The 72,089-nt window shown below is 37.7% G+C and overlaps 1 protein-coding gene and 1 long non-coding RNA gene across 2 annotated transcripts; one reads left to right on the forward strand and one right to left on the reverse strand.

Annotated features, from left to right (window-relative positions):
• Positions 1-1,147: 1,147 nt before the first annotated feature.
• LOC141505373 (signal-regulatory protein gamma-like) lies at positions 1,148-56,589 on the forward strand. Its single transcript, XM_074211175.1, has 6 exons — positions 1,148-1,278; positions 14,330-14,650; positions 45,320-45,439; positions 47,384-47,405; positions 48,238-48,274; positions 52,588-56,589. Exons 1-6 carry the CDS (start codon positions 1,215-1,217, stop codon positions 52,705-52,707), a joined length of 684 nt encoding a protein of 227 aa, XP_074067276.1. The 5' UTR covers positions 1,148-1,214; the 3' UTR covers positions 52,708-56,589.
• LOC141505374 (uncharacterized) lies at positions 44,205-46,099 on the reverse strand. The gene is made up of 3 exons (XR_012473590.1): positions 45,557-46,099; positions 45,350-45,423; positions 44,205-44,611 (listed from the first exon to the last, which is right to left on the reverse strand). It is a non-coding gene; the product is annotated as an uncharacterized LOC141505374 (long non-coding RNA).
• Positions 56,590-72,089: the final 15,500 nt, after the last annotated feature.

A 72,089-nucleotide genomic window follows, 5' to 3' on the forward strand; every position in this document is an offset into this window, starting at 1 on the left:
GAGTGGCTCTTCCTCCTCCAGGCTTCTTGGAAAAATCCTCTTTTATTTCCCCATCAGCATTAAAAGACTGAATCCATAAAGGCAGCTCTTATCTCTCACAGAGCATGGGTGAAAACAGTTCTTATCTAGGTACCCCTATGTTGCATTGGCTATATGCCCTCTGATGGTCATATTTTTGCCCTGGATCTTTTTACCTTAGATCCCTAGTTTTCTCATGGATCCAGCCTGGGAACAGGCTTTCTCTCTGAAAATAACCATTGGGAAATTTCTAGCATTGCTGATGGTGAACAAATGAAAAACATTATAAGAGGGAAAGCCAGTACAAGAACCAGGTCTCATGACCTGGTCTTATGCCTGATTTCAATTTTAATCAGTCAGTCACTTCTGATGTTACTTACCTCCCTAGGCCTCAATTTCCATGTTTGTATAATGGAAATATTAGATTAAATGACCCTGAAGTCCCAGCTAGAGGATCTATGATTCTATGGTCATAACTCTGACAATCTCTCCTTGGGCTCAGTTTCCTTATCTGTAAAACAAGGGCTATGGATTATGCGATTTTTTTTGTTTGTTTTTGCAAGGTAATGGGGTTAAGTGACTTGTCCAAGGCCACACAGCTAAGTGTCTGAGGTCAGATTTGAACTCAGGTACTCCTGATTCCAGGGCCAGTGCTCTATCCACTGTACCACCTAGCCACCCCTGATTATGCAATTTATAAGATCTCTTTTCTGATTCTGCCAATGAAATTTATCTTCTTCCTAATTTTTCCTATGGTCATCCTATTTCTCAGAGAAACTATTCTGAGGTCTCTAAGGGTAGAATGTTGGAGCTGTGAGGGATCTGAGAACACAAACTATTCTATAGTTGAGCTTGGGAAGGCTTTGGAAAGCACTTAGTCCAAGACCTTCATGTTACAGGGACACCAAGGCCCAGAAAGATTAAGTGATTAGCCACCAAGTTTTGTGGAAAGAAGAGAAAATGGAAGAAGTTACCACTTATCACAGGAGGGTCATGAAGCCCTGAGCAGGGAAAAAGGGAAGCAATATGGTGAGTCACTGGAAACTAAGCTTCCTGAAACCTTGCCAGATTTCTTCTCTTGAAGAAACAATGCTTTAAAGGGTTAACTTTCAAAGTTCAGTTCTTTCCCACTTCCTTTTCCTGTTTCTACAGCCGATGTATGCCTGGATATTCAAACAAGAAGGGAGAGTCACAGCATGTTTTCTCTGAGTTTCTGGGCTTCAGCTCTGCTGACTTTGCTCAACATCAAAGCCTGGACTGGTGAGTCCTGAGAGGGAAAAGCTATAGCAGAGGTCAGGATAAGGGAATGAAGGTCAGAAGAAGAAAAAGAAAGAAAGAAGCAAGAAGGGACTAAGGCTTGTGCTGACTTCTCCCTTGGGCTGTGTCGGGCCAACTTATATCTAATCCTTGAAAGCACTGAATAAGTAAACTAATTTGCAGAGAAGTGTTGTGTTTGTCATATTAGCTTGGCCTACTCACAAGCATTTGATATTTTTCTGATTGTTTAGTTCTGACTTTATTTGTGTGAAAAATGTTTTGCATTTGTGTTAATATATTTCCTGGGTTTGTCTTTAAGCAGATAGAATCCCAAATATTTTATATTGCCTACAGTTTTTTGGAGGAACATTTCTATTTATTTCTATATTTATAACCTAGTTATATGTAAAAATAATTTTTAATATTCATTTTTTAAAACTTTGAGTTGCAAATTCTCTACCTTTCTTCCTCTCCACTCCCCCTGCCATTGAGAAGGTAAGCATTTCGATATAGATGTGTACATATATATGTAATATGTACATATATATGTGGTCATGCAAAGTATTTCCATATTAGTCATATTGTAAGAGAAAACATAGATCAAAAAACTCAAGAAAAAGGTGGATAGCATTTTTCATCATATGTCCTTCAGAATAGTTTTGAATCATTGTATTGGTGAGAAAAACTAAATCATTCACAACTAATCATCTAAAAATATTGCTGCTACTTTATACACAGTACATGTAACTTTGCATTAGCTTCTGAAAATCTTTCCAGGTTTTTCTGAGAGTATTATGCTAATTTCCTATAACACAAAAATATTCCATCAACACATACCACAATTTGTTCATCCATTTTCCAATTGATTAGCATCCCTTCAATTTCCAATTCTTTGCAACCAGAAAAGAGCTGCTAGAATTATCTTTCTACATATAGGTCCATTTTGTTTTTGTTTTTGTTTCTTATCTCTTTTTTGAATATAGACCTAGTAGCTGTATTGCTAGGTCAAAAAGTATTTATGGTTTTATAGTCCTTTGGGTACAGTTTGAAATTATTCTATAGAATGGTGGAATCATGTCAGTGACTCTACCATCAGAGCATTAAATCTATTTTTCCCACATCTCTCCAACATTTGTCATTTTTCTTTTCTGTTCTAGTTAGCCAGCCAAATGGTAAAAGGTAGTATCTTGTTTTACTGTTTTAATTGTTTTAATGTGCATATCTTCAGTCTATAGTGATCTAAAGCATTTTTCATATAGCTACAGAGAGCTTTCATTATTTTATCTGAGAACTGTTCGTATCTTTTTATCATATATCAATTGTGGAATAGCTCTTATTTATATAAATAAGTTTGAAAATGAGACCTTTATGAGAGAAACTTGTTTCAATTTTTTCAGTTACACTTGCTAGCTGTATTTCCTCTGATTGCTAACTGTATTTCCCTCTATCCTATCTCCCCTTCTGTTTATTATATTCTCTCTCTCTCTTTTTACCCTGTCTCTCCACAAAAGTATTTTACTTCTGACAACCCCTTCCACCAATCTGTCCTCCCTTCAATCACATATACATACCCCTTCTCTTATCCCCTTCTCCTCTTACTTTCCTATAGAATAAGATAGTTTTTCTACCCAATTGAGTGAGTGTTATTCCCTCTTTGAGCCAATTCTTGTAAGTTCACTTATCCCCCATCATTTCTTCTACTGTAAAGTTTTTCCTTGTCTCTTTTTGCAAAACAATATGCCCCATTCTGCCTTTCCCTTTGTCCCAGTCTATTCCTCTCTCATTCTGTAATTTTATTTTTTAGATAGCATCCATTCATATTCAACCTACATATGTGCCCTCTGATTATATATGCATACCTTCCAACTGCTCTATTAATGGGAAAGTACTTATGATCTTTAAAGATCATTTTCCCATGTAGGAATATAAATAGATCAACCATAGCTAAGTCTATTATAATTTTTCCTTCCTATTTACTTTTTTTATGCTTCTCTTGAGTATTGCATACGAAAATTAAATTTTGCTATTCAGGTCTGGTTTTTTCATCAAAAATGTTTGAAAGTCTTGTATTTCATTGAATATCCATTTTTCCCCTGAAGGGTTATACTCAGTTTTGCTATCATATTCCAAGACCTCTGATCCTTTAGTAGAGAAGCTGCTAAACTTTGTGTTATTCTGACTATGGCTCCAGTATATTTGAATTCTTTGTGGCTGCTTGTGGAATTTTCTCATTGACCTGGGCACTCTGAAATTCAACTATAATATTCCTGAAATTTTTTCATTTGGGGATCTCTTTCAGGAGGTGATCAGTGAATTTTTTTCCATTTCTATTTTATCCTCTAGTTCTAGACTATCAGGACAATTTTCCTTGATGATTTCTTGAAAGACGACACCCAGGCTCTTCTTTTGATCATTGCTTTCAGATAGTCCAATAATTTTTAAATTATCTCTTCTGGATCTATTTTCCAGGTCAGTTATTTTTTCAATGGCATATTTCACAGTCTTCTATTTTTTCATTATTTTGGTTTTGTTTTACTGTTCTTGATTTTTCATAAGGTCTTTAGTTTCCATTTGACCAATTCTAATTTTTAAGGAGTTTTTTCCTTCCTTCAGTACATTTTTTGTGCTTCCTTTTCCATTTGACCAATTTTGCTTTTCAATGCACTCTTCAACTCATTGGGGGTTTTTTGTACCTCTTTTACCATTTGGCCTGATCTATTTTTGCAAAATGTTATTTTCGTCAGTATTTCTTGTCTCCATTGCTAAGCTATTGACTCTTTTTTGTGATTTCCTGCATCACTCTTATTTCTCTTCCCAATTTTTCCTCTACTTCTCTTACTTGATTTTCAAAATCCTTCAGAACCCTTCTAATTTGTATTTTTCTTAGAGACTTTGGAGTAGGAACTTTGACTTTGCTATCTTCTGAATGTGTTTCAATCTTCCTTGTTACCGGAGTAACTTTCTATGATCAGAATTTTTTCTACAGCATCCTCATTAATCCAGTCTATTTCTTGACTTTTGACTCATTTTCCTTTCTTTAAGATTTTATTTATTTGGAGTTTTACAATTTTTCCACAAATCTTCTTTCCCTCCCCTCTTCCCCCACAAAAGGCAGTCTGTTAGTCTTTACATTGTTTCCATGGTATACATTGATCTAAGTCAAATGTGATGAGACAGAAATCATTTCCTTAAGGAAGAAAAAATAAAGTATAAGTGATAGCAGAATTACATAATAAGATAATGGGGTTTTTCCCCCCTAAATTAAAGGTAATGGTCTTTGGTCTTTGTTCAAACTCCATGATTCTTCCTCTGGATACAGATGGTATTGTCCATCACAGATACCCCAAAATTGTCCCTGATTGTTGCACTGAGGGAATGCCAAAGTCCATCAAGGTTGGTCATCACCCCGATGTTACTGTTAGGGTGTACAATGTCTTTCTGGTTCTGCTCATCTCATTCAGCATTAGTTCATGCAAATCCTTCCAGGCTTCCCTGAATTCCTATCCCTCCTGGTTTCTAATAGAACAGTAGTGTTCCATAACATACATATACCACAGTTTGTTAAACCATTCCCCCAATTGAAGGACATTTACCTAATTTCCAATTCTTTGTCACCACGAACAGGGCCTCTATGAATATTTTTGTACAACTTATGTTTTATCCTTTTTTTATCATCTCTTCAGGGTATAGACTCAGTAGTGGTATTGCTGGATCAAAGGGTATACACATTTTTGTTGCCCTTTGGATGTAATTCCAAATTTCTCTCCAGAAAGGTTGAATGAGTTCACAGCTCCACCAGAAATGTCTTTCCCACATCCCTTCCAACATTTATTATTGGCCTTTCTGGTCATATTGGCCAGTCTGAGAGGTATGAGGTGATATCTCAGTGATGCTTTAATTTGCATTTCTCTAATAAGTAATGGTTTAGAGAACTTTTTCATATGATTATGGATCACTTTGATCTCCTCATCTATAAATTGCCTTTGCATATCCTTTGACCATTTGTCAATTGGGGGAATGGCTTTTTAAAAAAAAAGATTCAGTTCTCTGTATAATTTAGCACTGAGTCCTTTGTCAGAAATACTAGTTGAAAAAATTGTTTCCCAATTTATTACATTTCTTTTGATCTTGGTTACAGTGGTATTATCTGTGCAAAAGCTTTTTAATTTAATGTAATCAAAATTATGTAGTTTGTTTTTAATGATGTTCTCCATCTCTTCTTTGGTCATAAACTGCTTCCCTTTCATAGATCTGACAGGTAAACTGCTCCTTGATCTTCAAGTTTGCTTATAATATTGTTTTTTTAGTCTAAATCCTGTATCCATTTTGATCTTATCTTCGTATAGGGTGTGAGGTGTTGGTCTAATCTAAGTTTCTTCCATAGTTACTTCCAATTTTCCCAATAGTTTTTATCAAAGAGAGAGTTTTTATCCCAATAGCTGGACTCTTTGGGTTTATCAAAGAGCAGATTACTATAACCATTTCCTGCTACTGCACCTAATCTATTCCACTGATCCACCACTCTATTTCTTAGCCAATACCAGACAGTTTGGATGACTGATGCTTTTAGAATATAATTTTAGATCTGGTAAGACTAAGCCACCTTCTTTTGCAATTTTTTTCATTGAATATCTGGAAATTCTTGATTTTTTATTTTTCCATATGAATTTACTTACTACTTTTTTCTAACTCATTAAAGTAATCTGCTGGAATTTTTTGATTTGTAGGGCATTAAACAGGTAATTTAGTTTTGGTTGAATTGTCATTTTTATTTTATGGCCTATCCATGAGCAGTTGATGTTTGCCCAGTTATTTAAATCTGATTTTATTTGTATGAGAGGTGTTTTGTAATTATTTTCAAAAAGTTTTTGAGTCTGCCTTGGCAGATAGACTCCCAGGTATTTTATATTGTCTGAGGTTACTCTGAATGGGATTTCTCTTTCTAGCTCTTTCTGCTGTATCTTACTAGTCATATATAGAAATGTTACACATTTATAAGGGTTTATTTTATATCCTGCGACTTTGCTAAAGTTGCTAATTATTTCTAGTAGTTTCGTTAGATGATTTTGGGGGATTCTCTATGTATACCATCATGTCATCTGCAACAAGTGAACATTTGTCTCTTCATTCCCAACTCTAATTCCTTCAATTTTTTTTAAGCTTATGCAAGGCAAATGGGGTTAAGTGGCTTGCCCAAAGCCAAATTTTTTTTTTCTTCTCTTATTGCTGAAGCTAACATTTCTTTTTCTTTTTTTTTTTTTTTTAGGTTTTTGCAAGGCAAACAGGGTTAAGTGGCTTGCGCCACCTAGCCGCCCTTGAGGCTAACATTTTCTAATTTTCTAATACAATATTGAATAATAGCAATGATAATGGGCATCCTTATTTCACCCCAATCTTACTGGGAATGCCTCTAGATTATTCCTGTTGCGTATAATGCTTGTTGATGGTTTCAGATAAATACTGCTTATTATTCTAAGCAACAATCCATTTATTCCTACACACTCTAGTATTTTTAGTAGGAATAGGTGCTATATTTTGTCAAAAGCTTTTTCAGCATCTATTGATATGATCATATGATTTCTGGTAGGTTTGCTATTGATATAATTAATTATACTAACAGTTTTCCTAATATTGAACCAACCCTGCATCCCTGGGATAAATCCTACTTGATCATAGTGTTATTATCCTAGTGATAACTTGTAATTGTTTTGCTAATATTTTAGTTAAGATATTGGCATCTATGTTCATCAGGGAGATAATTCTATAATTTTCTTTCTCTGTTTTAACTCTTCCTGGTTTAGGTATCAGCACCATATTGGTGTCATAAAAAGAGTTAGGCAGAGTTCCATCTTCACCTATTTTTCCAAAGAGTTTATATATAACTGGAACAAATTGTTCCTTAAATGTTTAATAGAATTCAGTGAATCCATCTGGCCCTGGAGATTTTTTTCTTAGGGAGTTCAATAATGAGTTTTTGAATTTCTTTTTCTGAGATAGGGTTGTTTAGGTATTTAATTTCCTCTTCATTTAACCTGGGCAACTTTACAAAAATATTCACCTAGATTATCAAATTTATTGGAAGAGAATTGGACAAAATAGTTCCAAATTATTACTTTAATTTCCTCCTCATTGGTGGTGAGTTCACCTTTTTCATTTATGATACTAGCAATTTGGTTTTCTTCTTTCTCTTTTTTTAATCAAATTGACCAGAGGTTTATCAATCTTATTGGTTTTTTCATAAAACCAACTCTTGGTTTTATTTATTAGTTCAATAGTTTTATTACTTTCATTTTTATTAATTTCTCCTTTAATTTTTAGAATTTATAATTTGGTATTTAATTGGGGGTTTTTAACTTGTTCTTTCTCTAATTTTTAGTTGCATATTTAGTTCATTGATTTCCTCTTTCTCTAATTTATTCATGTAAGCATTTAAAGATATAATATATCCTCTGACAGCTGCCCTTGGCTGTATTCCATACATTTTGGGTATGTTGTTTCATTATTGTCATTATCTAGGTCATCCTAGGTAATTAATAATTAATTTTTCTATAATTTGTTCTTTGATCCACTTATTTTTTTAAAATGAGGTTATTTAGTTTCCAATTAATTTTGAGTCTATATCTCCCTGGTCCAATATTGCATATGATTTCTATTGCATTATGATCTGAGAAAGATGTATTCAATATTTCTGCCTTTCTGCAGTTGATCATTAGGTTTTTATGCCCTAGTAAATGGTCAATTTTTGTGTAAGTACCATGTTACTGCAGAAAAAAGTATATTCCTTTCTATCCCCCCTTTCTATCCTCTATAAGTCTATCATATGTAGGTTTTCTAACAATTTATTTATCTCCTTAACTTCCTTCTTGTTTATTTTATAGTTAGATTTATCTAAATCTGAGAGTGGGAGGTTAAGGTGTCCCACTAGTAGAGTTTTGCTGTCTCTGTCTTCTTGTAGTTCTTTCAGCTTCTCCTCTAAGAATTTGGATGCTATACCATTGGATACATATTTACTATTGAAATTACTTTATTGTCTATGGTAGATTTTGGGAGGATATAGTTTCCTTCCTTATCTATTTTAACACTATCTATTTTTTAGATGCTTTTTCTGAGATAAGGATTGCTACCCCTGCTTTTTTCACTTCAGCTGAAGCAAAAATATATTTTGCTCCAACCTTTCACCTTTACTCTATATGTATCTCTCTGCTTCAAATGAGTTTCTTGTAAGCAGCATATTGTAGGATTCTGGTTTTTAATCCACTCTGCTATTTGCTTACATTTTAAGGGAGAGTTCATCCTATTCACATTCAAAGTTATAATTACTAACTCTTTATTGCCCTCCATGTTATCTTCCCTCTGTATTCCCCCCCCTTTTTCCCTTAATCCATATTCCCCAGTATTTTGTTTCTGAATACCGCCACCTTCAGTATGTTTACCCTCCTATATCAGCCTCTCCTCCCCTTCCTTCCCCTTTTTTCCTCCCCTCCCTTTCCCCCTCCCCCCTCCCCTTTTCCCCTTTTAATACATGAAACATAAGATAAGTTTCTTAACTTACCTGAGTGTTTGTGTAAGTTAACTTTAATTCAAGTCTGATGAGAAGAAGATTCAGGTGGTTCTCAGCTCCTCCCTTCTTCCCCTCTATTACAATAGGTCTTTTGTACCTCTTAATATAATGAGATTTACCCCCATTCCATCTCCTCCACCTTCCCTCTCCTTACTGTCCTCCTTTTTAAGGAGGTATTGTTTTTAAGTCATTCAATCTGAGTCACAGAAAATTGACTTCTAACTCTTTGTTGAAGTAGAGCTCTGCTTTCAGGGAGGAGGGTGAACCATCTCAAGCTTTAGGGTTTTTGTACAACTGTCTTCAGAGATATTTCTAGGGATCTATTATTTTTCAGTACTTCTAAGATGGTATGATCTAAGCCTATGCTCTGGTCTGAAAACAACTATCATTACTTTTTCTGTCCTGTAACTGTGGCAAGGGTGCTCCTCCTTGACCTGAGACTACCACCCAGGACAGCATTCTAAATCTGAACATGGACAGAATCCTGCCCTGAGTGCCAGCAAGGAAATCTCTGCATTCTCCCTGTGGTCAGTTATTCGATCCCCTTATTGTTTGTGAGTTGAAACTTGGAAGCAACCAATGTCAGTGCATTCAGTGGCTCCCAGGGCTTGCTCCTACTTTGCTGGGGTATGGTCTATGCCAGGACAGCCTGAGCTGTGTTCACTTCAATTTAACAGACATTTCCTGCTGATCTTCTAAGCTGACTTTAGGTGAAAAATTATTCACCCTTTACTTTTGTAGGTTCTGCTATATCAGAAATTGTTTTTTCCATTATTTAAAGGGGTTTAGGAGAAGAGTTTAGGCAAGACATTGCCTTTATTCTGTCATCTCAGCTTGACTCCAACTGTCTACAGTCTTAGTGTTGGACTTTGTTGGTTATTGCAACAAGTTTATTTTATATACTATGCAAGTTTATGCATATATACTATGAAAGTTTTATATTTACATATATGCAAATTTATTTTATAACTGTGCTAATGCAAATAATTATTTTGAGTAGTTTTTAGTTGATTCACAAGAAATGGTAGAGTGTAAAGACTGTAAAAAATGATAGTTTTGTTTCCTCGTTGCCTATTCTAATTCCTTTGATTTTTTTCTTCTCTTCTCTTTTCTTCTCTTTTAACTAATATTAACAGTTCTAGTACAATGTGATAGACATCCTTGTTTCACCCATGATCTTATTGGGAAAGCTTCTAGCTTATTCGCATTATATATATAAAATGCTTACTGATGATTTTAGATAAATATTATCTATCATTTTAAGGAAAATTCCATTTGTTCTTATGCTCTCTAGTAGGAATGGGCACTGCATTTTTTCAAAAGTTTTTGCTGCATCTTTTGAGATAATCATAGGATTGCTGTTAGTTTTGTTATTAGTATGGTTAATTATGTTGAGAGTATTCCTGATATTGAACCAACCCTTCATTCCTGGTATAAATTCCACTTGGTTATAGTATATTGTTCTCATGATAATTGCTTTAATTTCTTTGCTAATATTTTATTTCAAATTTTTGCATCAATAATCATTAGAGACATTGATCTATAGTTTTTTCTCTTACTGGTTTAGGTATCAGCATCATATTTGTGTCATAAAAGGAATTTGGTAGAATGCTTTCTTTGCCTGTTTTTTCCAAAAAGTGTATGTAATATTAGAATTGTTCTTTAAATATTTTGGTATAATTCACTTATGAATCCAATTTCTTATGGGGATTTTTCTTAGCTCCTTGATAATTTATTTGGTTTCTTTTTTTAATATGGTGCTTTGTTGAAATATTCTATTTCCTCTTCTGTTAATTTGAACAATTTATATTTATATTTTTATATTTTTGTAAATATTGATATCCATTTCATATAGATAGTTAAATTTATTGGCATGTAATTGAGCAAAATAACTTTAATTTCATCTACATTAATGGTGAGAGTTCAAAGTTGTTTTCCATTTGTAATATATAAATTGTTCTCATGGTTATGATTACTTGTATCAATTAATACAAGTCTTGTCAGGTTTCTCTGAATCTGTTCCTTTGGTCATTTCTTACATACAACAATAGTCTATTACATTTGTTTCTACTTCTTTGCTACAGCAAAAACTTTTGCTATTATATATATATATATATATATATATACATATACATATATGTATTTATACATATATATATATATATATATATATTTACATATAAATTGCTTCCCTTGGTCATTGTTCTCTTTTGGAGTATGTACCTAACAGTCCTCTCATTGTATCAAAATGCATGCACAGTTCCAAACTACTCTCCAAAATGATTGAATCATTTCACAGCCCCACCAACAGTGCATTAGTGTGCTTGTCCTCTCATAGTCCATCTAAAAATTGCTAACTTGATGAGTGTGAATTAGAATCTGTTATGTTTTAATTTATATTTTTTTATTATTAGTGATTTGTAATTCTGTATATGGCTTCTGATAACTTAGATTTCCTTCCTATAGAACTGATTGTTTCTATCTTCTAATCTTTTATCTATAGGGAAATGACTTTTGTCTTTATTTTTGTGTCACTTTCCTATTTATCTTGAATATCAAACCATTATCCAAAAAATTGCTACAAAGTCCTATTACCACACCCACAATTCCCTCAAAATAATTTTAATTGAGTGTCATTTATGCAGAAAAAGAAATAACAAGTCATTTTGAAAGAATGTAAAGTCAAGAAATACCAATAAAAAAATGTGAAGGAAGATGACCTGGCAGTAACAGATTTCAAACTATTTTACAAACTACTGATCATCAACATAATCTAGTACTAAGGAATAGAATGGTGGTATAGTGGAATAAATGAGATACACAATATAAAGTAATAAATAACCACAGTAATCTAGTTTTTGATAAACCCAAATACCCAAGCTATGGAGATAAGAATTCACTAAGTGACAAAAACTCCTGTGTAAAATGGAAAAGTTTAGCAGAAACTAAACTTAGACCATCATCTGACATGAGATAGCAAGTTAAAGTCAAAATTGGTATATGATTTAAATATAAATTAGGACATAAAATGGAAAGTTTTAATTAAATAAAACTGAATTTTTTTTCACAAAGAAAACCAATACAGCCAAAATCAAAAGAAAAGTAAGAAACTGGAGAGAAAAATTTTGCAGCAACTTTTTCTAATGAAGGAGTCATTTCTTAAAAATATATGGAGATGAGCCAAATTTAAAAAATAAAGCAATTGATCAATGATCAAAGGATTTGAACAGAGTTTTCAGAAGAAGAAATAAAAGTTATCTCTAATCATATGAAAAAAATGTTCTAAACCAATATTGATTAGAGAAATGCAACTCTGAGGTATCATCTCACATATGAAACAAATGACTAATATTTCAAAATAGGAACAAATGCTGGTAAAAATGTGTAAATGTGGGACACGGTATCTGAAGAATAATTTGAAACTATATACAAGAGGCTATAAAATTATTCATACCCTTTGATCCAGCAGTAGTATTACTACTAGGTTTGTATCCAAAAGAGATAAAAATTTATAAAAAGAAAAGAACTGATATGTTCAAAAATATTTATAATAGCTCTTTTGGTGGTGGTGAAGAGTTAGAAATTGAGGGGCTGCTCATCAATTAGCGAATGGTTGAACAAGTTGTGGCATATGATTGTGATATAATTCTGTTGTGCTTTAAGAAATGACAAGAAGAATTCTTTCAATAAAAACCTGAGAAAATTTACATTAACTAATGAAAAGTGAAGGGAGCAAAACCAGAAAAATGTTGTATATAGTAACAACAACAGTGTAACAATGCTCAATTACAAAAGATTTAAACTCTCTGATCAATACAAAGATCTTAAGATTCAAAGTTTTAAAAAAATATATGTTAAAAATAAATGCTTGTTTGCTTGTTTCCTTTTTCTTTTTATTATACTTCAGTAATTGAATATAATATAGTCTAGAGAATTCACCTGGGAGCCCCATCTAGCTCAGCCTCTGATGCAACAGATTGAGTTTACTAGCTTTGTGTTGATGGATAAGTCACTTCCTTTCTCTGCCTCAGTTTTTTTATCTTTACAGACAAGAGACTTATAATAAATGCCCCAACTCATATGACTGATGAGAAGGAAGTCCTTTGTACACCTTAAAGAAAAGGAGCTCCTTATCCTGAAATAGATTCTTCCTGGATGATTGTCAGGACACTTATAGTTGTGAGATTCTGTTACTCTACCATATTCTATGCTATGAATGGAAGAAAGACTGGTTTATAGATTGGGTGGTCTAGAATGGGTCTAGTCCAGGAGTTAACTCACTGTGTAACCCTGAACAAGTCACTTTCTCCATAGACCTTGTTTCCCTCCTCTGAAAGGTAAAGGAGTTGGATCTATAAAGTGTCTTCCAGTTCTAGATGAACTTCCAGTGCTGAAATTCCATTTTTCTAAAGCCTCTTCCAGGCTGACATTCCATATTCTAAGGCATTGTCTAGTTCTGGAACTCTGACATTTTGTGTTCTAGCACCTCCAAGGCCAGATACTCTATATTCTAAGTAGCCTCCAAATCATTGACATTCTATTGTTCAAATATTTTACCATTTGAAGGATAAGTAAATATCCTTTGTTTACTTAACAGTGATGAGTTTCTAGACCATGAGAAGGCATCTTAGAGACCTTCTAGTCCAACTATAGAGACAAAAAAAAAAAAAGAAGCAAGGGCCAGGTTGCCAGGGGTCATCCTAGTTTACAATCTAAAAAAATCATCTCTGTGGAAATCATTTCTCTCCGGTAGCTGTTCTAACTATAGACACAAAACAGAAAAGTTTTTCAGTTCTTCCTGTTTGTCATAGCAGGAGAGCTTATGCCCAGCCTCAGAAGCAGATCCAAACCCAGACATCAAAGAATCACCAAATCCTTCTCTCCTTAAGGGGTTTAATATTAACACTATCCCTGAGACAGAACTGACAAGTCAGATGGACTTGTCATAGAAGCATAGAATCTTCGGCTCAACTTAGCCTCTTAGAATTACAGTGTTATAATTAGGAAACACATTAGGCATAGAACGCCAGAACTCAAAAGGACATTAGAACCTATGACACAAAAGATCTGTGAAAAAATAAGAACTTAAGATGACCCAAACCAAATGAATACATTTGATAGATGAAAAAACAAAAACTCAGAGGGTTCCTTCCACAAAATATAAGATTATAGATTTAGACTTGGGAGGGATCTTTAGACCAAACCCCTCCAAAAGAGGAACATGGTCTACAGGCCTCAATAGGTATGAGGATGACTAGCCCCAGGTCACCCTGATGGTAAATGGCAGAGCTGATACTAAAATCCAGCAATCTTTCCATTGTACCAAACTTCTGCCCTGGTCAGGGATAGTAGAGCCCAGACTCTAACCCAAGTCTCCTGAGTTCTTGTCAATACACTACAGCCACCTCTAAAATGAAATGGAAAATCTCACTTCTCTTCTCTCCTACTCTCAGCTCTCCAATTTAATCTCCCTTGGTTTATTTTCTTTCTCAGATGCTCAAGATGTCATCATAGAACAGCCCTCAAGCACTGTGACAGCGACCATTGGAGGTTCAGCAATACTGCCTTGCAGATCAAAGAGTAGCATACCTGGGTCAGTGAAGTGGTTTAAGGGGATTGGGCCTAATAGGCAGCTCATCTACAGTGACATAGGGCTATACCCCCGGGTCCAAAAGGTGAATAACACAAATGAAATCTTGGACATTTGCATAACCAATATTACAAGCCAGGATGAAGGTACCTATTATTGTGTCAAGTTCAAGAAAACCTCTGAGGAAGAGTTCAGCTCTGGGCGTGGCACCCACCTTATTATAGGTAAGTCCCAACCAGAAAAAAAGCAAAAGAAGACAGGGGAAAGAATATCAGATTTGGACAGAAGAGCCAACATTCCCAAACCTAGACCTGCTGTTTCCCATCTGTATGACCTTGGGAAAGAGTGAGGGGGTCAGGGAACAAATATCTAGGAAGGGCCTACTATGTGCCAAATGCTTTATAAATATTATATCATTTGATTCCCACAATAATCCTGGGAGGTTATTATTACTATTACTATTACTATTACTATTACTATTACTATTACTATTACTACTCTCATTTTAGAGATGAAGAAACTAAGGAAGAAAAAAGTTAAGTGACTTAGGGAGTAGGAAAGTGAGGGAAGAAGGGAGAAAATTTGGAACTCAAAAAGTTTTAAAAGCAATGTTAATAGCATTTATTGAGAAAAAATGAAATAAATTTTTTAAGGTAGAAATAAACTCAGGTTTCTGGCTCCATTGAGTCAGTCTTAGAAAAAGAAAACTTGAAGTTTGAATTCTTCCTCCAATCATTATTAGATGTGTAACCCTCGGCAAGTTACTTTTCTGAACCTGTTTCCTTATCTTAAAATGGGACTTCTGGTGCCAGGATGGCAGAATGAGGAATAAACCCCCTGGAGTCCACCAAAATTCCCTTCCAAACAACCTGAATACTGCCTCAGAAATAATTTAAAAGTGGACAAGCAACTTATCAGCTTGGTAGGAAAGGTCTGTCTCACTGGTGTGGGAGGGGAGTAAGGTGCTAGAGCAGAAGTAACCAGTCACACAACAGAGGGCCTGCAACAAGTCTCCAAGTCCAGAGGAAATCCACTATAAGGTTTCGCTTTCTGGCAAGCCAGCAGTCTACATAACACAGCAAGATCCTACCCTAGTAGTCCCAACTCCAGTACAGGCCACCAGCAAGACCCCCAGTAATGACCAGTAATGAGGTGCAATTTCTGTGATTGACCAGATGTGAGACCATGCTCCTGAGGCCAAATAGCGGCAAAATCCCTCCCTCATGACCAGTTGGAAGTTGCTATTTCCACTGCAACTCAGAAGCAAGGCCCTAACCCTGGGCCAGGCCAGTAGCAAGAGCATATACTCAGGAAGGTCAATAGGGAAGCCCCCAACCCCAGTACATACCATCCGGAAACTTCCCCTATCCTGCAAGTCAGCAGAGAGGTTCCCCTATAAGGCAAGACAGCAGCTAGACCCTGGGGCCCAGTGAAAGCCAGCAAGAAGACCCTGGGTCCCAGAACAGGTGCAGTAGCAGAAACCAACTCTCACATAAAAATATCAAGTCACATAAAAGGCAGAAAAAAATGAACAAAAATTTTTTTAAAAAGAACTTTACTATAGAAAATTACTATGGTGACAGGGTAGATCAAGGCATAAACTTAGAAGAAGACAATACTGTCAAAATGGCTACATAGAAAGCCTTAAAGAAAAATGCAATTTTGTCTCAAGCCCAAAAAGATTTCCTGGAAGACCTTAAAAGGGACTTTAAAAAGCAAGAAAAAAAAGAGAAGTAGGAGAAAAACAGGCTTAATAATTACCTAGCTGTGTGGCCTGAGGCAAGCCACTTAACCCCATTTGCCTTGTAAAAACATAAAAAACAATAGAGAAAAGAAATGAGAGTTATATAAGAAAATCATAGGAAGTCAACAGCATGAAAAAAGATATACAAAAATTCACTGAAAAAAATAATTCCTTAAAAAATAGGATTGGACAAGTGGAAGTAAGACACCAAGATATGACAAAGCAAAGTAAAAAGAAGAAAATGTGATTTCTCATTGGAAAACCAACTGGCCTAGGAAATAGACCAGAAAAGATAATTTTTTAATTTAAAAAATTTTATTTATTTGCTTTTACAACTTCATGCATTGGTAGCCTTCACCAATCTTTTTTTTTCGCAAGGTTTTGAGTTTTACAATGTTTCCCCCCTCCATACCTTCTCTCCCCCCAAGAGAAAGAAATCCAATATAAGTTCTATAGTTATAACCATGCCAAATATAGATTGATATTGAACATCTTGTGAGAGAAGAATCAAAGCCAAATAGAAGAAAAAACACTAGAGAGAAAAAAAAATGATATAATACATAAGACAACTTTTAAGAATTGAAGATAATAAGTTTTGGTCTTCATTTAATCTTCACAGTTCCTTCTCTAGATTGGATGGTATTTTCTATCACAAGTCTTTTAAAATTGTCCTTGATTATTGTACTGTGGAAATGAACAAGTCCATCGTGGTTGATTCTCTCTCTATGTTGTTGTTAATCCGGGGTGGCAAAGCCAAGATGGTGACAAGAGCAGATCCTGTCTTGGGCGCTCTCTCATAAATCTTCGAAACTAATGACTTTAACTAAATTTTTGAGAGACAGAACCCACAGAGGGACCCAGTGAGGCAGTTCTCCTACTCAAGGTAACCTGGAAAAGAGCTGGAGCTGGAGGGGCAGCCCGCCAGAGGGGTGGCCTGCCAGAATAAAAGAACTTTAGCCTCCCGGAGGCAGTCCAGGGCTCTGGGAGCCAGGGCTCACAGTAGTGGGGGAGTTTCCTGAGCTACACCCCAGGGAGCACAAAGCACAAATTGGGGGACCAGTGGGGGGGCACCTCTGCCAGAGGGAGCACATGAAGTGTCCAGGCCTCAGGGCACACAGCAAGCAGCATGGCCACTGTATTCCAGATCCAGGAAACATAAGCAGGCAGTGCAGGCAAGCAGGAGCCCCCAGGGCATGAGCCCATTGAGCTGAGGGAGGGGAGTGAAGAGAGACTGCCAAGGACTGTCCTCTGCCCCTGGAACAGGACTCTGGGGCTCTGAACACATTCAGATCCTGATCACAGTCTAGGCCCCCCCCCTTAGAACAGCAGGGACCCCCTCCACTTCAGCCCCATAGCAGAGGGGGGAGCATATGGTCATTCACAGACCAGGAGGGAGGACAGAGCCTCACACACTGAGACCCTTGTGGGAGTGTCCCAAAGCTCAGGCAGCACCACAAAAAACAGGCTTAGGTTGGGAAAATGAGCAAGCAGAGAAACAAGAGGAAGACCATTGAGAAATACATTATCTATGATCCCAAGAAGGATCAATATACTCAGTCTGAAGATGAGGAAGCACAAGCTCCTGCATCTAAAGACTCCAAGAAAAACAGATATTGGGCTCCGGCTATCACAGCTCAAAAAAGACTTTGAAAATCAAATGAGGGAGTTAGATCAAAAACTGGGAAAAGAAATGAGAGAGATGCCGGAAAAACATGAAAATGAAGTCAGCAGCTTAGTCAAGGAAATCCAAAAAAAAGCTGAAGAAAATAGCATGCTAAAAACCAGCTTAGGTCAAATGGATAAAACAGTTCAAAAAGTTATTGAGGAGAAGAATGTTTTAAAAAGCAAAATTGGCCAGATGGAAAAACAGATAAGAAAACTCTCTGAGGAAAACAAATCCTTCAGACAAAGAATAGAACTCAGGGAGATTGATGAATTTACGAGAAATCAAAACTCATTACTTCAAAACCAAAAAAATGAAAAGTTAGAAGAAAATGTGAAATATCTCATTGGAAAAAAAAACTGATATGGAAAACAGATTTAGGAAAGATAATTTAAAAATTATTGGAATACCTGAAAGTCATGATCAGGAAAAGAGCCTTGACTTCATTTTCATAGAATTACTACAGGAAAATTGCCCTGATATCCTAGAAGCAGAGGGCAAAATAGAAATGGAGAAATTCCACCAATCCCCCTGAGAATATATACTCAAATATATTCAACCCCTAGGAATATTATAGCCAAGTTTCAGAACTCCCAAGTCAAAGAGAAAATATTACAAGCAGCCAGAAGGACACAATTCAAATATCGTGGAGCTTCAGTCAGGATTACACAGGACTTAGCAGCAACTACATTAAAAGCTCGTAGGGCTTGGAATATAATATACCTGAAGGCAAAAGAGCTTGGAATGCAACCTAGAATCAACTACCCAGCAAAAATGAATGTCCTCTTCCAGGGAAAAAGATGGACTTTCAATGAACCAGGGGAATTTCAAATGTTCCTGTTGGAATGGCCAGAGCTGAACAGAAGGTTTGATCTTCAAATACAGGACTCAGGTGAAGCATAGAGATTGGAGGAGAAGGAGAAAATATGAGGGACTTAATGATGATGAACTGCATATATTCCTGCATAGAAAAATGACACTGATAATACTCATATGAACCTTCTCAGTTAATAGAGCATGTAGAAGGAGCTTTTATAGTTGAAGCACGGGAGAAAGCTGAATTTGAAGATAAAATGTGGTGTAAAAATGGAGTCAATAGAAAAAAAAGGGAAATGTAATGGGAGAAAGAAAAAGGAGAGGTGGAATAGGCCAAGATATTTCATATAATAAGATTTTTCTTTATTACAATGAGCTATTACAATGATATGGAAGGGTGAAGGCAAAGGGGAATGAGGGAATCTTCACTCTCATCAGAAGGGGCTAGGAGAGGAAACAGCATATATACTCAATGGGGTATAGGCATTTGGAGTAAGAAGGAAGGGGTGACAGGGGGAAGGGGGGATGTGAGTGATGGAGGAGAGGATGGACCATGGGGGGAGAGTGGTCAGATATAACACATTTTTTTTTTTACTTCTTGCAAAGGGCTGGGATTGGATGGCCTGTCCGGGACCATAGGGCCAGGTGGATGCTGGGCCTAAGGGGTGGTAGCGGGGCTCAGGGCCTCTTGGCCCCAGGACCAGGGATCTATCTGCTGTGCCACTCAGCTACAGTACAGCAGAGTCAGAGTGAAAGGAGAGGAAATATAGTACATGGTAGTAGAGAAATACGAAAGGAGGGAGTTACGATCAGCAATGGCAAGAGTGGAAAAATATGGAAGTAACTTTTGTGATGGACTTATCATAAAGAATGTGATCTACCTGTGATAGAGTTGTTGGTATTGGAACAGACTGAAACACATTTATTATTATTATTATTTGGGGTGGGGTGCAGGGCAAATGGGGCTGGGTGGACTGCCTGGGGCCGCATAGCAGGGTGATTGTTGGGTGTCTGAGGCCAGATTTGGACCCGGGTGTTCCTGGCTCAAGGGCCAATGCTTTGTCCGCCACCCAGCCACCCCTACATTATTAATATTTTACTTTATTTTAGATCTTTTTTCTTTTTTTTTGGTTTTTGCAGGGCAGTGGGGTTGGGGTGGCTTGCATGTCACACAGCTGGGTGATTGTTGGGTGTATGGGGCCAGATATGGGCTCAGGTGCTCCTGGCTCCAGAGCTGGTGCTCCATCCATTATGTCACCTGGCCATACCTACAATTATTACTATTATTTTTTTAATTTAACTTTTTTCTCTCCCCTTAACTTTATCATTCAAGCGAGTCTATATTTTTTGGGGGGAGGGGGTATTTTGTTTACTCTTAAACAGGAATATTTTATTAATGTAAATAAACATTATTTGTACAAAATGAGAATAAATATTAAATATTAAAAAAGGAACTATCCAATCAAAATTTCAAATAATACTGACTAGCATAATCTGAATTCTTCTGATTTCAGTAAAGGACCCATATCACCCCAAATTGCTCTCTGTCAGACACCCTAGGCTGAAATTTCAACTATGAGGGTCACTAATATAGTAGATAATAAAGATGAACATGTCTTCCTGAAAGCCATGGGGATCATCCAAGGTATCATCCAGCCTATATTCTAGGGAGTCTTAACCTTTTCCTTGACATAGACCCCTTTGGCAATTTGTGAAGCCTATGAACTCCTTCTCAGAAGAAATTTTAAATGCATAAAATAAAATCCATAGAGTTAGAAAGGAAACCAATTGTATTGAAATAGGTATCAACATAATTTTTAGGTAAGAACATGTTAAGAACTTTTAGTCTAAACTTTGTATATATTAACAACATTGTGAGTTGATCCACCTTGATAGATGCAGCTCCTCTCAGCAGTTCAGGAAGCTAGAACAACCCTAGAAGACCTGTTATGGACAATGTTATCCCCATCCAGAGGAAGAGAAACAAAACAAAACAAGGGGTGGCTAGGTGGCGCAGTGGATAGAGCACTGGCCTTGGAGTCAGGAGTACCTGGGTTCAAATTCGACCTCAGACACTTAATAATTACCTAGCCTTGTGGCCCTGGGCAAGCTACTTAACCCCATTGCCTTGCAAAATCTAAAAAAAAAAAACCTTCAGAATCTGAATGAACACACATTCATTTTTTGAAAATTTCTTTTATGTATTTCTTTCCTATCTCATGATTTTCTTTTTTCCCCTTACTCCCAATTCCAAAATGACTAATTGCAAACCAAAAATAACTGATCTGTAAACATGTTAACACAAATGTATATGTACAATATTCACCTGATTATTTGCCACTGAGGGGGGATAGGAAGGGAGGGTGAAAGGAAATTGTATACCTTTAAAATATGCATATGTATGTTGATGAATGTTTAAAACTTTCATAACATAAAATTGGAAAAATAAAATATCAACTGAAAAAATATATATATATATATATACATATATATATATATAATGTCCTGGTTCTGCTCATTTCACTCAGCATCAATTTATGCAAGTCTTTCCAGGTTTTTCTGAAATCTTGTCTCTCATGATTTCTTATTGAACAATAGTGTTCCATCACACACACACACACACACACACACACACACACACACACACATATATATACACCACAATTTGTTTAGCCATTCCCCAATTGACAGGTATTCCCTCAATTTCCAATTCTTTGCAACTACAGAAAGAACTGGAGAGTATGTGGGATTTTTTACCCTTTTTCATGATCTTTTTAAGATATGTACCCAGTAGTGATATTGTTGGATCAAAGGTTATGTACATTTTTATTGCCCTTTGGACATGATTCCAAATTGCTCTCCAGAAAGGTTGAATGAGTTCATAGCTCCACCAACAATGCATTAGTGTTCCAGTTTACTGCAGCTTCCATCCCCTCCACTTGTGTTCATTTTCCTTTCTAGTCATATTGATGAAAATGTGAGGCGATGCCTTAGAGATGTTTTAATTTCCATTTCTCTAATCAATAATGATTTAGAGCAATTTTTATATGACTATAATATAGCTTTGATTTCTTTGAGAATTGCCTTTCCATACAGGAGAGACAATTTAAAATTTACTGGACACCTGAAAGCCAGGATAAAAGAAAAATGCTTAGACAGCATCTTTCATGAAATTATCAGAAAATTGCCCTGAATGAGCGAGCAAAATAGAAATTAAAAGAATTTACCAATGACCAGCTGAAAGAGATCCCAAAATCAAAACCCCTGGGAACATCATAGCCAAATTCCAGAGCTCCTAGGTCAAGGAGAAAGTACTGCAAGCACTCAAAAAGAAACAATTCAAACAAAATGGAGCTAAAGTCAGGATTACACAGGATTTGGCAGCTTTCATATTAAAGAACAAAAAGATGTTCTGGAAGGCAAAGAAGTTGGGATTACAACCAAGAATCACATACCTAACATAACTGAATATAATCCATGGGGGGAAGGAATGAATATTTGATCAAATAGGGGACTTTCAAGCATTCCTAATTAAAAGATCATAGCTAAATAAAAAAATTTGTTTTTCAAATACAAAAGTCATGGGAAACATAAAAAAGTAAAATGAGAACATAAGAGATTTAATAAGGTTGAACTATTTTTATTCCTATATGACAAGATAATATTTGTAATTTTTAAAATTTATTTATTTTCATTCATATGCACATGTATATTTTTTAAGTTACAAAATTTCCTTCTACCCTCCTTTCCCACTCCTTTCCCACCCCCTCCCCTCAGCTGCAAATAGTAAAGTTAACATATTTTGATAAACAGATTTACAGATTAGTAATTTTCAGTATGAGGAATTAGGATTAAGGGAAAAAGATACATAAAGATAATTTTTATAAAGTTTTCATCAGATTCTGAAGGGTTGGGTTTTTTGTGCATTTTGTTTTAATTTGTTTTTCTTCTTCTGGATGGGAATAATTGTCCATAGCCAATTAATACAGTTATCCTAATTCTCTGGTCTGCTGAGAGGAGCTGCTTCCTTCAAGGTTTTTCATCTCACAATGTTGTTGTTGATGTGTACATTGTTCTTTTGGTTCTACTCCCTTCACTCAGCATCAGATCCTGTAAGTCATTCCATGCTTCTGTAGAGTCTGACCATTTATGGTTTCTTATAGAACAGTAGTATTCCATAGTATTCATGTACTATAACTTGTTTAGCCATTCCCCAATTGATGGGCATCCCCTCAATTTCCAATTCTTTGCCACTACAAAAAGACTTTTTCCCCTCTTTCTATAATTTCTTCTGGATGTAGACCTAGAATTGGAATTGCTGGGTCAAAGAGTATGAACAGTTTTATTGCTCCTTGGGCATAGTTCCATTTTGCTCTCCAGAAAAGTTGGATCCATTCACAACTCCACCAGTAGTGAATCAATGACCCTATCCTCCAATAACTGTTCCAATATTGACCATTTCCCCTTTTTCTCATCTTGAACAATCTGATATGTGTGATATGATACCTCATTGTTATTTTAATTTGCATTTCTCTAATTAATAAAGATTTGGAGCATTTTTTCATATGATTATATATAGCTTTAATTTCTTCATTTGAAAACTATCTGTTCATATCCCTTGACCATTTATCAATTGAAATTGACTTGTGACCTTATAAATTTGATTCAATTCTATATATATATATTTTAAAAGATGAGACCTTTATCCAAACTCCTAGTTATAAAGATTGTTTCCCAGCTTTCTGCTTTTCTTCTAATTTTGGCAGCATTGATTTTATTAGTGCAAATCTTTTTAATATAATGTAGTCAAAAATCATTCATTTTTCAGTTTATAATGTACTCTTATTCTTGTTTGGTCATAAATGTATCCCCTTTTCATAGATCTGATAGATAATTTCTTGACCTATTAATTTATCTATGGTATTGCTTTTTATGTCTAAGTCCTGTACCCATTTTGGCCTTATTTTCATACAGGGTGTGAGATATGGATCCATGCCTAGTTTTTGCCATATTATTTTCCAGTTTTCCCAACAATTTTTGTCAAATACTGATTTCTTATCCCAGAAGCTGCTGTCTTTGGGTTTGTCAAATAGTTGATTACTGTAGTCATTTATTGCAGCTTCTTTAGAACCAATTATCCATTACGTTATTTCTTAACCAGTACCAGGCAGTTTTGATGACTGCTGCTTAAAAGTATAGTTTTAGAACTGGTAGAGCTAGGCCACCTTCCTTTACATTTTTTTTCATCAGTTCCCTTGCTATTCTTGCCCTATTATTGCTCCAGATGAATGTTATTATTTTTTCTAGCTTGTAAAGTAGTTATTTGGTAGTTTGATTGGTATGGCACTGAATAAATAATTTAATTGGGGTAGAGTTTTCATTTATATTATATTAGCTCGACCTATCATGAGCATTTGACATTTTTCAAATTATTTAGATCTGACTTTATTTGGGTGAGAAGTGCTTTATAATTGTGTTCATACAGCTTCTGGATTTATTTTGAGAGGTAGATTCCCAAGTTTATCTTTCCATCTCTTGCTCTTGAGCTTTGTTGTTCATATATAGAAATACTCATGGTTTATGTGGGTTTATTTTATATCCTGCTACTTTGCTGAACTTGTTGTTTCAAGGAGTTTTATTAGAAGATTTTCTCGGGTTCTCTAAGTGTACCATCTGCAAAGAGTGAAAGTTTTGCTTCCTCAATGACAATTCTGATTCCTTTAATTTCTTTTTTTCTCTTATTGTTACTGCTAGCATTTATAATACTATATTGAATAATGGTGATAATGCGCATCTTTGTTTTACCCCTGATTTTATTGGAAATGCTCTGAGTTTATTCCCATTATATATAATATTTGTTGATGTTTTAGATATTTTATTTATTTTTTATTTATTTTAAGGAAAACTCCATTTATTCCTAAACTTTCTAGTGTCTTTAATAGGAATGGATGTTGTATTTTATCAAAGGCTTTTTCAGCATCTATTGAGATAATCATATGATTTCTGTTGGTTTTGCTATTGATATGTTCAATTATGTTGAGTGTTGTCCTAATATTTAACCATCCCTGCCTACCTGGTATAAATTCTACCTAATCATGGTGTATTATCCTAGTAATAACTTGCTGTAGTCTCATTGCTAATTTTAAAAAATCTTTTATTAGTTTTTTAATTAAATACAATAGTGGTTTCTGCCTATCATTTTTTATAAGGTTTTGAATTTTACAATTTTTCCTCCTGCCTCCCTTCCCTTCCCCATCCCCTTCACAGAAGACAGACTGATAATCTTTACATTGTTTCTATCCTATACATTGATTTAAATTGAATGTGTTGAAAGAGAAATTATCTTTGAGGAGAATATAAAATATTGGAGATAGCAAAATTATGTAGTACATGAGACAATTTAAAAAAAATTGAAGGTAATAGATTTTGGTCTTTGTTTAAACTCCACAGTTTCTTCTCTGGATACAGGTAGTATTCTCCATCACAGGTACTCTTAAATTGTCTCTTATTGCATCTATGGAATAAGCAAGTCCATTAATGTTGATCTTCACCCCCATGTTGCTGTTGGGTGTACGATGTTATTCTGGTTCTGCTCATCTCAGCATCCGTTCATTTAAGTTCTAATAGAACAATAATGTTTCATAACATACATATACCACAGTTTGCTCATCCATTTCCCCAATTAATGAACATTCATTTGATTCCTAATTCTTTACTACCACAAACAGGGTTGCAAGGTTCAAGTGATGTTTTTACCCCTTTTCATGATCTCTTCGGGGTACAGGCCCAGTAGAGAGGTATTGCTGGATCAAAGGCTATACACATTTTTATTGCCCTTTGAACATAATGCCAGATTATTCTCCAGAAAGGTTGAATGAGTTCACAGCTCCACCAACAATGTATTAGTGTTCCAGATTTCCCACATCCCTTCCAACAATGAACATTGTCCTTTCTGGTCATATTGACCAATTTGATAGGTTTGAGATGTTACCTCAGAGCTGCTTTAATTCGCATTTCTCTAATCAGTAATGATTTAGAGCAATTTTTTATATGACTATGGATAGCTTTGATCTCCTCATCTGTAAATTCCTTTGCATATCCTTTTTACCATTTGTCAATTGGGGAATGGCTTGTTTTTTTATAAATTTGATTCACTTCTCTGTATATTTTAGAAAGGAGGCCTTTGTCAGAAATACTAGTTGTAAAAATTGTTTTTCAATTTACTATCTTCCTTTTGATGTTGATTATAGTGGTTTTGTTGTGCAAAAGCTTTTTAATTTAATGTAAACAAAATTATCTAATTTGTTTTTAATGATGTTCTCCATTTCTTCCTTGGTCATAAACTGCTTCCCTTTCCATAGAGTTGACAGATAATCTATTCCTTGATCTCCTAATTTGCTTATAATATTGTCTTTTATGTCTAAATCCTGTATCTATTTTCATCTAATCTTGGTATAAGGTGTGAGGTCTTGGTCTAATCAAAGTTTGTACCATACTAACTTCCAATTTTCCCAACAGTTTTTATCAAAGGGAGAGTTCTTATCCAAGAAGCTAGACTCTTTGGGTTTATTGAACAGCAGATTACTATAATAATTCCTGCTGTCCCTTTTACACCTAATCTATTCCATTGATCCACCTCTCTATTTCTTAGCCAGTACCAGTCAGTTTTGATAACTGGTGCTTTATAATATAATTTTAGATCTGGTAAAGCTAAGCTACCTTCTTTTGCACTTTTTGAAAATTAAATCCCTGGAAATTCTTGACTTTTTGTTTCTCCATATGAATTTAGCGACAATTTTTTCTAACTCTTTAAAGTAATTTTCTGTACATTTGATTGGTAAGGCACTAAATAAGTACTTTAATTTAGGTAGAATTGCCATTTTTAATATATTAGCTCATCCTATTCATAAGCAGTTGATGTTTACCCAGCTATTTAAATCTGATTTTATTTGTATGAAAAGTGTTTTATATCTGTTTTCATAGAGTTTCTGAGTCTGCCTTGGCAAGTGGACTCCCAAGTATTTTATACTGTCTGAAGTTATTTTAAATGGAATTTCTCTAACTCATGCTACTGTATTTTGCTAGTAATATATAGAAATGCTGAGGATTTATATGGTTTTATTTTATATCCTATGACTGCCAAAGTTGCTAATTGTTTCTAGTAGTATTTTAGATAATGTTTTAGGATTCACTAGGTATACCATCATGTCATCTGCAAAGAGTTTCTTCCTTCCCAATTCTAATTCCTTCAATTTTTTTCTTCTCTTATTGCTGAAGTTAACATTTCTAATAGAATATTGCATAGTAGTGGTGATAACGGGCATCCTTGTTTCAACCCAATCCTATTGGGACTGCCTCTAGCTTATCCCCATAATACTTGTTGATAGTTTCAGACAGATATTGCTTATCATTCTAAGGAATGATTTTTATTCTATTTATTCCTATGATCTCTGGTGCTTTTAGTAGGTATGGGTATTGTATTTTATCAGAAGCTTTTTCAGCATCTATTGAGATAATCTTATGATTTCTAGTAGGTTTGTTATTGATATAGTCAATTTTACTAACAGTTGTCCTAATATTTTTCTAACAATCTATTTACCTCCTTAACTTCTTTCTTGTTTATTGCACTGAATGCAATTTCTCTGGCTGGCCAGTAGGAGATGTTGGTTGCTTTCTCTAGAGTGTCTGTGACCTTGATTGAGGCTTTCTCCCTTTATTTGAAGGGAGGAGTTGGAACTATTGAATTCTTTTGCCTTCAATCAATGGTGGGCTTTACCCTGGCCTGAGGTTATTTGTCAGCTGGGCTGGTTCTTCTGCTCACATACCTGGGCCTGAGGCAGAAGTAGTCTGCATTTGTTCCAGGAAGAGGTCTGAGCTGTAATGGGACTCTGTGTTCCTCAGACCAGAGGAGCCCAGGGATGGTGTCTGCAGCTCTCCTGCATCGGAACTCCCCCCCTCCCCAGCCCTGTCCAAAAGCTGCTGGGGGACAGCACCAACACCAGTGCCTCTACTCCCTAGTTGACTCACTGGGCTTAGTAACTCCAAGTGGGCTGGACAATGGGTAGGGAGGGCTAGAGGCTTTCTCTGGAATGTCTGTAACCTTGATTTGTGGCCCACTCAGTAGACCTGGGGGTGGGGAGTGGGGAGGAGCAGCAGGGTCTGAATTATCCTTGAACAATGTGTGCTTGACCCTTGGGCAATATAGTTAATCTCCTTATTATTCATTCAGTTTTATTTATGAAATCAATGATTTTACTGCTTTCAACTTTATTAATTTCTCCCTTGATTTGGTATTTAATTGAGATCTTTAATTTGTTCTTTTTCTAGCATTTTAAATTGTATACCTAATTCATTGATCTCCTCTTTCTCTATTTTATTCACATAATCATTTAGAGCTATCAAGTTTCCCCTCAAAACTGCCTTGGCTGCATCCCATAAATTTTGGTATTATGCCTCATTATCATAATTTTCTTGCATATAATTATTGATTATTTCTATTATTTGCTGTTTGATCCACCTGTTATTTAAGATAAAGTTATTTAATTTCAAATTAGTTCTTGGTTTATCTTTCCATGACTCTTTAGTATTTTTTTATAGCATCATGATCTGAGAAATGTATATTTATTATTTCTGCCTTTCTGCATTTGATTATGAGGATTTTATGCCCTAGTACATGGTCAGTTTTGGTGTAGGTGCCATGTACTGCTGAGAAAAACATTTTAAATTTTCTCCAGAAGTCTATAATTTCTAAGTTTTCTAAGATTTCATTCACCTTCTTAACTTCCTTCTTGTTTATTTTGTTGTTAGATTTATCTAGCTCTGAGAGAGGGAGATTGAGGTGTCCCACTACTGAAATTTTGTTATCTATGTGCCCTTGTAATTCATTAAGCTTTTCCTCTAGGAGTTTGCTTGCTATACCACTAGGTGTATACATGTTTAGTAATGATAAAGCTTCATTACCAATGGTGCCTTTTAAGAAGATGTAGTTTCCTTCCTTATCCCTCTTACTGAGATTTATTTTTGCTTTTACTTTATCTGAGATAAGGATTGCTACCCCAGATATTTTTACTTCAGCTGAGGCATAATATATTTTGCTCCAACCTTTTACCTTTGTACCTTTTACCTCTGTGTATCTCTCTATTTCAAATGTGTTTCTTGTAAACAACATATTGTAGGATTCTGATTTTTAATCCATTCTGCTATCTGCTTCTGTTTTATAGGACAGTACATCCTATTCACATTTACAGTTAAGAGTACTAATTATGTATTTCCCTCCATACTGTCTATTTCATCCGATCCTTCAATGTTGAGACTGATAGGTCCTGTGTGAGTCTGATTGTGGGGTTTTTTTTGTATTTTAATTGTTTTCTTTTTGGGCTTGCAGTATTCTCTCCTTTATTTGAGAGTTCTGGAATTTTGCTACAATAGTCCTTTGAGTTTTTATCCTGGGATCTTTTTCTGGAGGGGTTCTATGGATCCATTCAATGGTTAAATTGTTATCCTGTTCTGGTAGATTTAGACAGTTTTCCATTATAATTTCCTTTATGATGTTTTCCAGGTTCTTTTTTTGATCCAGGATTCCTGGCAGTCAAATGATTCATAGATTGTCTCTTCTGAATCTATTTTCCAGGTCATTCATTTTCCCTATAAGGTACTTTGCATTTTCTTCAATTTTTTTCAGCTTTTTTTTTACTTTGATAGAATCTTGTAGTCTTGTAGATTCATTGGTTTCTATTTGTCCAATTCTAATTTTTAGGGTTTTATTTTTTCAGTTAGCTTCTGTTTCCTTTTCCAGTTGGTTATTTTTACTTTTAACAGAGTTGATTTCTTTGGTTGATTTTTCATAATATTCCTGCATGACTCTCATATCTTATTTCTGTTTTTCTTCTTCCTCTCTTTTTTGGTTTTTAAATTCTTTTTTAAGCTCTTTGATGAGCTTTTGTATTAGAGTCAATTTATAGACTGTTTTGGTATTTCCTCTGTGAGTGATTTTTCATTATTTTCTTCTTCAGACATGGCACTGCTGTTATCTTTGTCTGTAAAGTAGTTTTCAATAGTAAGTGCTCTTTTAACCTTTTGATCATCTTTACTGTTTTAGCTCTATTCCTGGGTTATAGGGAATATAGATCAAAGCTTTTATTTTTGTTTTTTCTGGGGCTAGGATCTAATCCCTGGCTTGTCATTGGCCAAGATGTTGCCTATGCAAATTCAGGCCTTGCCTTTGCAGAGGTTTTTTTCCTCCTTTATGTCCAGATTCTGACATAACAGTAGTTTGTTCCCAATCCAGTCCTGTCCTTTACCCTGGTGTTTTCAGGGTTCAGACTTTGTTTGGGGTTGGGTCCTCCCTGCTGGCTTGCTATCTAAATGTCCGGACCTCTGCTGTTGTTAAGCTGTCGGGATCTGGATTACACTGAAGCTAAAAGCTTCCAGCTCTCCTGCCTATAGGATTTTACTTCCCCTTTTCCCCCAAAGAGACAGACATTCACTGAAGATCCTCCATGATGTCTACAGTTGAAAACTTTCTTGAATCTTCTCTTTTTCTTGGTGAGATCAGTATTGTGAATGGCAGAGTAGAGGCTTCATTTTCTTTGGTAGAGAAAAGCTCTGGGAGCATGTTAGCTTCATACCAATATCTTGGCTCCACCCCAGAAGTTCAATATTTGTAATTCTTAAGACCTTTATTACTATAAAGGCAATTAGAAGGAGAAAATACAGGCAGGTGGTATAGATATAAGTTGACTCAGATGGGATGATACCAAAAAAAAAAAAGCAAAAATAAAGGGGTGAGAAAGAAGATTGCCCTGGAAGAAGGAGAGGGCAGACAGAATGAGGCAAATTATCTCACATAAAAGAGGAATGAAAGAGCTATTATAATGAAGGGAAAGAAGGTGGGGTGGTGGCAACCAAAGCTTGAACCTTATTCTCATCAGAATTGGATCAAAGACAGAAAACATAAACTTTAAGCTGGATATATAAATCTACTGTACCCTTAAAAAACGTAAAAAGGGATGGGGATAATGGGAGGGGGAATGACAGAAAAAAAGAGTAGATTAGGTGGGACAGTGATCAGAATAAAACACCTGTGAAGAGGGAAAGGAGAAGGTGAGAGAGAGAGGATAAATAAGTGAAAACTAGAATTGAGAGAAATAAAATGGAAGTACACAGCAAAATGGATTAAAAATTGGAATTATATAATATGTTGTTTACAATAAACATTTGAAGCACAGAAGCAACACAGGGTAAAGGTAAGGGGCTAAAGCAAAACCTATTACGCTTCAACTAAAGCAAAAAAAGCGGGGGTAACAATTAATTATGATACAGAGAAAGCAAAAGAAAAAGTAGATTAAAAGAGATAAAGAAGGAAACTATATCTTACTAAAGATATCACATACAATGAAGAAATATCAATACTAATACACTACACTAAGTGGTATATCATCTTTATTGAAGGAGAAGTTGAGTGAGTTACTGGAGGAAATAGACAAAAAAACTATATTAGTGGGGGACCTCAACTTTCCCCTTTCAGAGCTAGATAAATCTAGTTCTGAAATATGAAATATATATATATATATATGTATATATATATAAACAATATATATAAACAAAAATATATGAACAAGAAAGAAGTTAATGAAGTGAATAGAATTCTGTAAAAGCTAGATATAATATCTCTCTAGAGGAAAGTGAATGGGAAGAGGAAAGAAATCTACTTTTTGCTCAGTAGTATGTGGTACCTACACAAAAACTGACCATGTATTGGGGCCTGGAAATCTCAAACAAAATCAGAAAAGCAGAAATGGTAAATGCATCTTTTTCAGATCTTAATGAAATAAAAATTACATTCAATAAGGGGAAATGGAAAGTTAAGTTAAAAATTAGTCAGAGGGGCAACTAGGTGGTACAGTGAATAGAGCACTGGCCTTAGAGTCAGGAGGACCTGAGTTCAAAGTCAGCCTCAGATACTTACTAATTACCTAGCTGTATGACCTTGGGCAAGTCACTCAACCCTATTGCCTTGGAAAAAACCTAAAAAAATTTAATTGGAAGCTAAATAATCTAATCTTAAAGAAAATAAGGGGATCAAAGAAGAGAATTGATAATTTCATTTAAGGAAATGACAACATACTAAAATTTATGTAATACAGTCAGTGATATAAAGGGAGAAATTGACATCTTTAATTGCTTGCATTGATAAAATGGAGAAAGAGCAGAGCAATTAATTGTACATAAAACTAAAAAAAACTAGGGGAAAAAAACAAACTAAAAATACCTAGTTAAACACCAAATTGTAAATCCTGAAAATCAAAGGAGATATTAATAATAAAGAAAAATCATTGAATTAAAAAGTAAAACAAGAAACTGGTTTTATGAAAAAAAAATAAAACAGATAAGTCAATGGTTAATAAGATTTTTTAAAAAAGGAAAGAAGGAAAGAAAGCAAAAAAATATGAGAGGGGTGAATTCAACACCAAAGAAGAAGAAATTAAAACATTATTAGGAGCTATTATTCCTCATTAGATTTGTAATCTAAATGAAATGTTTGAATATCTATTAAAATATAAATTACCCAGATTAAGAAGAAAAGAAATAGAATACTAAAATAACCCAATCTTCAAAAAGAAATCAAACAAGCCATCAATGAATTTCCTAAGAATCCAGAAGGATTCACATATGTGCCAAACATTTAAAGAAGTATTTCCAATAGCAAATAAAAGACTGCTTTTTCAAAAATTAGGTGAGGAATCTGGTGGGTCCCCCCAGCCCTGCACCAAGATGGTGGTGTGAAGGCAGGAATTCCTGGAAACTCATTTGCCAAAAAACTCCCAAAGGTCAAATTATAACTCTAGCCAAAATTCAGAAGGGCAGAACCCACTGAATGATACAATTTCCCAGTCCAAGACAACTTAGAAAATCCTCAGGAAAGGTCTGTTTCATCAGGACCAAGGCTTAGAAACACCAAATTGACCCCACAGCTTGGCCAAAGCAAAACTGTTCCAACCTTTGAGGAATAGCCCATGGGATGCCTGGGTCCCTGGGAGTACCTGGGTCTATGGCAGAGGGGGGCCATTTCCAGACCTCTTGGCCCAGGGATCACCCTGGATGGCTTGAAGGGATGGTGGGAAAACTGTATGGCACCAGAGTGAATGTGGAGCCCCAGTCAGCATTGGCCTCAGAGCATCCCTATGGTGAGAACCTGCAGTGGGAATAAGTGGAGTCACCCAGCACTTTCAGAGCATGCAGCCCACAGATGGTAAGAAGGTAGGGAGAGATTGCAGAGCTCCCTCTGCTCTCCCTGGGATAGGGAGCCTCTGCTGTTTGCCCACACTCAGATATAGGTTGCAGTTTGGGTACCCACATAGCCATAAAGGAGCAGGGACGCTCCTCACAGCTCCAGGGCAGAGGGGAGGGCCTGTTGTCATCCACTACCAGAGCACAAGCAAGAGAACAGTCAGAGCCTCTCATAAGTCCTTGGAGGACTCTGTAAGGTGTCCCAAACCTCCAAAAAGCCTTGGAAGTGCAGCAAATCACTCATAGGTTGAGTAAATAAGTAAACAACAGAAAAATATGAATCTGACCATAGAAAATTACTTTGGTCCCATGGAGGATCAAAATACACACTCAGAAGATGACAAAGTCAAAGCTTCCAGATTCAAAGCCTCCAAGAGAAATAGAAAATGAGCTCAAGCAATAGGAGAGCTCAAAAAAGCCTTTGAAAAACAAGTAAGGGATGAAGGGAAAAATCGAGAAGAGCAATGAAAGTAATGCAGGTCAGCAGCTTGTTGAAAGAAATACAAAAAAATACTGAAGAAAATGACATGTTAAAAAACCAGTTTAGGCCAAATGGGAAAAAAAAACCAACCCAAAAGGCAAATGAGGAGAAGAATGCCATAAAAAGCAGAACTGGTCAGCTGGAAAAGGAGATAAAAAAGTTCTCTGAAGAAAATAACTCCTTCAAATGTAGAATAGAGTTAAAGAAAGTTGATGACTTTGTGAGGAAATCAAGAAACAATAAAACAGCACCAAAAGATGAAAAATTAGAAGAAAATGTGAAATATCTCATTAGAGAAACAACTGACCTAGAAAACAGATCCAGAAGAGATAATTTTAAAATTGTTGGGCTACCTGAAAGTCATGATCAGGAAAAGAGCCTAGGCTTCATTTTTCAAGAAATTATGCAGCAAAATTGCCCTGAGATCCTAGAAGAAGAGGGTAAAAATAGAAATTGTGGGAATTCACAATCAGCTCCTAAAAGTGATCCCAAAAGAAAAGCTCCCAGGAATATTGTAGCTAAATTCCCCAAATCCCACATCAAAGCAAAAATAATACAAGCAGTCAGAAACAAACAATTCAGTTACTGTGGGTCTATAGTCAGGATTACATGGGATTTGTCAGCATCTACATCAAGGGCTTGAAATATGATATTCTAGAAGGCAAAAGAGTTTGATTTACAACCAAGAATCAACTATCCAGCAAAACTGAATATCTTCTTTCAGGGGAAAAGATGGACTTTCAATAAAACAGGGGACTTTCAAACTCTCCTGTTGAAATGACCTGAGCAGAACAGAAAGTTTGATCTCCATGTACAGAACATAAGTAAAGCATAAAGATAGTGGATTAGGACTAATTTTGAGCAACTTGATGCTGAACTGTGTGTATTCCTGCATGGGAAGAAGATACTGATAACTTATATCAACCTTTTCAATTATAAAAGCAGTTAGAAGGAGCATATATAAGGCACAGGAGGGAATTGAATATAATGGTATAATATAGTATAAATATGGAGTCAATGGGCGATAAAGGAAAGGACTGGGAGGAAGAGAAAGGAGAGGAAGAAAGGGTTAAGATATTTCACATTAAAGAGTCAAAAAAAAGCTTTTGCAATGGAGTAGAAGGGGGAAGGAGAGGGGGAATGAGTGAGCCTTAATTCTCATCAGAAATGGCTCAGAGAGGAAATAACATATACTTTATAGGTATAGAAAGTATCTTACCCTAGAGAAAAATGAGAAGAAAGTGATGGGGAAAGGGGGATGGGTGGGAGTAGGTGATAGAAGAAAGGGAAGATTATGGGAGAGGGTAATCAGATACAACATGCTTCTGAGCAGAGAAAGGGTGAAAGGAGAGAGAGAAAAAAATAAGTGAGAGTGGGGAGGAACAGAATGGAAGGAAATACAGCTAGTAATAGTGACTATGGGGAAAGATATGGAAGCATCTTCACTAGTGGACTTACGATAAAGAAGGCAACTCATCCCAGAGACAGAGATGATGGAATCTGAACTCAAACTGAAGTACATTTTTTTCCTCTCACTATTCTTTTTTTTCTTTGTTTTATATTTATTTATTCTCATTTTGTACAAATAATTTTTTTATACATTAATAAAATATTCTTGTTTAAGAGTAAACAGAATACCCCCTCCCCCCACAAAATATGGACTCGCTTGAGCGATAAAGTAAAGGGGAGAGAAAAAATTAAAATAAAAAAAATAGTAATAATTGTAGGTATGGCCAGGTGGCGCAATGGACAGAGACCCATCCCTGGAGCCAGGAGCACCCGAGCCCATATCCGGCCCCATACACCCAACAATCACCCAGCCATGTGTCATGCAAGCCACCCCAACCCCAATGCCCTGCAAAAACCAAAAAAAAGAAAAAAAAGAACCAAAATCAAATAAAAGTAGTAATACTAGTAGGGGTGGCTGGGTGGCAGACAGAGCATTGGCCCTTGAGCCAGGAGCACCTGGGTCCAATTCCAGCCTCAGACACCCAAAGATCACCCTGCTATGCGGCTCCAGGCAGGCCACCCAGCCCCATTTGCCCTGCATTCCCCCCAAATAATAATAACAAAAAAATATGCTTCAGTCTTTGTTCCAACACCAACAACTCTGTTGTGGGTGGATCACATTCTTTATGATAAGTCCATCGCAAAAGTTACTTCTATATTTTTCCACCGTTGCCATTGCTGATTGCAACTCCCTCCTTTCTTATTTCTCCACTACCATGTACTATATTTTCTCTCTCCTTTCACTCTGACTCTGCTGTAGGGTCGCTGAATGGTGCAGCACACAGATCCCTGGCTCTGGGACCAAGAGGCCCTGAGCCCCCCTACCACCCCTTAGGCCCAGCATCCACCTGGCCCTATGGTCCTGGACAGGCCATCCAATCCCAGCCCCTTGCAAGAAGTAAAAAGGAAAATATGTTACATCTGACCACTCTCCCCACATGGCCCATCCACTCCTCCATCACTCACATCCCCCCCTTCCCCCTGTCCCCCCCCTTTTCTTTTTACTCCAGATGTCTATACCCCATTGAGTATATATGTTATTTCCTCTCCTAACCACCTCTGATGAGAGCGAAGATTCCCTCATTACCCCTTGTCTTCCCCCCTTTCATATCATTGCAATAGCTCATTGTAATAAAGAAAAAACTTATTATATGAGATATCTTGGCCTACTCCCCCTCTCCTTTTCTTTCTCCCATCACATTTCCCTTTTTTCTATTGAGTCCATTTTTACACCATATTTTATCTTCAAATTTAGCTTTCTCCTGTGCTTCAACTATAAAAGCTCCCTCTACCTGCTCTATTAACTGAGAAGGTTCATATGAGTATTATCAGTGTCATTTTTCTATGCAGGAATACATGCACTTCATCATCAAGTCCCTCATATTTTTCCCTTCTCCTCCAATCTCCATGCTTTATCTGAGTCCTGTATCTGAAGATCAAACCTTCTGTTCCATTCCAACAGGAACATTTGAAATTCCCCTGGTTCATTGATTCATTGAAAGTCCATCTTTTTCCCTGGAAGAGGACATTCAGCCTTGCTGGGTAGTTCATTCTCAGTTGCATTCTAAGTTCTTTTGCCTTCCAGTATATTATATTCCAAGCCCTATGAGCTTCCAATGTAGTTGCTGCTAAGACCTGTGTGATCCTGACTGCAGCTCCATGATATTTGAACTGTGTCCTTCTGGCTGCTTGTAATATTTTCTCTTTGACTTGAGAGTTCTGGAACTTGGCTATAATATTCCTAGGGGTTGGTTTTTTGGGATCTCTTTCTTGGGGAGATTGGTGGATTCTCTCCATTTCTATTTTGCCCTCTGCTTTTAGAATATCAGGGCAATTTTCCTGTAGTAATTCTTTGAAAATGATGTCAAGGCTCTTTTCCTGATCATGACTTTCAGGTATTCCAATAATTTTTAAATTATCTTTCCTAAGTCTGTTTTCCATATCAGTTGTTTTTTCAATGAGATGTTTCACATTTTCTTCTAATTTTTCATTTTTTTGGTTTTGAAGTAATGAATCCTGGTTTCTCGTAAATTCATCAATCTCCCTGAGTTCCATTCTTTGTCTGAAGGATTTGTTCTTCTCAGAGAGTTTTCTTATCTGTTTTTCCATCTGACCAATTTTGCTTTTTAAAGCATTCTTCTCCTCAGTAACTTTTTGAACTGTTTTATCCATTTGACGTAAGCTGGTTTTTAGCATGCTATTTTCTTCAGCATTTTTTTGGATTTCCTTGACTAGGGTGCTGACTTCATTTTCATGTTTTTCCCGCATCTCTCTCCTTTCTTTTCCCAGTTTTTCTTCTAATTCCCTCATTTGATTTTCAACATCTTTTTTGAGCTCTGTCATACTGAGCCCAATTTCTGTTTGTCTTGGAGTCCTTAGATGCAGGAGCTTGTGCTTCCTCATCTTCAGACTTAGTATTTTGATCCTTCTTGGGCTGATATGCAAAATATTTCTCAGTGGTCTTCCTCTTATTTCTCTGCTTGCTTATTTTCCTAGCCTAAGCCTGTTTTGGGGTGCTTCCTGAGCTTTGGGGACACTCCCACAAGGATCTCAGTGTGTGAGGCTCTGTCCTCCCTCCTGGTCTGTGAATGACCATATGCACCCCCCTCTGCCACGGGGCTGAGGCGGGGGGCTGCTGTTCTATGGGGGGGCCTAGACTGCGATCAGGATCTGAATGTGGTCAGAACCCCAGAGTCCTGTTCCAGGGGCAGAGCTCTGCAGTCTCTCTCTCTTCACTTCCCTCCCTAGGTCCAATGGGCTCATGCCCTGGGGGCTCCTGCTTACGGGCTCCGCCTGCTTCTGTTGCTGGATCTGGGCTGCAGAAAGACCATGTTGTTCACTGTGCGCCCTGAGGGTTAGGCTTCGAGTGCTCGCTCTGGCAGAGGTACCCCTGCTGTGCCCCCAGGTTGTGCCCAGTGCTCCCTGGGGCATAGCTTGGGAGACTCCCCCGCTGCTGTGAACTGTGGCTCCCAGCACCCTGGGGCTGCCTCCAGGAGGCTGAAGTTCTTTCGCTCTGGTGGGCCACCCCTCTGGTGGGCAGCCCCTCCAACCCTGGGGAGCAGAGCCTTTCTGCTCTTTTCCAGGTAACCTTCAGTAAGAGAACTGCCTCATTGGGTCCCTCTGTGGGTTCTGTCTCTTGAAAGTTTAGTTAGAGTCCTAAGTTTTGAAGATTTCTGAGAGAGCTTATAAGAGACATTGCTCTCTTGTTGCCATCTTGGCTCCGCCCCCCCCCACTATTCTTGAGTTTCTCTATCGGTTTTTTTTGGGGGGGGGTCATGTTTACTTTCACAACAAGATTATTGTAATAATATAAAATAAATGAACCATTTAAAAAATGTAAGGGGGCAGCTAGGTGGTATAGTAGATAGAGCACTGCTCCTGGAGTCAAGAGGACCTGTGTTCAAATCTAGCCTCAGACACTCAATAATTACCTATTTGTATGACCTAGGACAAGTCACTTAACCCCATTGTTTTGCAAAAAAAAAAAATAGCTGAAATCAGAGTCCTACCAAATTGATGAGACACTTGTGGCACTGATACCTTTAACCAGGAAGAGAGAAAACAGAAAGAAAATTATAGACCAAATTTCCCAATTAATATTGATGCAAAATTTTTAAATAAAATACTAAGCAAGGGGAATTACAGTAATGTATCTCACAATTTATTTTTAGGTTTTTGCAATCAAATGGCGTTAAGTGGCTTTCCCAAGGCCACACAGCTAAGTAATTATTAAGTGTCTGAGATCTGATTTGAACCCAGATACTCCTGACTCCAGGGCCAGTGCTTTATCCACTGCACTACCTAGCTGCCCCTACAGTAATGTATCTCAAGGATCATACACAATTATCAGATGGGATTTATATCAAGAATGCAGAATTGGTTGTTATTTGAAAAACTATCGGCATAATTGATCATTACAATAACATATAAATCTCAACAGATGGACAAATAGCCTTTGACAAAATACTACACCCTTTCCTATTTAAGAAATACTAGAAAGCAGGGTGGCCAGGTGGAAATAAATGGAGTATATCTTAAAATGTTAAGTAGTATTTAAATGAACAATATAGAGGATAAGCTAGAAGCTTTATCAATACAATTAGGAGTGAAGCAAGGATGTCCATTATCATCTCTATTTAATATTACTCCATATTATGGTAGAAATATTAGCTATAGCAATAAAACAAAAAAAAGGAAATTGAAGAAATTACAATAGGCAATGAGGAAGCAAAATTATCACTCTTTGAAGATAATATGGTGTTATACTTAGACAATCCTAGAGAATCAACTGGAAATCTACTTAAAACAATGAACAGCTTTAGCAAAGTTGCAGTCTAAAAAATAAACTCACAGAAATCATCAGCATCTCTATATATTACCAACAAGGTCCAGTAGCAAGAGATAGAAAAATTCCATTTAAAATAAATTTAGGGGGCAGAGCCAAGATAGCTACAAGAAGGGATCCAGTCTTAGGCTCTCTCTGATAAAACTTGAAACTAAGGACTCTAACTAAACTTTTGAGAGACAGAACCCACAAAGGGACCCAGTGAGGCAGTTCTCCTACTGAAGGTAACCTGGAAAAGAGCAGAAAGACTCTGCTCCCCGGGATTGGAGGTTCGGACCGCCAGAGGGGTGGCCCGCCAGAGTGAAAGAACTTCAGCTTCCCGGAGGGAGCCCCAGGGCGCTTGGAGCCGTGCCTCACAGCAACAGGGGAGTCTCCTGAGCTGCACCCCAGGGAGCACTGGGCACAAAGTGGAGGAACAGCAGGGGACTACTGCCAGAGCAAGCACGTGGAGCCCAGCCCTCAGGGCACACAGCTAACAGCCCAGATTTGGAAACAGAAGCAGGCGGAGCCAAGGAAACAGGAACCTCCAGGGCATGAGCCCATTGAGCTGAGGGAGGGGAGTGAAGAGAGACTGCAGAGCTCTGTCCTCTGCCTCTGGGGCTCTCACCACATTCAGATCCTGATAACAGTCTAGGCCGCCCCATAGAACATCAGGGACCCCCCCCACCTCAGCCCCATGGCAGAGGGGGGCACTTATGGTCATTCACAGACCAGGAGGGAGGACAGAGCCTCACACACTGAGACCCTTGTGGGAGTATCCCCAAAGCTCAGGAAGCACCCCAAAAACAGGCTTAGACTGGGAAAATAAGCAAGCAGAGAAACAAGAGGAAGACCATTGAGAAATATTTTGCATATGAGCCCAAGAAGGTTCAAAATACTAAGTCTGAAGATGAGGAAGCACAAGCTCCTGCATCTAAAGACCAAGAAAAACAGAAATTGGGCTCAGGCTATGACAGAGCTAAAAAAAGACTTTGAAAATCAAATGAGGGAGTTGGAAGAAAAACTGGGGAAAGAAAAGAGAGAGATGCAGGAAAAACATGAAAATGAAGTCAGCAGCTTAGTCAAGGAAATCCAAAAAAATGCTGAAGAAAATAGCATGCTAAAAACCAGCTTAGGTCAAAATGGATAAAACAGTTCAAAAAGGTATTGAGGAGAAGAATACTTTAAAAAGCAAAATTGGCCAGATGGAAAAAGAGATAAGAAAGCTCTCTGAGGAGAACAAATCCTTCAGACAAAGAATAGAATTCAGGGAGATTGATGAATTTACGAGAAATCAGGAATCAATACTTCAAAACCAAAAAAAATGAAAAATTAGAAGGAAATGTGAAATATCTCATTGAAAAAACAACTGATATGGAAAACAGACTTAGGAAAGATAATTTAAAAAGTATTGGAATACCTGAAAGTCATGATCAGGAAAAGAGCCTTGACATCATTTTCAAAGAATTACTATAGGAAAATTGCCCTGATATTCTAGAAGCAGAGGGCAAAGTAGAAATGGAGAGACTCCACCAATCCCCCCGAGAAAGAGATCCCAAAAAACCAACCCCTAGGAATATTATAGCCAAGTTCCAGAACTCTCAAGTCAAAGAGAAAATACTACAAGCAGCCAGAAGGACACAGTTCAAATATCATGGAGCTGCAGTCAGGATCACACAGGACTTAGCAGCAGCTACATTGGAAGCTCATAGGGCTTGGAATATAATATACTGGAAGGCAAAAGACCTTAGAATGCAACCGAGAAGGAACTACCCAGCAAGGCTGAATGTCCTCTTCCAGGGAAAAAGATGGACTTTCAATGAATCAATGAACCAGGGGAATTTCAAATGTTCCTGTTGGAATGGCCAGAGCTGAACAGAAGGTTTGATCTTCAGATACAGGACTCAGGTGAAGCATGGAGATTGAAGGAGGGGGGAAAATATGAGGGACTTAATGATGATGAACTGCATGTATTCCTGCATAGAAAAATGACACTGATAATACCCATATGAACTTTCTCAGTTAATAGAGCAGGTAGAGGAAGCTTTTATAGCTGAAGCACAGGAGAAAGCTAAATTCGAAGATAAAATATGGTGTAAAAATGGAGTCAATAGAAAAAAAGGGAAATGTGATGGGAGAAAGAAAAGGAGAGGGGGAATAGGCCAAGATATTTCATATAATAAGATTTTTTTATTACAATGAGCTATTGCAATGATATGGAAGGGGGGAGGCAAGGAGGAATGAGGGAACCTTTGCTCTCATCAGAGATGGCTAGGAGAGGAAACTCAATGGGGTATAGGCATCTGGAGTAAGAAGGAGGGGGGGAGCAGGGGGAAGGGGTGGGAATGTGAATAAAGGAGGAGAGGATGGACCATGGGAGGAGAGTGGTCATATATAACACATTTTCTTTTTTACTTCTTGCAAGGGGCTGGGATTGGAAGGCCATGTCCCTGACCATAGGGCCAGGTGGAGGCTAGGCCTGAGGGGTGGTATGGGGGCTCAGGGCTTCTTGGCCCCAGGACCAGGGATCTGTCTGCTGTGCCACTCAGCGACCCTACAGCAGAGTCAGAGTGAAAGGAGAGAGAAAATATAGTACATGGTAGTGGAGAAATAAGAAAGGAGGGAGTTGCGATCAGCATTGGCAACAGTGGAAAAATATGGAAGTAACTTTTGCGATGGACTTACCATAAAGAATGCAATCCACCCCTGACAGAGTTGTTGGTGTTGGAACAAAGACTGAAGCACATTTTTTATTATTATTATTTGGGGGAGGGTGCAGGGCAAATGGGGCTGGGTGGCCTGCCTGGGGCCATATAGCAGGGTGATCTTTGGGTGTCTGAGGCTGGATTTGGACCCAGGTGCTCCTGGCTCAAGGGCCAATGCTCTGTCTGCCACCCAGCCACCCCTACTATTATTACTATTTTATTTATTTTGGGTCTTTTTTTCCCCTTCTTTTTGGTTTTTGCAGGGCAGTGGGGATCGGGTGGCTTGCATGTCACATGGCTGGGTGATTGTTGGGTCTACGGGGCTGGATATGGGCTCGGGTGCTCATGGATCCAGGGCTGGTGCTTCATCCATTGTGCCACCTGGCCATACCTACAATTATTACTATTATTTTTTTAATTTTAATTTTTTTCTCTCCCCTTTACTTTATCACCCAAGCAAGTCTATATTCATGGGGGGAGGGGTATTTTGTTTACTCTTAAACAAGAATATTTTATTAATGTAAAAAAACCATTTGTACAAAATGAGAATTAAAAAAATAAAATAAAATAAGAAAATAAAAAATAAAAATAAAATAAAATAAATTTAGGTGGGGGCAGCTAGGTGGCATAGTGGATAAAGCACCGGCCTTGGAGTCAGGAGTACCTGGGTTCAAATATGGTCTCAGACACTTAATAATTACCTAGCTGTGTGGCCTTGGGCAAGCCACTTAACCCCATTTGCCTTGCAAAAATATAAAAAAATAAAATAAAATAAATTTAGGCAATATAAAATACTTGGGAGTCTACCTGCCAAGAAAGACTTAGTACCTCTAGGAATACAATTTCCAAACACTTCATACGGATAAAGTCAGATCTAAACTGGAAAAATATTCATTGCACTTGAGAAGGTCAAGGCAAAATAATAAAAATTGACAATTCTTACTAAATTAATTTAGTTATTCAGTAGCATATTAATCAAATTATCAGAAAATTATTTCATACAGCTAGAAAAAAATAATAACACTATTCATTTGAAAGAACAAAGGGTCAAAAGAATGAATGACAAAGAAAATGTGAAGGAAGGTTGTCTAGCTCATACCAGATCTCAAACCATATTATAAAGACATAATTATCAAAATAAGAAAACCCAAAGATTCAAAGATTTGGGAACAAAAATTCATTATTTGACAAAAACTACTGGAAAAACTCAAAAATAGTATGGCAGGAACTAGGTAAAGACCAGCACCTCACAAACAAGAAAAGGTCAAAAGGGGTACATGATTTTCACATAAAGGGTGATACCATAAACAAATAAGGAGAATTTGCAATAGTTTATCTGTCAGTTCTATGGATAAAGGTAGAATCTAGGACAAGATATAATGTTTACAAAATGTAAAATAGATGATCTTGACTATTGAAAATTAGAAATGTTTTGCACAAACAAAACCAATGCAACCAAAAATAGAAGAAGTGCAAAAAAAGGGAGGAGAGCAACTTCCAATAGTATCCCTGTTAATTTTCTCAAATATATAGACAACAAAGTCAAATTTATAGGCATGTACGTCATTCCCCAATTGGTAAAAGGATATGAACAGGCAGTTTTCAGACAAAAAAAAAATCTAAGCTATCTATAATCGTATGAAAAAATGCTCTAAATCACTATAGAATAGGGAAATGTAAATTACCTCATACCATCAGATTGGCTAATATGACAAAAAAAGGAAAATCATAAATGTTGGAGAGGATATGGGAAAATTGAGTCACTAATGCATGGTTGGTAGAGTTGTGAACCGATCTATTGGTTTGTGATTGTAATGGAATATTATTGTGCTATAAGAAATGGCAAGCAGGATGATTTCAGAAAATCCTGAAAGATTTACATGAACTGAGGCAAAGTGAAGTGAGAAGAATCAGAACAATGCCATAGTGACAGCAATATTGTAGGATAAACTGTGAATGACTTAGCTATTCTTGGCAGTGTAATGTCCAAGACCATATCAAAGGACTCCTGATAAAACGTGCCCTCTGCCTCCAGAGAAAGAACTGATATTATCTGAATACAGTCTGAAGTATATTAACTTTCACTTTCTTTTTGTTGTCGTTGAGTCTTCTTGAACAAAATGAATAATATGTAGCTGTTTTATATGATAACACACATATAAACTATATAAGGTTGCTTCCCATCTCAAGAAGGGGGGAGAGGGAAGAATTTAGAATTCAAATCTTTATTAAAATTCTAAAAGTTGTGTAACATGTAATTGGGGAAAAATAAAATATAATATTTTTTAAATGGGGGGTTAAGAATTAATGATCTTTGAGAACCTTTTCAACTCTAAATCTATGATATTATGAATACCTCTGATTGCTCAGAAGTTATTCCTTATATTTAGCCCAAATTTACCCCAAATTTTTCTCTATTGGTCCTAAACCTCCTCTCTTTTATCATATAGAACAAGTCTATTCCCCATACCATGACAGCCCTTCAGAAATCTAAAAATAATAATATTGTTCCATCCCTACATCAGTCTCTTTCTTAAAGCTACATACTCTTTTCCTCACCTTTTTTTCCCCACCAAGTCTTCATACAGTCTCAGTGTAGAGGCCTTTCAGCAGCCTGTGGACTCCAGATGTGTCCCAGTTAATGAATCTTCTTCCTGAAATGTGGTGTCCACCATTAAGGACAAGACCTTAGCTCTGTTCTGAGTGGGACCATTACCTCCCTAGTCCTAAATAACGAATGATACAATCAGACTGACTTGAGGATTGTCCCCTGTTTGTGACTTTCCATCTCTGACCTCTGGATCTTTGCACAGGTTGTTTCTTTCTCATCTCCACTTCATGGAATCTATAGTTTCCTTCAAAGCTTGACTCAAGGGCCAGCTTCACCAGGAAGTCTGTTCTGAAGTCAAGGTCCTATTGTTGTCCCCTAGAAATGACTTTAAATATATTTTATACTTAATGTTCTATGTAAATGTTCTTTTAATAGAATTTAGGCTTCTTGAAGGTAGGGATTGTTTGTTTTTTATCTTTTATTCTGAGAAAGTGACTGACATAGGGCATTATTATTATTATTATATGTTATTATTTTATATATTATTATTATTATTGAATGAATGAATGAATGTATTCATGCAATCTAAAATGTAATTGAATCTGGTTTTCCAAAAGTACCCACAGTCATCCCCCTCTCTTTTTACAGCTTCCTTTACATGAGGTCTTCACTTCTTAGAATATAATATCCTTGAGGGCAAGAACTGTCCTCTTTTCTTTCTAATACTAGAATCTACATTGTTTTCCATGGGCAGGCACATGACAGGCACTTAACAAAAATGTAACTGACTGCTTCCTATCTCTCACTACAGGGCAAAGCCAAAGCCAAAGCCAAAGCTCACCTGATGTCCTCATTGCTGCCTTGGTTGGATCCATGTCCCTCATCATCCTCATCCTCTTAGTCCTCTGCTGTTATCTTAAGAGACAGAAAGGTGACAAGTGATTTTCTAGGGTCACAGAAGATTCAATGTTGGGGATGAAACATTGTTAGTCCGGGTAGAGGTGAGGGGAGAGTACAGCACTGTTGATGATAGAGTGACTCTTCTCACCTGTGTGGATCCCCTGGCTTTCGGGGAACTGTGGGGATCAAGCCTGTGGTACTGTCCATGTAGGGAGCTCTTAGGGAGAGCTTTCTTCACCAATGTGAAGTGGCACCTTCTCTGCAATTTATAACCCTGGGGCCCAGGATCACACAGCTTAGATGAGGCAAACACAGGACACCAACCCAGGTCTTCCCAATGCTGATGCCAACATTCTGTCCACCACTCCACCTAAACACCTATAATCCAATTTGGGGGTAATGGAAAGTGACAGATTTGGAGTTAGAAGACATAGGTTCAGAGGGAGGGAGGAAAATTTGGAACAAAAATTCTTATAAAAATGAATGCTAGGGGCAGCTAGGTGGCACAGTGGATAGAGCACCAGCCCAGGAATCAGGAGTACCTAAGTTCAAATCCAGCCTAGCTGTGTGGCCTTGGGCAAGCCACTTAACCCCATTGCCTTGTAAAAAAAACAAACAAATAAATAAATACTAAAAATTGTCTTTACATATGAGGAAATATGAATTCAAAGTCCAGTTCTTCCACTTACTACTTGTATGACCTTGAATAAATCTTTTAACTTCTTTATATTTCCATACCCTCAAGTATAAAATGAGAAGGTCCAGCTAAACATTAAAGATTCCTCTAGCTCTAGAGCTATGCTCTCATCTGAGTAGCAGAGCAGCAGAAGCTCACTTAAGACAGCCTTGGCAGATGAGAATTGCATAAGAATTAATAGCCCCATTTTACAGATGAGAAAAAGTGAAGCGTCTTGACAGGTTACCTTGATTATAATCACCTATATAGTAAATGTCCAGGATGAGACCTAGATCTTTTTAATTCCCAAAGTTGCCAGCATGCTATCTTTTCTGCCATACTGTATCTAGATTAAGAATACTCTAGAACATAGAATGTCACCCTGAAGAAGGACACATAAAACAGAAAATGAAAGAACCAGAAGCAGTCTTAGAGATTATCCAGTCAGACTCCCTCAATTTTACCAAAAAAAGGGGGGGGCTAATATCCCACTAGCAGTCTTAAAACTTAATTCCAGTTCTTTTGATTCCCATCTCTAAGGCTCTTTCTTTTCTCCTATATGTTGCCCTTCTCTAAAGGAATTCAGAAGTCTTTGAGCAACTGGTGGTGCTGTGGATAGACCTCTGAATTTGGAGTCAGGAAAACCTGAGTTCAAATTTGGCATCAGACACTAACTACTTATGTGACTCTGGGCAAGTCACTTTCATCTTTTGATCTCAATTTCCTCATCTATAAAATGAGGATTATAAAAGCATCTACTTCCCAGGGTACATTGTGAGAATCAAAGTGATTTGCAAGCCTTAAAGTATTAATATCATGTGAAGGTTTGGGAAAAATCCTATTGTACATTCTTCCTTAGTCCCCTGCAGCCAAGATATATTTCTGCCTGTGGAATTAGCATCCAAGAGTAGTTCTGAAGTGGAAAAGCAGTTATGGAGAATAGTATGACCTGGGATGGGTGGGAAGGATATATGTGGTATAAAAAAGTAAGTCTTTATTATAGTCAGAGAACTGGCCCTGGTCCTGGATGTGGGGGATGACTAGATGAATATATGTATGGAAGCCTTGGGGTATATTTGGCTTTTTTTTTAGTACCAACTGAGGGTGATCACATGCAGCCTCTAGGGTCCCTGCCCAAGATTCTTTTGCTTCATCAGTGCTTGGAGTTCAGGGGGTGTTCCAAAGCTTGGGCCCAACATATACCCTCACAATGTACCATTCCCTAGAAGGGCTATAAACTATATTAACACTGGCCTGAACCAAAAGTCTGACATTGTCTCTTTTCTTTTCTCCATCTAGGTCTAAGATCATGTTTGTCCAGGTTTGTATATCCTAGGTGCTGGATGATTCCCCACCAAAAGGGATTGGCTTCCTCCTTCACATGCCTTCCTTCTTCCCAGGATGGACCCACATAATTTCCTAGTACATTTTCCCAAATCCTTGATCCAAGGCCTCACCACCCCTAGCCTGGACATATACTTCCCACACATGGTTTTCAGAAGGCCCAAGCTATCTGACAAAAGTAGAAAGGGGGAATTTATATCTTATCATTGTGTCTCCCCTTTCTCAGGAAAAGAAAACAAACTATTGCCTTTTTATTTGAGCCATGGAGGGAGGTCTTCTGTCCCCAGTAACAAAAGAGCAAAGACACAAAACATCCCCACTTTAAAATGGGCAACATTCTGAGTGAAAAGAAAATGACAAGTGGTAGTCAAAGAATCATACTGGGTGTTATAAAGCATGTATTCTAATCACTTAGTCAGTTAAGGATCCCTGACTCTTTTCTGAGCTGTTTCTTCTTCCGTAAAAATAGGGTATGTCTGAGATGGGACCTTCCAGTTCTGACATTCCTATATGTACCTAACATTACAATTTTGATACTCTATGTCTATTTTCTACCATTTGTGTAGTGATGATTATGCCCTTTTTATAAAGGAAGGAACTCTACCTAGAAAAATTAAATTAATTGTTCAAGCTACCAGAGCAGTTCAGTGGCAGAACTAGAACCCAGGTCTCCTGAGTCTGGGGCTCTTTTCACTGCTTCACATAACACAAGTTGGTGCACCATTCCCTGGCACCCCCTCAAATATAGCATGTAAGAAAAATTAATTCTATTTAGAACTTGGCTGCATCTTCTCTTCTCTCTCCTTTAGGCCAGAAGCCTCAAAGAAAAACCAACCACTGAAAGAGGTAAGGGCTTGATTGGGATGCTCCACGAAATGCATGGATGAAGTCAGTCCTAAGAAATTAGTGTGAAATTTCCTTTGAACACAGCCCTATGCTAAGTGTTCTTACAGGAGAGGATAGAGAGAAACTAGGAGACATAGTTTCTCTTCTCAGAGAGTTTCAAGAAAAAGGAACATATATGTGTACTCATTTGGTAAAATTTGGAATATTTATTAAGCAACAGGATCCAGAAGTTATGAGGTTTTAACTCAAGATGAGACTAGAAGTAGACAAAATATAATCAGGGAAATCTTCCTGGAGGAGGCATGAAATCTGAGAGAAAAATGCAATTAGGCTGAAGGAACATGTTCTTGAGTCTACTATGAAGAAGAGTCATAGACCAGTATGCCATAGACTAGACTAAAATGTCATAGACTAGAATGTCACAGCTAGGAGGGACCTTAGACCACAGATTATCAGAGCTAGAAGGGACCTTAGTGATCACTTAGGCAAAGTATCTCATTTTTTCAGATGAAAGAATTTAAGTCCCAGAAAGATGTGACTTGCCCAAGACTCTACCACCAATGAGATGATCTCTATAGTCTCTCCTACTCCTGGATATGAGTTCCTATACATATATAAAGATGTAATGCTTATATAATGTATAATACATTTATATATAATACATATATGGATATATAATATACATATGTATCCTTCTCCATTTTTCTACCTCTTGTTCCATCTATATCCTTCCCCTCAAACTAGTCTCCAAAAAACCGTCCCTGAAAATAATAATAGTTCATATTTAAGGATTAATTCATTCTGAACAAACCTTAAAGCTCATGATCACTCAGTTGTTCAAATGGACTTGACAATTCAGCACTTAGTAACCTCTCATTGTATATAGTGGTCGATCACACTGGAAATTTCAAGTCACTGAATCAGGAGTCGGGAAACCCAGGTTTAAATCTGGGTTCTGCCACTGACTCATCTATGTCTTTTAGTAAGACTGTCTCTTCCCCTCTCTGGGTTTCCATTCACCTCTCTGTGAAATTAAAGTATTGGACTAGCTGATCCCCATGGTCCCCTCTAGATATGGTATTCTACATGTTTCAGCTCTAAATGCTCTAATCCTGTAAGACTCAGGAGCAGCTATCCAAGGTTTGACAACAGAGCAGTCACTACCTTTACCCCTGCTCAGTCCATTGACTAGAATGGAGCTGTTCCTTCCAACTGCTTTACCATCTTCAGAGATGGTAGGGGGGAGGGTGATGCAATGCTCCCAGGAGGATAGAAAGGAATGGGGGAGGGGAAGTGACGGTTCTATTGGTGAGTACCTTCTCCATCTCTTTCTCTGGACTGAAGGTACCATGGTGACGGGTGCCATGGAAACTGGCAAGCTGGAGGGAGTCCAGGGCATCCCACAGTGACAATCAGCAGTCCACGTGCAATGGTGCTGACCTCCCAGGGGTCCTCCCCAGACGCCTTAGGCCTGCTCAGGGGCCAGGTCCATCACTGTACCTATGAACCTTGTCTAACAGGGGTTCTTTGACAATGGAACACATTCATTTCTCACTGGTCAAACTCAGTCATAGATGAGTCTTCCCCAGGGGGTTTGCTGAGTTAGAAACTAGAAGATTAAAGAAAATACAGAATGCCAAAGGAGGTTTGGGGGTCCTTTGGGGCATAAAATATCAGAACCAGAGGTAAACTTGCTGTTTTACCCATTAGTCCTCTCAGATGCTTTATGACCCCATTTGGATTTTGTTCACAAAGATTCTAGAACTGTTTGCCATTTCCTTCTCCAGGTCATTTGACAGCTGAGGAAACTAAGGCAAAGAGAGCTAAGGGACTTGTCCAAAATTAGACAGCTAGTAAGTATCTGAGGTCAAATTTGAAATCAGGCCTGGAATTCTATCTACTGTGCCACTTAGCTGCCCTAAGAGGTAACTTTAAAGGCTATCTAGTCTAACTGTCCTTTTTATTTATTTAGTCATTCATTCATCAATTTATTTATTCATTCATCTGTTCATTTATTTGTTATTCATTTGTTTATTTGCCTATATATTGACTAATTTAAGTTTTATTGGTGAGGAAATTAGATATCAGAGGGGAAAAGTGACTATCCAAGCTCATACTGTCTAGCAATGGCAATCAGGACTTGAACCCAGATCTCCATACCACACCAGTCTACATTTTATTCTTTTCTGCCAAGGGGCCCAACTTCCTTTCTCCTACTCAATCTGCTTCCTCCCCTTTCTTCTCACTCCCTCCCTGTTTCCTCAGGCAGGTTGTTTAACTGACCCTAATGATTCCTCATAGATCCCTTCAGGTCAGAGTTCAGATGAAAATGGAGCCAGTTGCTTCCATGACCCCCAGTTAACACCCAGCAAGAATCCATAGGAATCTAATGTTTACGTCTCTATGAGAGCCCTACATGGTTAGACTGATGAGTAAATAAAGCTCAAAGGCCTGAAAATGCACCTAGCCTGGCCGCTGTATCAATAAAACTCATGTATTCCCTGGCCTCTAATTCAGTACCAGGATACCATCCGTGGCTGCAGAAAAATCCAGCTGCTTCCACTGAAGCGCAGGCTTCCATGTTATTTTCAGTGACATTCTCAAGTAACCTCAATAGGAGCTTTGAATGGTCTTCTGAGGAGACTGATCTTTGGGAATGGCTTTTACATAGTCATTATCTTTGGGTTCTGAAAACCTGGAGCAACAGAGATCATAGAATTTAGAACTAGAAGGGACCTTAGATCACCTAATTCCGCCATCTCAATTTCCAAAGGAAGAAATTACTTATTCAAGGTCATACAGGTGTTGGACAAGTTTTTACAGTCCTTTACAACCTGGCTCCTGCTTAGCCTTTTAATCTTATTAGAAGTGATTCTCTGTCCTACATTCCATTGATCAGCCAAGCTGACCTTCTTGCAGTTTCTCATATGTGTGCTCCTGCCTTTGATCTGACCTGCCATCTGTCTCCCTGCCTTTTATCTGACCATTCCACATGACTGGAATTCACTCTCTCATCCTCTTCTTTGTAGAAACTCTTCCTAGCTTTAAGAAACTCTGTTCAAGCACCACCTTCTATACTAAGACTTTCTTGGTCTCCCATGCTCTCTCTAATTTCTTCGAATTTCTTTTGAATTTATCACATATCTGTGGGTATGATGATATATTTACATATTGTCTTCCCTAATAGTATATAGGTTCCCTGAGGGCAAAGACTACTTCCTTTTAGCCAACACCAAGCATAGAGCTTTTCACATAGAAGGTACCTAACAATTGCTTTTTGATGGATATGGTGCCTCAAATACTGAATATTAATTAATTCATCCTTTGTGACAATTAATTCATCATGACCCCTATCATGTCCTTCATTCCACAGAATGAGAGCCTAGAGAAGTTGTGGCTATGTCCAATTCCATGGACCTCAATTTCTTCATCTGTAAGAAAAGGGGTTCAATTATGTGATTTCTAAAGTCCCTTCCAGTTCTAATACTTATGATCTGTGGTGTTTGGTGATGACAAAGTCATACAAAAAGGTAGAGACAGGGTCCTGGTCCTCACTTTTCTAGGGACCAAAGAGGAACCTGCCCTGGGGTTTAACACTGACACTATGTGAAGGGTGTCCTCTAGTTAGAAGTAGAAAAGCCTGTGATAGGATAGGAGATGAGCAAAGGTCAAGAGCAACAGGTCAAGGAGAAGTTGCAAGGGAAAATGTGATTGGCAAAAGTAGTAGAGGAGATTCAAGGGACTTCCAAGTCATCTGTTGATACCCCTCTTCATGGCAGGGGTATGGGCTGAGAAGCTATACATTCTTTCATTACCTTTCCTGTGTGAATGCAGATATTAGAACAAAAGATTCAGGGGAAAGAATGCAGATATTAGAACAAAAGATTCAGGGGAAAGATAGTTCTCATTTATGAAACTTTTGTAATTGAGAATTCTTTGACTCTCTTCTCACCATGGCCCACAGAATTATAGAACATAAAACCCAGAATGCCCAGAGTCAGAAAAGAGCTAACCTAGTAGCAAACTGGAAAGAACACTGACATTAGAGTCATTGGACCTGGCTTTAAATTCAATACCTATATGATCTTGGACAAATCTTTTAAATTCTCTCAGTTGAGGCCATGTCTTCCAATGACCAAAGTCATTGAAGGAGGTAACCCTGAGAGGAAGGAATCACAGTTTTGCTCCTTTTTTTAAAATATAGATTTACATAATTTATCCATATTGATTTTGGCTTCTTCAATAAGATGTACCTAATTCCTCCTCCCTTCTCCTTACCTCCTTACCAAAGCCTTTTTTCTTTACTTTTCCAGCCAAGAGGGAATAATGAGATTGTGTATGCTGATCTCCAACCCATTGGGGAAAAGCATCAGTCTAAGAGCTCAGCCCAGGTGAAGGATCTTCATTCTGAATATGCTACCATTCATGTCTAGTAACTGGGACCCAAGAAAAGCAGCTCCAAGGAGGGATGGAAGGACCAATTGATGGAAGCATCGATTTCCAGGGAATGCTGAGGACTCTGTTTCCAGGCAGAAAGAGGGAAGTTGAAGATTCTTCCAGGGGTCTGAAAATAAAGCCATGGGAAAAAATGAGCAGTAAGACCCTCTCTGGAATAAGAAAACTGTATATGAGGCCCAGATCTGCCAGTTACAAGTCTGTGCAATATTAGGCAAAAATTCCTTCCTTTCTCTGTTCCTAATTTCCTCATCTGTAAAATAGGGATAATAACTCAGCTTCAAACCTTACAAAGTTCAAATGAGATAACAGAAATAAAGCCCTTTGTAACTATAAAACCCTATAACAATATCAGCTATCTCTTCTGGAAAAAATATTAATTCTGATCTGAGAACAACTTAATTTCCAGCAAGCAACAAATCTGATGTACCCCTAATTAAATTAGGGTGCCAGGTCTCCTCAGATCCTTTGGTTTTAGTCAAAAATAGTAGTGTCCAACTCACCACTAATCCATTCAGAAAGATCCCTGCTGGCTGCATATTGACTTAGTTTTAAAATGTAATGTTATGTCTGTTTTATTGTATTTTTATTTTCTTTGTTAAATATTTCACAATTACATTTTCACTGGTCACACTCAGGAAGTAACAACGCTGATCTGAGTCTCTAAAAAAACCCCAAAAATCCCTCTAATGTTTTACATTAGGGAGAGAAATACTTGCTGGAGATCATCAGAATAGAGACAATTGGGGATATCTTCATCCAATAATGAATATGCCAGTGCAGCACCAGGTTGAAATATTGAGCAGAAGTAATCTATGGGCCAACAGGGAAATCCCTAGACAGCATACAAAACTATCAATAATAAATTCTACCTGGTAACAATTGAGTCCTTAGCAACAATCCTAAATATATAAGACACACCAGAAGCATCCTGTTATAGTTAGAACTGGCTTCAGAATTGGAAAGATGAGTTGAGGTCTCATCTTTTAATGCATACTGGCTATGTATCCTTGGGTAACTCACCTAATCTTTAAGTGCCCCTCAGCATGTCTCTAAAACTATTATCAGTTTTATTTATCATTATTATTTTTTATCTACTTTGGTCAAAGGAATTCCTCACAAGAAAAAAATCTTATATCCTGTTAAAAAAAGTAAATTAATAAAGTACACAAGGAATCTTATAGACCAGTACTGGGTTACCTTTCTTAGACCCAGGTAGACATTTCTGGATGGCATCAACAGGGAATATGAGGATCTGGGGAGAAAGGGAGCCAGATCTTTGCTACTTAGGACACTGCCTGCTCAGAGCAGCTCTAGGTCAACTCCCTCCTCTAGGAGGGAGTCTCACAGCTCCTCTCAGAGGGAAGAAAAGTGGAAGTTCATAGACTGCCAAAGGTATCCATAAGACAAAAAAAGATAAAGAATTCCTGGGCTACAGTATTGAGTCAAGATAATCCTGCCCTGTATCTCTGCAAGTAAGGTGTCCCTGAATCTGTGACCCATAAAGAAATATTTCTGTGCTGACTAGGTAGGATACAGGCTCTTTACTGCCTCCCTCCCCATTTACACAGTCAGATGGGATTAGCTGTTAACTATGACACTGTAAGGGTCAGTGGAACCAAGGACACCTGGGAACACTCCCCATTCATCCATTGTTGATATCCATCATCATTCCCACCAATCACCAAAGATGAGAGGAGCTAGGGCCACCCAGGAACACATGTGCCCTTAGGTCAAGGATAGAAACCTTCCTTGGGAAGATAATAGCCATGTTTCTCTCCCAAAGATATTGCTATTTCAAAGAGCTCAAGGAGTAAGCAATGAGGATTTCAAAGAAATCACTTGATAATAATGCAACAAAGCACTACAAACTATAGTGAAAATATCACTGATTTGGAGTCAGAAGACCTTGAGTTCAAATACACCTCTGATACTACTTGAGTGACCTTAGGAAAATCATTCTCTGGGACTCAGTTTCTTCAACTATAAAAATGGATTTCAAGTGTACTAGTTGGCTTCTGAGGTCCCTTTGAGCTCCAAATCTATGCTCTTTAAATTTTAGGCCCTTGAGTTTCTATTCACTTTCCATGAGGGGCAAGAGACTGGGAGTTAAATATTTTTCTTTCCTTCCTCATAGGCTCTCCCAAAGGATAATTTAATTATTAGGTAAAAATCTAAAAGAAAGAAAATCCTTATTTCCATCTTCCTGGGATCTGGGCACATCTTTCACCAAAGGTTAAATTGACAGTACATGTGATTAAAAAAATGTTTTTTTTGGTCCAGATGTTTGATTTCGTTAGCAAGGGGAATTACTAATGTGAAAATTGCCTCCACTCATGTGGATCAGTCAATCAAAAAAACATCATTTTTTTGTGGCAGGCACTGTGCTGAGCACTGGGATTACAACAAGAGGCAAAAGACATACCCTGCCCAAAAGGAGCTTACAATCTAATGGGAAGGACAACAAGCAAGCCAAACATGAACAAACAAGTCAAATAAAGGAGAAATAAAAAAATTATTTAAAAAGATGAGTTAGGAAAGGCTTCCTATAAAAGATGGGACTCTAGTTGGGACATAAAGGAAGCCAGGGAGGTCAGTAGTACTTTGTTTCGGACACAAGAAAGACTGGCGATTATGGATGAATCAATGCTCCCTGTTCCTACTAATAAGAAACTAACTCCAAGACCATATCTTATGCAGATGGTAGGTCAGAAGTCCCATTCTATTCCTCTATGGAGAAAAGAATCACTAGCATTTTTTGAGTGCCTATCATATTCCCAGTCCTAAAGAGGATGGCAAAAAGGAAAAGACATGGGTTTGCCCTCAAGAAGTTTACAGTTCAGTTGGAGAAATACTATAAAAGGCAAGAACTTAGTCTGAGGTCAAGCCCTGTCACACCCTTGACCATGGAGTCTTTTCTCTTTTCTTAACCTTAAAAATCATCATTTATAAAAATGGAAGGGTTAGAATAAATTGCTCCTTCTAGTTCTAACTAGGAGATAATATTGTATATTGAAAAGAATTTTAAGGACCTCGAACAGAGTATCAACTGTGACCTTTATTAAATATAACTGGGCAACTCAACCTCCCTGAGACTTGATTTTCTCACCTGTAAAACAGGGAGTAAGAATTCTTGTACTCCCTAGCTTCAAAGACAATGCTTTGTACAAACCTTAATCAATCATTCATTCTACAAGTCGTCATTAGACCTACCGTGTGGTCACTGTGGTAGATACTAGGAATACAAGGACAAAGAAAAAAATAATTAATCCCCACTCAAGGTGAGTTCCCATTCTTAAGGTGCTAAAGAAATAGGAGCTATGATGATGATGGGGTACTCAAAATTCCACAGTGAAAAATGGCTCATCCAAAACTCAACCTACAAGCTCCTTCCATTTACATTGTATTTCTCTCCCTTCTGTGGTCAGTATTATGAATACATCCATCCCTTTCACAAATGGCCTTCTGGAGGCAATGCTCTCCAGAGGAATAATACATTTAAAGAATTCACAAATATGTACACAGTCCTGTACTGGCAATTAGAGAACATGCAAAGTTTAGATAAGACATTATTCTGGCCCTCAAGGAGCTCATAATCAAGTAAGAGGGTACCATCAAAGATAACAATCATATAAAACATCATATACTAAGGTCATCAAAGAGGTGAAAGAGAAATGCTCTGTGAGGTCTGATGAGGAAAGATCAGGAGTGGGAGGAGTAGTAACTCTGGTGGTGAGAATTACAAAATAGGCTGGTGAGGCCAGTGTTCCCCAAATTGCAACATGTAGTGAGCTGAGCATTTCTTTCAAACACAGAAATAGCTTTGCTAGGGAGTAGTAATGGGGGGGAAGGAAAGAGGAGGGGAATAGCTCCCATTTGTCTAAAACTTAATGAAATTACTGAGGCCAAGTGAGTTTCAATGACTTGGTCAAGGGTATCAAAGATTTATTCTCAAGTTCATTGCTCTTTTCCTACCATATTGTTTCATCTTCACATTACAGGGACATTAAGGCCTAGGGACAACTAAGTGGCTAACCATTTAGCCAGGCAGCAGAGCTGAGATTATAATTTATGAATTCAGATTTACTCCAGGTTACACAGAGAGTAAACTGAGAACAGAATCCAGATGGTACAATGGATAGAGTGCTGGGTCTAGAGTTAGGAAGACTCATCTTCCTGAGTTCAAATACAGCCTCAGGCACTAGTTCTGTGATTCTGGGCAAATCACTTCACCCTTTGCCTCAGTTTCCTCATCTGCAAAATGATCTGGAGAAGAAAATGAGCTGGCAAATTATTCCAGTTTCTTTGACTAGAATGGGGTCATGAAGAGTTAGACATGACTGAATGATAACATACTGATTCCAGTATGACAATGGCATGGAGTAAAAGCTCCCAGCTCTGTCTTCCAACTTCTTCTAAACCACCTCCATATCCTCTGACTAAACCTTCAACACTAAGGTCTAGGTCAGCCCATCCTGGATGAGGCAGAGCCTCTCCAAGTCTGCTCCCACTCCCTGCCTTCCTGAGCCCAGTCAGGGACTGCCCCAAGGTAATCCCCTCTCTTCCTTCCACCCTCCACCCCAGGCAGAGAGTCTTTTTCCTGAGAGACCAAAGGCAAAGATAGACATCCTCTCTGAAAGTCAGAAAAAAAAAAGACAGTTGTCTCTGATGTAAAAAGGATGGAGGACCAGCTTTCTCCTTTGAAAAATCCCTTCCAGTTTCCATTGGGGCCATTCCCAAGTCACTAAGTGGCGGTTGCCAGGTAAAGACTTCCTGCAAACAGATTGATTTCCAAGGGCAGCTGAGAAAAGTCGTATTAAATGTGCAAATTGCTGTAGCAGCCCCCTTGATGAGCCCACGTGAGGCAGCCTCCTGCTCAGTGAAGATGAAACACATTTATGGGCTCCCTGACAAAGAGAAAGTCACTGGTTCTGAAGACAGTTTGGATGACCAGCCCACAACTGTGCTCCATGATCTGAACAATCCCATTGCCCAATGGTAGTGCCTTCTGATGGCTGCAGCAGAATTGACACCCCTTCCTCTTCTAGAATGTGATTTATGAGGTTGAAAACTCACTCTGCCCCCAACACCCCACTGCCCAGAGGTCTGAACACCTCCCACAGCCTTCTCTGGTTTCTCTGCTAAAAGACCAACCTTTCCAGGAAGTGGGGTAAAGGCATGAAGTTCCTGATACTTCAGGGTAGATCTCGAATGGATTCCCCTTCCCCCAGTTACCCAACAAAACTTCTCATTTCTATTTATGACCCTAGTTTTCTCCTTATTCCTCTCCCCCCCATTCCAATATCCAGCAAATGAACTGTGAATGGAAGAACAAAAGCAGTTACCCAACTTATCCTTTAAGCAGATGACATTGAACAAGTTACTTCTCTAGTTTTATAAAATGCTCTATATCTAGATTAATTGATCATTTATTTATCAAGTTTCTATAACTGTTAAATGAGAGAATTCTACAGAATATCTTCTGAGGTTCTTCTCTATGACCCAATCTGAAACTCTATTTCACCATTTGTGAAATGGGTGTGATCATTCTTGTACTACTTCCTTTACAGGGCTATCAAGAAGAAATGAATCACTCTGTAAATGGAAGTAGGCTACATAAGAACGAACTATTATGATTATTGATATTGCTATGTCCCTACCTTCCCTCAACCTCCATTTATGGAATATATCTTTCCCTTGAAGACTATCAGGTCTTATGAAAGGGACAATATCGGAGTCTCTGAACCTTCAGTGAAACCTCAACTGACTTCTCTTCCCCCAAAATATCCCTCTCCAGATCTACCTGCCCCTTCTACTATACTCTTTGAAATGCCAGCTCTATAAACAAACTCATTTTTATCTTACTCCCTTTCTTTTCTCACACCTTCCATCTTCAGAACTCACTAAGATCTGGCTACTTATGATTGGTACTTTATCTCTGATGATCCTTTCCAAGGTTGGGTACATCTTCACTTTTGCTCTTCTTTTCAAGGCTAGCTCTCTACATGAATCCTTGATCTCAAACAATTCTGTTTTCTCCCATAGAATGCTCTTCCCCCACACTCTCTCTGTCATCATCAATCTCTCCTTAATTATTGGTTCCTTCTCTGTTGTTATAAACATGCCCTTATTTTCCCCATCCTTTAAAAAAAATTAAAACCTCACTTTATCCTATCATCCCTTCTATCACCTTGTCTCCTCCCCTTCCTAAGCTAATTGAGAAAGTCGTCAACACTAACTCTGTCTACTTCTCCTTTCTAAACCTTTCACAATCTGTTAGTCAGGTAGTCAACCAACATTTATTGAAAAACTACTGTTTCCAGTCACTAAATGATGCATTAAAAGCAAAAAGTAATCTTGGCTCTAAAGGAGCTCACATACTAAGGACAACATATAAACAAGTACCTCAGTTTATGAATTTAATTTGTTCTGAGATTCTGTTTGTCATGAGATTTGTTTGCATCACAAAACTAATTTTCTCATAGGAAATAATGTAAGGTTTAATGTTTAGTACCACATCCAAAAAAATTTATAATTTAAGTAAATTTTTTTGTCCCTAATACACCTGAAATACAGTAGCAATAATTAGTACACAATATAAACTGAAAATAAAACAACTTAACCTGTACATCATGGCTGGTGTGAGGGAGATGAGAGGGAGGAGGAGGAAGAATTATTGTTTGGAAGAAGAATCTCCTTCCATAATAATATGGGGGATTTCAACATTGGGACTGTTCTCTCTTATGCTACTTTCACTAAAAGTAAGACTATCACTACTGCCTTCACTTATTTTTCATTTTTTAGAATCATTTTCATGTTTTGACTCACTGGTTTTTTTTCTTTACATTTGCTTCTGAGTGAATTGGAGAGGGGAGGTACTTGAAACAGGTACACCAATTAGGAGGCTATGTATACCAGGTGAGAGGTAATGAGGGCGTGAGCAAAGGGGATGATTGTGAATAGTAAGAAGGGGCTGTCCATGGAGATAGTACTGAAGTAGAAATAGACAATGAATATTGAGAGAGGTTCCTTTGTTTGACATATGAAAGCAAAAAATGAAATAAAATAAACCATTGCCCAAGTTGTCATCCCTTCATGAGTCATTCAAATCCAAGCATGATTTTGTACTGCAAATTTTTGTTTGTCCTGTAATACAAATTTTGTGAAAATATTTTCCTCATTCAGTGAAGCATCCATAAACTAGATTACTTGTAAATTGAAGTTCTACTGTACATACAAGTATAAACTCAAACAGGAGAAATGAGAGCTAATCAATACAGGTAAAGAACTAATGTTAGGACTAGAAATGGCTTTTTAAGGAAAGTAGGGTTTCAGTTGAGACCTGAAAGAAACCAGAGAAGTCAGAGATGAAGATTGAGAGAATTCTAGGCATGAGGGACAGTTGGTAAAAATGCTTCAAGTTGGGAAATTGAGCATTGTATTTAAGGAACAAGAAAGAGGTCAATGTCCTTGGTTTGGGGAATGCATGTTTGGGAATGAAGTTTAAAATGGCTGGCAGGATTGGCTTTAAAAGCCAAAAAAGAGCTATTGGAGTTTATTGAATAAGGGAATGGCATGGTCAGACTTTAGGTCAGACTCTATCAACTTTAGGATTATCTATATTTCTAAATAAAAAAAAAATTTCTATACTAGCTAAATGGAGAATGGTTTGGAGTGGGGAGAGATGAGTCAGGTAGACCAACCAAAGGATTATTTCAGTAATCTAAGAATATAGTGATGATGGCCTGCAGCAGTTTTGGAAGAAAGAAAAAAGTATATACCAGAAATGTTAGGTGGGTAAAAAAGATTGGACTTGACAGCTGATTGGATGTAGTGGTTGAGAAGCTGAGGGAGGAATCAAGGATGACATCTAGATTGGGAGCCAGGAGATAGGTCCTTTGACAGCAGCAGAAAAGTTAGGAAGAGGGGAGGACTTTAGGGGAAAGTTTATCTTTGGACATGCTGAGTTTAAGATAGCTAGGGAACATACAGTTATAGATGTCTAATAGGAAGTTAAGAGATGAAAGACTGAGAATCCAGAGAGAAGATAGGTTTGAACAAGTAGATTTGAATTATTTGCATGGAGGTAACATTTGAAATCAGGGAGCTGATGAAATCGAGTGAAGCAGAGAAAGAAAAGGTAGTGACCCAGGACAGAGATTTGAGGTTATACCCATTAACCAGTGACCTGGATGAAGAGTTAGGAGATTGAGAAAATGGTAGGAGAACCCAGAAAGAGTATGGTCATGAAAATTTAGAGAGAGAAGAATATTAGAGTGATTTATAGTTCCAAAGGTCTTTACAAAGGTCATAAGATTTGGTAATTAAGAAAACATCAGTAGTTTTGAAGAAAACACTTTGACAAAAATTGGAATGCAGACTACAAAGAGTTAAGAAGTGAGAACATAATCAAAGACAATTCTAAAAGACATTATTAAAAAAAATACCATCCACATCCAACCAAAAGCATACTATTTTCACTTTTTAAAATTTGTTTTATTTTTTCCTTCTGATGTTTTTCCCTTTTGTTCTGATTCTTCTTTTACAACATGACTAATATGGAAATATGTTAAACCTAGTTGTTCACATATAACCTATACCAGATTACTGATCAAAGGGAAGGGAAAAGGAAGAGAGGGGAAGCAAAATGTGGTACTCAAAATCTTACAAAAAATGAATATTGAAAACTATCTTTACATGTAATTGGAAAAAATTTTCTAAATTAAAAAAGAAAGTGAGAAGAAAAGAAGTGGAGGAACTTCAAGTAGTTTAACTATAAAATGAAAGGGAGATTTAGATATAGAGCTAAGGGAGAGATATCACCATGTTTGTAGGCAGTAGAGTAGCAACTAGTAGACAGAGGCAATCTTCTGGAAAAGACAAGACAAAATGGAATCATTCATCCTACCTCCTTCTGTCTCCTTTGATAGATCACATCTTTCTGCAGTCTCGCATTACACACTGCCTTTTGAATATCTCAAACTAGCTGTCCCTTAAAAATTTCAAACTCATCATGTCAAAAAAAAATCTCATATCTTTCTTCCAAGCCCTTTTCTTCCAAATTTCCCTATTTCTGTCAAAGGCACCACCATCCTCCCAGTCACTTATGCTTATATCCTAGATTTGATCCTAGAGTAAGTCATACTCCTGCAAATAATCAATTTGTTGTCATGTCTTGCCATTTCTACCTTCACAACATCCCTTGTATTCATCCCCCTCTCTATTCACAAAGTCATGACACTGGTGTAGACTCTCATCAACGCATACCTGAACTTTGCCATAGATTTTAATTGATCTCCCTGCTACCAAACCATTCTTCATTCACCACCAAAGGTATTTTCCTAAAGTGCAGGTCTGATCAAGTCATTTCCCTTGTTCAATAAACCTAATGACTCTCTCTTCCCTTCAAGATCAAATATAGTACCCTGTATGATATTTAAATCCTTTCACAGCCTAGTCCCTTCCTACCTGCAAGTCTTCTTATATTTCCCTCTACATTCTCTACTATCCAAAGCCATTGGTCTTCTTGCTACTTCTAATGCACAATTTCCCATCTCCCATTTTTGTGTGTGCATTACATCCAGGGCCATCTCCAGTTGTCCTGATTCATATCCCTTTTCACTCCTACCTCCTGTCTTCCCAGCTTCCTTCAAGTGCCAGTTAAAATTCTGTCTTCTGCTAATGTCTTCCATTTTATATTAATTTCCCTCTACTCTATAGATATCTTTTATGTACATTTAATTTGCATGGTTTTTTACCCATTAGAATGTGAGCTCTTTACTGGAAATTGAAGGGACACCCATCAATTGGAGAATGGCTGAACAAATTATGATATATAAATGTTATGGAGTATTATTGTCTATAAGAAACCATGAATAGTCAGATTTTACAGAAGCATGGAGGATGTTTGTTCTTCATTCTCAAAGAAGACTATGACATCAGGGAGGTGATGCCATGACAAGCACATGAATTGGATTTAAGTGAAGGCATGCTGTGTTAAGTCACCAGCTTCACTTTCTCCTCCAGAGACATCTGGATCCAGTGGCCAGATAAGAATCAAGACAACTGGAGATGGCCCTGGATGTTAGGCAATCAGGGTTAAGTGACTTGCCCAATGTCACACAGTAAGTATTCAAACTCCTGTCCTCCTGACTCCAAGGTCAGTGCTCTATCTACTGTGCCATCTAGAAGCATGGAAAGAAACATACATACTGATGCTGAATGAAGGGAGCAGAACCAAGAAAATGCTGTACAGTATATTAACAACAACATTGGGAGTTGACCAACTATGATGGATGCAGCATCTCTCAGCAGTTCAGAGAGCTAGTACAACCTGGGGAGATCTATTATGGATAACACCAACCACATCCAGAGCAAAACAAAACAAAACAAAAAAACCCCACAGAATATGAACACCATGTTCACTTTTTTTAAAAACTTCTTTTATGTTTTTCTTTCTTATCCCACAGTTTCTTTCTTTTCCCTTAGACTTAATTTCTCATATACAAAATGACTATTATGTTAACATGTTAAACACAATGAACATGTACAACTTTTACCAGACTGCACTGCTGAGGGGAAAGGGGTGATAGAAAAATGCACAACTTATAAATATGCAAATGGATGAATGGTGAAAATATTTCATAACATGTAATCAGAAAAATAAAATAAAATATCAATAAAAAAAAAAGAGAATGTGAGCTCTTTGAGAACAGGTATGTATCTACCTTTCTTTGTATTCCCTAAACTTAACACAGAGTCTGGAAGGTAAAAAAGTGCTTAAGAAATGCTTATTGGGGTGGCTAAGTGGTGCAGTGGATAGAGCACCGGCCCTGGAGTCAGGAGTACCTGAGTTTAAATCTGGCCTCAGACACTTAATAATTACCTAGCTGTGTGGTCTTAGGCAAGCCACTTAACCCCATTTGCCTTGCAAAAACCTAAAAATATATCAATTGAATCACTAACTCAGTGAAATGGCCTAAGGAAAGAAAACAATGCTAAGAGACACCCACTGGATCACAGCTGATCAAAGAAGGAGTATCATGGGATCTTAGAATATTTGCATCTTAGAGTCACAAAATCACAAGATGTTAGAATCAAAAAATATTAGCATATTAGTGCCTTTCTTTTGAGCCTATTTCCAATTGATTCTACATGTACATTGTACAGAGTTGTTTTCATCTTGAGCCCCCAATTAAATTGTGAGTTCTTTGAAGGCAAGGACCATTTTTGCCTTTCTTTGTATTTCCCAGTACTTAGTATAGTGTCCATCATACAGTATGCACTTAATAGATACTTGTTGATTTGATGACTCATAGAATCAAGGCCTCTACCAGAATCATAGAATCACAAAATCCTAGAATTTAGAAACTAAAAATCATATAATACTAGTATCTAAGAATCACAGGATACTATATGAACAGTGTGTCCAGGAACCAATTAGTCAGTATTAAAGATAAGGCCTTAGTTTTGGCATTAAATATGTCTTCCCAAGGCATAAACATTGCCTCTTATGTGACATTTGAGGATAACTGTTTGAGTCATGGAGAATCATATCCCTGAGTCTGAGCTATGCCCCTGAACTTGGCTTTTCTTTTTTTTTGGTTTTTGCAAGACAATGGGATTAAGTGACTTGCCCAAGGTCACACAGCTAGAAAGTATCTAGTATCTGAGGTCAGATTTGAACTCAGGTCCTCCTGATTCCAGGGTTGTACTCTATCCACTGAGTCACCTAGCTGTCCCCAAACTTGACTTTTTAAAGGCAGAACAGAGGTAGACAGGTACGGAGGGAATCTCAGCCAAGAGGGCCAGAAAAAAGTCAGTTGGACAATCAACCTCTGGTTCCCTGGAGAATAATTAATACAGACTTGAAATTTCCTCAGTAGAACCAGAGTGCCAGGAGAGAAGAGACCCATGTGTGGAGGAATTAGTAGAAGATTAAGGAGTTCCTGGGTCAAACTGGAAGGTACAGAGTCAAGAGTTAGAAGCTACAGAATGGCAGAAAATGAAAGATGGAAGAGTTTTCTAGACAAAGGGATTCTATGACCAAGTCTACAGGATACAGCCAAATCCCTGGAGCAAGCATCCTAGGAAGATGAGAAGTTGCCAGACAATAATGAATTCCTGGACCAAGGGAAGGAGCTACAGGATCAGGCAGGAGGTCTGCCCATGGAGCAGCAAGAGAGGGAGCCACAACTTGGAGAAGAAAACCTAACTTGTACCTTCATTAGCACTGTGAGGTCTATGGACTGGGTTTAGGGAAAAGAAGTTGGGTCTTTAGACAATCTGAATGTGCTTCACTAGAATGCATTGCCATGGGGGGGGGGGGGGGGGGAGTAAGGAGGAGCAAGAAAAGGGAGGAGGCAGGAGCCTCAAGCAAGATAATACTATAGGTCTGCAGGTGATAGTATAGGTCTCTGAGTGGAAAGGGGCTCACCAGAGGAAAGGGGAACTCTCCCCTAGGCTAATAAATCCAAGTCTAGGGAACTATATAAATTTAGTTACCCATAAGAATAAGGGGAGTTGGGGGCAGCTAGGTTGCACAGTAGATAGAGTACCAGCCAGATAGAGTCAGAAGGACCTGTGTTCAAATCTGACCTCTGACATTTATTAATGACCTAGCTGTGTGATCTTGGGCAAATCACCTAACCCACTGTCTTGCAAAAACCTAAAAAAAAAAGGGGGGGGGAGTTTCTTTACTCTCCAGCAACACTAAAGCTTTTCCATTTACTGGGGAACCTCAACCCTAAGGAAGAACTGTAAGTCCAGAGGTGTGTATGGGTCCCTAGGAGAGGTGAAGACAAAAGGAGAATAGTTTTTACTGTTCATGGGCATGAGTGTGGGTACTTTTAGCTTAACATGAAGGTAAGGGGAGAGGAGAGGTAGGCTGTAAAGGAAGCCCATTCTATCTCTGAGACATCCTTAACCTGTATTATAGCAAGGAAGTACTTTTATCATATAGGCCTACACACAGGTCAGATTCTGAGGTTATCAGGAAAACAATGAGCATTTAGCCCCACCTTGATATTCCCAAGAGAGACCCAGGATGGGTGCATAAGCCAAAGAGTTGGCAATTTGTGACAAATCTCCAAAACTGAATTTGGTCCATGTAAACTCAGTTCTATATTTCTGAGCTATGGGTTAATGCTGACCACCAACCAACTGAATCATTAAGCCACAGAAATACTAGAATCATAGAATAATCTCAGCATAAGAAGAGACCTCATAGGTCAACAAGTCTAGCCCAAGTCTGAACCAGAAACCCTTCTCCAGACTGTCAGACAAGTGGCTGGCCAGTCTTTCCCCAAAGGCCTCCAGTGAGGAGTCCTCTACTTCCCAAAGCAATACCATCTCTCCAGAATATCAATGTCCTTCTTAAAACTGGCTCCCAGAACTAAATCTAATTTCTGTGTGTGCTGACCACTGCCACTGTCATCTCCCTGGTCCCACACATTATTCCATTCAGTTGTATAGAGTCCTAGACTTGGAATCAGGAAGAACTAGTTTCCACTCCCCTTTCTGATTCTTCATTAGAAATGCTACCCTGAGATTCCATTACAAGGTATATGCCTTTACCAAGACCAAAACAGAAAGTTCTCATATACACAAAAAATATCCATAGTTACATAATTTAGGGTTCCAAAGAACTGAAAACAAGAGCTGCTCAGATCAGTTGACAACTGACTAAACAAAATTTAGCAAATATAATTAAATATAACCACAATATAAGAAACAATGAATATGAAGATTCAAAGAAGCATGAAAAAATATGAATTGATAAAAAGTGAAACAAGCTGAACTAGGAAAAAAGCATATACAATGACTATAACAATGAACAACCTCCCCCCCCCATGCTTGAAAAACTGGATGCTGGATAATGATAATGACTAAACCTCCCCAAAGAGAAAATAATAAAAAAATTCACTTATCTTTTTTCAAAGAAGAGGGGAACTATGGATAAGTAACAGTTCATAGTCTGTCAAAATCCAATGATGTAATGACTAATTTTGCTGAACTGCTTTTTAAGTATTCTCTTTCTTTTTTTTTAACTTTTATTACAAAAATTGGGTAAGGGGACAGATATATCCAAAAATGCAAATACTAGATATCAACAAAAAATTAAATTTGTTTTTAATTTAAAAGAAAGGGTGACCAGGTTTAGTAATACACACTTTGAATAATCCCTGCTAATTGGGGAACTGAGGCTGGTGGATTACTTGAACTCAGATGTTCTGAGAATAATACAGTTAAAACCAATTTGGTGTCTGTACAAAGTTAGGCACCAATATGATGAATTTCTAGGAGTGAGGGACCACCAGGAACCCTAAATAGAGTGAATAGAGTGATCACAATGAATAGAGCAGATGGTGTTGGATCCCTGAGTAACTATTTCATTTCTAATTTGGGCAATATAGAGAGATCCAGTCTCAAAAAAAAAAAAAGAAAGAAAAAAGTTTACCATGACCTAGTTACTTCTCTACCTCTGACAAGTCTGTAAGACTAAGGATAAAAAGACAAAACAAGAAAATGATGCTTGCTTTCAAAGGCTGCATTCTCCTGGGGGGGGGGGGGGGATTCAACATTTATATAGGTAAATAAATATAAGATATTTTGATGAGGTAGAGAACATTAATAGCTAAGGGGGGGAAGCCTTTCTATATGAAGTGACAGGTTATGAGTCTTAAGTGAAACTAAAGAATCTAAGTAGAAATGAGTAGGGAAAACAGCCTAGATATAGACCTCCCTTATATTTAAGGCCCTAAAAAAGTCTGAGGTATTACGGGTCAACATGACCACCACCAGCATGTTTATGTTTATCAGTCAGAGGACACAATTCAAAACATAACACATTTAACCAACCTACATAGCAAATTAAGTGACAAAAGAAGATTGCTTTCATGTAGTACATATTCTCAAAGGTTATAACACCCCCAATGGGAAAAGGTTTACAGGAAGGAAGGAAGGAATTTACTGCTTCATAAATAAGCCCATTAAACTTAAAATTCAGGGATTTTTCATCTTTCTTTTTTTCAGTCAAGGATCAATTGGACAGTTTGATGAAACTTAAGGCTCCTCTCTTGGAATGATACTCTTAAAGCATAAAATGAATGGAATTAAAAATTATGATGAAAGTCAATTAAGATGAAAGTTATTAAAATAATAAAAAATTAAGTTTATACCCCTCCCCCCAAAAAAGGTGAGCAGTTAAATGGTATAGTGGATAGATCACCACTGAACTCCAGGGCCAATTCTCTATCCACAATGACACTTAGATGTTTCAATATGTATACAACTTACATGTATGGTGTAATTAGGACAGACAACTAAAGAACAAATATGATCAGGGAACATTACAGAGGATGCACATGTGGGAACATATATGGTCAGGACTCACTTATGGCAAAGACAACACACACTTCTCATGGTATGAAATCCTCTGGATATGTCATTGAACTTCTCTCAGCTAGGCTTTTTTTTCATGACCCCTTTGGGGCTTTTCTGACAGAGATACTGGAGAGGTTTGCCATTTCCTTCTCCAGCTCATTTTTCAGGTGAGAAAACTGAGTCAAATACAGTGAAGTGATATGCCTAAAGTCACAGAAGCTAGTAAAATGTCTGAGATTGAACTCAAGAAGATGAGTCTTACTGACTCCAGATCCAGTACTCTTATCTACTGCACACCCAGATTCTTTTTAACTTGGTAGTAAAGGCTATGAAATACCACAACTAATCAGGAATCTAAAAAGAGCCAGTAAAATACCCCAGTCTAAGATAACATCACCTTTTTTGTCTCCTCCTCTTGGAAACTGAATAGAGATCCATGATCTCAGAAAACTATCTCTCTCATGGTTAGAAAATTCTTTATGATTTTCATTAGGTTCCTGATGGTGAATCTGTGCCCCCCCCCATCCATTTTAAGGATTTTGATTTCCTCTCCCTCAAAAAAACCTCAAAAACACCTATAAGCACTATATGAAGGTCTGAATGCCATTCCCTCCCCAAATCCTCTTGAGTAGCATATGGTGAACAGAACAAAAATCATGTGAGAAGGCCAAGGCCAGCCATCATTCTATATAGACCCACCACAGCTCTACTAGTTCATACCTCTGCCTGTATTATATACTGTATTTTTGCTAGTAACAAAACCTTGCTGTTCTCCCTCTGTGCACAAAGGCACCAGGCAGACCATCAATGGATTTTAAGCAACATCAAGTAAACCAGTTTGGCTGAAGCAAAGAGTGTGTACAGGGGATTAATGTGAAATAATCCTGCAGAAAGAGACTGGATGTAAACTATGAAGGTCTTTAAATGCCAAGTTGAGGAATTTATCCTATCTTAGCTACTGATGGTTGTTGAACTGAGAAGCAAAATGGTCAAAACTACTTTAAGAAGACTGTTTTGACAGCTGTGAGGAAGTTGGATTAAAGAGATTAAAGATTAGAATATGTGAGTCAAACTAGGAGGCTGCTACAAGATTCCAAGCAAAATGTAATGAAGACCTGAACTGGTTTGGTGTATAGACATGAGAGTAGATGGAAAGGGACAAATATGTGAGATGTAGCAGAGATAGAATTATAAGATCTGGCAAAACAGTTGGATACTATTGGCTTTGGGGGACCGAGAAGTGAAGGAGAGGAGCAAACCAAGGATGACTTTGAAGACAAAAATCTATGGTGCTATTAATAGAAATGGATCTTGAAAGGAAAATTCTTCTTTTGGGTTTCTCCCTTGATTAATGAGACAAAACTCAAAACAGAGAATTTAAAAGTTTATTATAAATACATCAAGGTAGCAACATATTCATTAGGCTGATCACTAAAGATCAGCAATGACTTCAAGGTAGCGTCAAATTTTCATAATGAGATAAACAATTCAGATAGGTCATGTCCACTAAAGAAGTTGGGCCCCTTGCATTTCAGTTCCTTCCCAAGGAATCAAGAATGTGACAATTTGGGGTGGCTAGATGGTGCAGTGGATAAAGCACTGGTCTTGGAGTCAGGAGTACCTGGGTTCAAATCTGGCCTCAGACACTTAATAATGACCTAGTTGTGTGGCCTTGGGCAAGCCACTTAACCACATTTGCCTTGCAAAAGAAAAAACCTAAAAAAAAAAAGAATGTGACAATTTTCAGTTAGGGATATAAAGATCCTGGTGACCCTCTTCAAATAATTGAGAAGTAGGACAATGAACAATGGGCCATTGAGTTGACATAACTTTCAATACAGGGAAGTCTGGAACATAGTTGGGTTTATGGAATGAGATATTAATTGTTTTAGATTTATTGAGATGTCTATGGTAGAGATGTCTAACCAGCATTTGATGAGGTGAGGTTAAGACTCAAGAGAGAGATTAAGGCTAAATGTATATATTTGCAAGATACTTGCATAGAAATGATAATGGAATCTGAGGGAGTTGATGAGATCACCAAGGAAGGGAAAGATTCCTACATTCTCAAAGGAAACCATGACATCAAGGAGGTGTTGTCATGATAAGCACATGAATTAGATTTGAGTGGGGGGGGGGGGTGTCACCAGTCTCACTTTCTCCTCTAGAACTATCTGGGTCTAGTGGCCAGATATGAATCAGAACAACTGATGGCCCTGGATGTGAGGCTATCAGGGTTAAGGGACTTATCCAAAATCTCACAGCTAGTAAAGCATTACATTTCTGAGGCCAGATTTGAACTCCTATGTCCCTGACTCCAAGGCCAGTACTCTACCCACTGTGCCACCTAGCTGCCCTTTAGAAAGGGGATAGAAAGAGAGAAAAGGAAAGGACTCAGGAGAGCTCTTAGGACTGACTCATGCTACGGGGGATAAAGATAGATAATAAGCCAATAAAGAAAACAGAAAAGGAGAAATAAGTTATAGATAGAAAAAGAATCAGGAGAAACAAGAATCATGAAAGCTGAGAGAAGATAAAATATTCAGGAGGATCTATTAAAGAGTGTTAAATGCTGCCTAGAAGTCAAGAAGCTGAGAAATTAAAAAAAGAACTGGGAGATCATTGATAACTTTGGAGAAAACAGTTTTAGTCAAATAATATAGTCATAAACTATATTGCATATGATTGTATAGTGAACAGAAAGAGAAAGTAGAATGCAGAAAGCTTTTTCAGGGAAATTGGGAAGAGAAATAAAGGATGTGGGGATGACCAGGTTAAGTAAAGACATTTTTTTAAGGAAAGAAGGAGGGAAGACTGGACATATTTGCATTTAGCATGGAAAGAATCAAGAGAAAAAAAAGAGAGACTGAAGACATATACAGAAAGACAAACAGTAATGAAGAAAGAGGACAGAGAGAAACGCAGGGACAGAGATAGAGAAAAATATATAGGCAGAAACAGAGTCAAAGAGAGCAAAATAGACATTCTTGGAGGAGTTAGAAAGGGGTGAGTTCAAGGGTACATGTAAAGTATTTGGATAAAGAAGGGTGGATGATGTCAAGGGTTTTTGAGAAATGGGGAGAAAATGGAGCTCATGACAAATGGCATCTGTTTTCTTAATAAAATAGGAATTGAGAGCCTCTGCTGAGAGGGAAGAGGGAGAAGGTAGTATAGGAGGCTTAAGAAGAGAAGAAAAGATTCAGAACAACCACTGTGGGAGCTGCAATAGTCAGTCATGGAAGAATAAAAGGATTGCCATGAGCCATGAGAGCAGAATTAAGATTGGAAAAACATAAATATGTGATGGACCCAGTTTGCACAGTTGTGTGACTTGTTCCAGAGACACTGAATAGTACCCAGATAAATGTGAGGAAAGCAAATTGGTAGGAGTAACCCAAGGTCAGAGTTTGGTAAGGCACAAGCAGTTTGATAGGATAGGGATGGGTATGAAGGAAAGGGGGAAGTATTCCAGTGTAGAAGACCCTAGAATAATTGAACTGATATATATAATTAGACAAATTTAACTATAGCTACTGCAAAGGCAAAAAAGTGAGTAAGAGGTGTTGTCCTGAAACAGGAAAGCTAAGGCAGGGACAGAAGGTTAGGGTGAGAACAACAGACACATTTAGAAAGAATGAGAAAAAAGGAAGAAGGGGAGGACAGGAGACTGTGATCAGAGAGAGAATTTCAGAACTATCCCTTGTATGGTCCAAGGGAACTAAAGTTACAGATCACTGGGGACTGAGAAAGTTGATAAAATAGAAGGCCAGGGTATATGAGGAGTCATCAAGATAAACTGAAGTCCCCAAGCTTGAGGCAGGTGTTGGAGTGGAGAGGAAGGTGATGACCTGGGGACCAGTAGATAGTGGAAATCAGATCTGTCTATCTGTCGATCTGCTCCAACTCCCTTTTCTGTTGTGATCTTTCCATTTCAAAGGACAATCTCTTTAGCAACAAAAAGAGGAATAAAGTGACA

Source organism: Macrotis lagotis, chromosome 1, assembly GCF_037893015.1.
Source record: "Macrotis lagotis isolate mMagLag1 chromosome 1, bilby.v1.9.chrom.fasta, whole genome shotgun sequence".
NCBI classification, from domain to species: Eukaryota; Metazoa; Chordata; class Mammalia; order Peramelemorphia; family Peramelidae; genus Macrotis; species Macrotis lagotis.

Excerpts from the sequence above, each read along its gene's own strand:
- LOC141505373 (XM_074211175.1), top strand. The coding sequence starts at position 1,215 with ATGTTTTCTCTGAGTTTCTGGGCTTCAGCTCTGCTGACTTTGCTCAAC. Across the intron at positions 1,279-14,329 it reads CAACATCAAAGCCTGGACTG|ATGCTCAAGATGTCATCATA; the intron begins GTGAGTCCTGAG and ends TTTCTTTCTCAG. Across the intron at positions 48,275-52,587 it reads AAAACCAACCACTGAAAGAG|CCAAGAGGGAATAATGAGAT; the intron begins GTAAGGGCTTGA and ends TTACTTTTCCAG.